The following is a 72,089-nucleotide window of genomic DNA, read 5'->3' as shown; positions in this document are numbered from 1 at the left end:
TTATGATTCTCAGCTGTGTTTGACCATAAAGACAAGGATTTCCCTTAATGGGATAGATTGTAAATACAACCAATTAGATAGTTGTCAAAAGTGTCAATTGGATTTGCAGCCCCAGGATCTCTGTGTTTAATTGGCCATTAACATTCCACAACATAGTATATGCCCATAAAATATTAAGATAAGGAAAAAGTCACATCATTCAAGATAGTGTCTGGGCTCAAGGTTTTCACCCTTAATGGCCATGGACAGAGCAAGGAATACTCCATCTGGATTTTGTTGATATAAGATAGAGATATCTCTGAGCTTACTCAGAGAACAAAGAGACTGTTAGGATCAGGCTTTTCTTCTGGTTAAGTAGTTCAGGCCCTAAGCCTTATAGAAATTACAAAAATGATATAAAATAGTATAATATTTTCCACACATGGAACACGTTGATCCCTGATGACTGCGTCATTTGGGGGATTTACCTTCTTAGTTTGGGGAATCACAAAGAAAAGTGCTATAATTATAAGGAAGAGTGTTAGAGGGAAGAGGCCTTACTTTGGTTAACTTTAGAATCACAGTCCTCTTGCTTCATATGATCTTTTAGTATTTTTTTAAACTTAGTCATGGTCTCCCTTTTCTACACAGGTTGGAAGTACAATGTATACTCGCAAGACTAACCCACGTGATGATTAGCTCAAAAGATTTGACCTGCTTCATTTCTAACTTGAGCTAGTTTGCCTCTCCAGGGCAGCCTGGTCTCCCTACCTCCTTCCTAGAGGCTCATTATAGTGGTACCAGAGTTATTTCCAATGCTTGATGCTCCACTGGCTTGAGCCCTGTGGTAGATCAGAACTTCAAAGCACAGGCTAGCCACCAGCCCATACCTTCTGATTAGCAACTCAAAGATCCTTGCCCCAACACACCCTGCTTTCATTATCTTTTCCCTCTGCTTACAGGAAACACTTTATTTGTACTTCTCTAACACAGTTATCCTGAATTATTAGATCTTAATGTTATCTTTGCATATGTCTTATTCACTTACAAAACTTTAAATTCCTTGAGAGCAAGAATAATTTTAACTTGTTTAAATATTGTATCTTCCTTAGTATCCAGCAGAGTTCCCTGATCAAGTGTCACTTCATAAGTGCTTGTTACATGGAAAAGTTATTTCCGGCAAGAATAAGGAAATGATTTGTGGGACTAGTTTTTTTTTTTTTAACATTTTCTTTGAGTGTGTTGTCTTTTGCCTTAACATAGCTTGCACTCATTTAGAAGTTTACATGTTGTTTTCCTAAGTAGAATATTAATTCATTGAATTGGAGATTGGGTGATTTTATCCTATGTTTGTAGTCCCCTGATGCTAGCACTTATTCCAAGGACCTACTGAATGTTTGCCTAGTTTGAATCACTGTGTCTGTTAGGAAACTCTTTAGAAGATTCCTGCTACTGTTGTGCCCAAATTTGAAGCCCACCATTATTCCCCTTTATATTTTTGTCTTTGTCTCTGTCCTACACCCTATAATGGCTTGAAACAGCTTAATGCATAGTTCTGGGTAGATTGCCCAAGGCTAGCCCCCTGACCCCCTTTCTCCTGAAGCAGCATTCTGTATATTCTCCTTTACCTCAGCATTATGTAAAAGGATCAGTCCCGGGGTAAAGGTACAAGTTCATCTTAAGGAGAGACCACCCTGTTACCAAATAGGGTGCCCACACCCTGTGTTATGGTGCCACTGTTTTGCTGACCAAGCTAGGTGCCTCAACACAGAACAAAGCTGACAAAGCAGGGGGTACAGAAGTCCCCCACCCTTTACTCAGAACATGACCCTGGCCTGTTCTGGGCAATTCCACTGCCCTTTGCCTCATGTCCCCTCCACCCTGTTCCCTCTGTAAGAAATGGGAGGAGGAGTTTTGTTTCCACAGAACTAAAGGTGTACTTCCCCCCCTCCCCCACCCCAGCTTTAGCAGAAACCAGGCCTCAAGGTAGGTCAGGTGAGAGGTCAGAGGCTTGTATGCATGCCCGTGCTTTTTGAGAAGGCAGACATGGGAATTAGAGAGGCCAAACCAGATTGAACCAGTTCAAGTTTATCTAGGGTCTGGTCTTGGTCAAGAGTCCAGGCCTACTGATTTGCATAATGTGAATATGTTAAAGAGGGAAAGTAGGAGAAGTAAAAGAATGTAGTTTAATCCTAAACTAAGACAAGGAAAATCTAATTAACTTCACTTTTGCTTCTGTATCCTTATTATCCTACCTATATAAACTGTATAACCTAGGAAAACTATGTAAAAAATAAAGATTGTAAACTAAACATAACTCTAGCAGGAGTGGAGGGAGTGGTTACCCCTGCTCCTGCACCTGTATCAGTGTGAGTGTTCCAATGAGCACTACACTTGCTCTCTCGAGGAATGTAATAAAATGCCTTTCTTTGCCCACTTTGGTCCTGAATTTTTTGGGTGAGAATGTGCAAATCACATGGATCTTCCCAAGGTCATGCAACCATGAGAGCAAAAAGCAGCAGAAGCTCATCTTGGACTGACTTCCTGACTCTGCCTTGGGATGTCCTGTGATCCCCACTGTGGTGTTAAGAGGGCTACCACTCAGGATTCCCCCAGGGAACCCTGTGGTCTACACAGCCTTCTTAAGGGTCATCACGTGGCTCTTTCCTGGGGTCCAACCCTAGGAGGTCCTGTGATTTCCCCACAACTGTTCTAAGGGGCTATTACTTGGGTTCTTCCTCAGGACTTTGGCCCTGCCTAGGAAGTCCAGTGATCCCCAAAACCACATTTCTCACAATTTGGGGAGGTCCAGTGATCCGCAAAACTGCATTTCTCACACCTCCACCCCATTCTAAGAAACTGACCACAACCTGGGAGGGATCCCCTTGTCACAAGAAGGTTGCACCCCTCTACCCTTGTGTCATATTCGCAAATTAGCTCTGAGATATGGATGTAACTGACGGCTGTTCTTTGCTTCTGTATGCCATTGCTTCTGCTAGCCACCCTCCCTAATCGTGGTTTTGTGGTTTTTGCCTTTACAAGCCTTGTAAGTATATTGATTAGACACTGCCTGCTTCGAGTGTATACTCCAGGTGGTCGCACGCTTAATCAATAAATCCACACCTAAATTTACCTTGAACCCAGGTCTCAGCTTGCTCTTATTCTCTGCACAACACTACATGGCCCAGTAGGTAGCTCTATTTAGGGCCCACTAATGGTTGACAGGCTCAGAACACTAAGTAGGTTCGAGCCTCCAATTCAGCCACACTTAGACTTTACGGCTTTGAATATATGAAGTGCCTTGGCCACTTGCCCTCAACTTTAAAATGAGGGGCTTGATGTGAGTAATAGCCAAAGTTCACGCTGTCCAATCCCCATGTGTTTTGTTTTGTTGTTGTTGTTCTTTTAAACATGGCTGTGCTTAGTCTGATTTATTTTTCAAATTCAATTCTCATCATGTCCAGGGTCATTGAGTCTAGCAAGTTATAGGTTGCAGTCCTATGTTTATCTCCCCTCCCCCACAAAAAAGATCTGTGTGAAAACTTTTAAAAAACTTTTTTAAGTCATTCATCCAGTAATTTTTTCATGTACAAACTCATTGAAGCCTTTCTAAGTGGCATCTTCTTGGTCATAATAGTCCAAGAATAATTCGAAACAATCAAACCTGAATGACAGAATTCTATGTTCTATCCATACTGAACTTGCTGCTGTACTTTGACCCTGACATTTCATCTCTCACCTTTCACTGACTGCCTCCCACAGCAGGAATTTCCTCTCTCTCCCAGGCCTCTTGGAATCCCAAGCTGCCTTCAAGGTGTTCCTCCAGGGCAATCTCACACAAAAGGCTTACCTCAGTGTGTTGTTTTTTTCCTCTACAGGGATTTTTAAAGTTTCTTTGTATGAGTTTTCTATTAATTTACTTTTGTAGATGTTCTCTTCTGCCTGGAATAAATGATCTCTAAGATTCCTTCAAGCAGTATATCTATGCTTATATGTCACATTATTGTTATTTCTGCATCAAAGCTTATTGTTATAGGAGTCTCTCCTTATTGGTGGAGGTGAATACCCTGCCCTACATGAGGGCCAGGACAGAGTTGGTGAGAGTGGAAGACCTGAACCTTCTTCAGTCCACTTTGGGTTAGAGTTTGAAGTCTTTTTTAGGTCTTCTTCATGCACTGAGTCACTTTAGACACTTCCGGGTTCTAGCTTCAAGAAGAAAAATGAGAGAAGAAAGCAATCTGGAATCATGCCCAAAGACTTATTAAACTGCCTATATCCCTGTTTTATTTATTTGTTTTATTCTGTAAATTAAAAATTAAGTAAGTAAAAGTTAAGAAAAAAAAAAACAAAGACAGAATAGGCCAACCCCACATCATATTTCTGAAGGAAGAGTGGCAGGAAGACATGAGAGGAACAGGTAGTATCCATCTTGTCATTATCTCCCGCCAGCTACCCTAGAGACTTCAGTGAATTTCCTTTGGGCAAAATCTAGAACTTTCTATCTTGGTTGAGCTGAGTTGCCTTGCTCCCAAGAGGGGAGCTCTTTCACTCTGTGTTGTCTAATATGTATTTTCCTATTTATACTTTTTTTGATTTCTGTTTTGCTGTGATTCAGATATTTTTTTTTCTCTATTTGCTATACGTATTCACTTTGGAACTGGCATTAGGTGGGAAAGGGGTCAAACCTTGGATACAGAGCTTGGGATCACTCTTCCTCCAATAATAATGACAAATGTATTTGAAGTTATATTGAACCAATCATATCTCCTAGACTAATAACATTTCAAGGAGCAGACAGAGACAATTTTAGTGCAGTACTCCTTCTATCTGAGGAAAGCAAAGTGATAGCTTCTGGTGCCAACTTCCTGCTTCTTCTTCTACCAGGAATAAATGCTCCTTTGGAGAAGGGTGGGAAAAGAAGAGGCTAGAGATGTTTGTTCTGCCTGTCTTTGAGCCACATGAGGCCATCCTTCCCTACCCTAGGATTTCACTACATGTGGAGCCCCTCTTAGCATTATATTGCTTTATGTCATGCCATACTGTGTCATATCATATAAAAACAAATAGCAGTTGGTCACAAGAAGAACATTCCAGATTGTAAGTGTAACTGGTATGATATATTGAAGAGACAGAAAGACTTTCCTTCATTTGGGGTGGTTGAGATTGTTCTTGAATGTATAAGAACAATCTTCCTTGACCTTGCAAATCCATTGGGGGAATAAATCTAACTCTGGTTTTATTAATCATCTGAAAATCAAAACTGCTATCTGTCTATGGTTCAATGATTTACTAAAGGGTGAGAGATAATATCAACTTGGTTGCTAGTGAACTTGACTTTTATGAGCCTTAATTTCTTCAGTTATCGAATGGGGTTGGTGGTGGTTAGATTAGATGGCTTTTGAGGTCCCTTCCACCTCTAATTTAGGTTCCTATGCTCATCTTTCTCTATCCTTTTCTCCTCCTAAACTTCCTCATATTGGTAATGACACCACCATTCTCCACATCATCTATGCTTGCATCCTCAGAATCATCTTTGCTCCTTATTCTCAAACAAATCAGTATCCATGTCTATATTTTTTTTTCTGGCACAATTACTGGGTTCTTTGAATGATTATTCTTTACACAAGAAGGATAATGTCAGCTGTGCTCTGCCCTGTGCAATTCCCTGCTTTCCCTTGTTAAATCTGGCCAACTATATCTTAAACTCCGTTCCTTGATATTTATCTATTTTCTCTAGACAAATGATGTCAAATGGGGACCATGAAAGAATTCATAAATGTCCCTTTAAATTACATATTGATTTCGAACACTATATAATCATTTTATCTGTGTTTTATTGAATTTTTAATTTATTTTGTTAAATATTTACCAATTTCATTTCAATCTTTTTCTCCTTCTGGAGTGTTGTGGACTGCAGGTAGCCTCGGGGTTGCATGATTCACTTCTTTGCTCAAGACTACAGCTTACATGATCCACTCAGGAAATATTTCTGGGTGGCTTCTTTCTGATTGTGCTTTTTCCTCTAGTATATATAATCCAGGATCCCTTCTCCTTTCCAATGACCTGCAAACAGTCCTCATTCTAGTACTCAGGTATTTAAGAGTTTCCCAGGCAGAGGATGCCAATTCTGCCTCCTGAAAATCTCAGCTTTCCAAATTCTTTCCTCCATTTTGATTGGCAAAACAAAGGACAGTTCCCTTCAAAATTGGCACTGCTTCATGACCATTCCCTCTGTACCCAACCTCTTTCTTTTCATCCTCTTTGTATACTTCTGACATCCTGACCATTACCCTAAAGTCTAATTCTCAAGATGAATTCCAACCAAATTGGATACTAGTCAAAATAAATAAAAAAAAAACAGAAAAATAGACAAACTCCACGGCAAGGACTGAATTGGAAACCACACTGATCTCTGGTGTGCAGAGGCAGGCAGAAGCCTAGCAAAAGGAAGAGGCTGGAAGACATGATTCCTCAGGAATTGCTTGAGGAAGGGGTTCCAGGGCCACCAGAAAAATCAATCTCTTCTTTCTTCAGTCATGATTTGGTGATTTAGAAGATGATTCCCTAGTCAGGAGTGATGCAGTCAGGTTGACTCTGTTCTTCCTGATGTTCTGCTTTCCCTGGTTAACTCTAACCAGGCATCCCTTATGCCTCAGCCCTTGTAATATTTTGCCCCACCTGTGCCTTTGAACTAGAGTTCACAGGAGGATTCCTATGGGCCCATTCTGAATATTTTTCTTCTGTGTGACTTCAGCCTTTTTCTCTAGATTACATTGCCCAGAGTGGCCTCCTCCTTCCCATGTGTCCTACATATACCTTACAAATTATTACTTCTAAAGCATATTTCTGATTATCCTACCCTAGCAGAAATATGTCGAATGGCTCTCCATTACCTATGGTGGAAAGACCAAACTCTTTTCCCGGGCATCAAAAATGCTTATTCAGTTCTTCTCCAAGCTAAGTTTCTCTCTCCTTGAATCTTAGTTACTAGGCAAACCAAATTATGGGATCTTCCTTCAATCTTTGCTCTCACTGTTCTTCATTCTTGTAATGGCTTTCCTTTGCAGTTTTACCACTTATTCTTCGAGGCCAAGCCCAAATATCATCTTCTATCAGCCCTCCCTGATCCAGACCCCCTCAGTCAGATATCTCTTTCTTCTCTGACACAGGCCTTATCTTGAGAGATAATGTAATACAAGAGAAAGATGGTTGTATTTGGTGCCTGGAATCATGGGTTCAAACTGTAATTCTTCTCCTTACTTATGTGATCATGACTGAAAAAGTCATTTGGAGTCAGAGATTCAACTTTCAAATCTGTAAAATGAGGCTAATAATAACACTGCTTCTGCTGGTAGTGGTGTGAGGGAAGTATTCTATAAATATGAAAAAAGGTTATGAAATATGTTTAGGTTATATGGAATATATATATGAAAAGTGGTCAGTTATAATATATCTTAGGCAGTAGACACTTATTAAGCACCTACTATGTGCCAGGAACTGTGCTTAATGGTAGGGACGAATTAAGAGGCCAGAGTCTCTGCTCTCAAGAGATCACAACCTAATGGAGACACAACAAGCAAACAAATACGTATGAATAAGCGATATATACAAGAAACAGGAAATAATTTACATGAACAAAAAATCTACATAACTCATAAGTATAGCTAGCATTTATCTAGCACTTTAAGGTTTAAAAACAACTTTAGGAATATTACCTCATCTGATCTTCATAACAACCCTGGGAAGTGGTTTTAACACGTGTTGGTCTCTTTGTGATCCCATTTGGGTTTTTCTTGGCAAAGATACTGGAGTGGTTTGCCATTTCTTTCTTCATTTCATTTTACAGCTGAGGAAACTAAGTCAAACAGGGTTAGAGGGTCACACAGCTAGTAAGTGTCTGAGGCCAGATTTGAACTCATCTTCCTGACTCCAGGCCACTTTGTACCTAGCTGCTCCATGTGTAACATACATATGTGCATATATGTTATATATCTCTATATATATTCATGCCTACATACACATTGTGGGTAGGAGGAGAATTTGAGGGTACAAAGTTTCACGAATACCAGTTGTGAAAATTAGCCAAATTCTTCCTTGATTTACTTAATTTACTCTATGAAGCTGGTGGTATATTCAGCTCTGAGATCATGGCTTTTTGTGAGGGAATTGACATATCAGCTTAATATATAAAATTAATTTGAGTTCTCATTCATTTAGGCAGTTTGGTGGCATAGGGGACTGAGCTCAGGATTTGGGATTCGGAAAACATGGATTAATATCCTGGATAAGGTACTTATTAGGTATGAAGGCCTGGCCAAGCCATTTAATATTTTTTATCCTCACTTTCCTCATCCCCCAAACAGAGGTATGATGCTACCTGCTTCACAGGGTGTCTTAAGAATGAAATGAGATGATATATGTAAGTCACTATGTGTATGCTAGCTTTTATTATTACTATTAGAACTGCTAATTCTCTCAATAAATATTTATTAAATCTTTATTGTAGGGAAAGCACTGAGGTAGAGTATGCGAGTGACAGAAAGTTTTAAAAGCTGTCTGATTTGGGAGCCTGAGATGCCAGACCCTGTCACAGCTGATCACACTTTCTGACCTTGTTACCTCGCATAGGCCCCTGCCTGATGTAATTTCTGGCAATCCATAGTCACCAGAGGAACTTGTTTGTTGATAGGAGTAGAACTCTGGGAGCTCCTTCCCCCCCAATGCCAACCTCACTCTCAGGAGGGGTTGGCATGGATCTTGTGGTCTTTTCATAACTTGTGAAATTAGCCAAATCTCAGGAGATGGGAAGTATATTTGGAAGTATATTGCCAAACAAATTTTCTACTTATTACTAGAGACCCAGGTGCAGAGCTCCAGGGTACGGCAGACTTTTGTCACAATTTGTTCTCTCACTGAGGTCCCTGCATCTGGCTAGAATCTAAAGCACATGGAAGCTGGCCTCATGCCCAACCCCCCTGAGAGAGACACTAAGAATGAACTTTTAAATTCTAAATTTTAATCTTTAGAAATATATCCTAATTTTTCCAATCTAAATCTTTGGACCAAGTAATTTAGGATGGATTTTAAGATGAACAAATATAAAAATTCACATTTATCTTTAAAAAAGAAATCTTCCCAAGCACATGATAGAAAAATCATGGTTAGATAGACAAATATCGAGTGGAAAAATCAGGAGATTTTATTGGAGTACAAGCTGAATATGAGTCTGGGTCACATAGCTAGTGAGTTTCTGAGGTTGAATTTGAACTCAGGAAGATGAATCTGATTCCAAAACCAGTGCTTTATCCACTGTACCATTTATGGGCAAGGGGATGAGCCAGATGTTTTCTAGGTAGACTTTCCAGCACTAAATTTTCCAAATTTTTAAATATCCTTTAAATGAGCATATAATTCAGGAAAAATGAGATATAATTCTTGACCTATGCCCTTTCAGGGTAAAACTGCTCACATGACCAGATATATCATACTCTTGTGTTGGAAGCACAATCTCTTTTCATTGAAATCAATTACCCTGCAGTTTCCAGAAAGCCACCCACCTCCTGACAACATGGTCTCTATCCAGCTAAAGGATGAGTCTGAGTTGGCATGGAGACCAGTGTTCTCAATTCTCATACCCTCATGAAGGGAAAAACATGTCTGTTGTCATTTTCATCTAATTATGACCTCAGATCCAATGGATAAAACTTAGATGTTACGGAGTGTTCAGCTCCACTTTAAACCTAACAATGTATTAAATACTGAGCATTATGAGTTTTACTTGGGCTCCTCAGACTCTTCTTCTCAGTGCAGTAAACACCACCAGAAGTTCCTGGCCAATAATCTATGTAAACACTACCAGCACTTCCTGGTCTATACTCTGTGTAAACATTACCACCACTTCCCAGCCTTCTACTTTCCTCTAGAAAAGATCACCAAAGACCCAATTTTCTGCCCAGTATCAACCTGGGATATTAACTCTTCAATAACTGCCATAACGGTGACTTCAGCTGTGAACTCCTTGAGGTAGCTGTGAGGATTGGTCAGACCTTGCCTAATTACAGATGTAACAGACAGCACAAGTTAGTGGTTGTCCTCAGGGGAGCTGCTGCTCTACTTTCCATGGTGTTGGACAGCACCCAAGACACTGTAAGATCACACAGGCAATTCCTACAAGTATGGACTGGAACTCAATTCAAATCTTCCTTATTATTTAGGTGGTTCAGTGGACTGAGAGGTATGCCTACAGTCAGGAAGATCTGAGTTCAAATCTGGCCAGAGACACTTACTAGCTCAGTGACCCTGAGAAAGTCACTTAGCTTGGGCTTTTTATAAAGATCAAATAAGATAACTTTTGTGAAATCCTTAGTACACTGTCTGACACACAGTAGTAGCTTAAAGCCTGGCAAATAAAATGCGGAATAATGTGGCAGATCTCCAGGGGAGTTAATTATCTAGTTAAATCTGCTTTTCTAGATCAGGAATGCCAAACTCTAATAGAAACAGAACCTAGTCTCCCATAAGGATCCATCCTGGCCTGTCCATCTTGGCCAAGTTAATCCTGACACCGATTTAGAAAACCACATATTAACAGTATTGATGTTCTATTGTAGTTTTATTTATTTCATTAAATATTTAGCCACTTAATTTAAACTTCCCAAAGAGGTCGAATAAACCATCTAAGTCCCATAGGGGCAGAGCAGATCAATGACTGGACTTGGACTCCAGAAGGACTAAATCCCAATCCTCCCTTTCACACCTGCTGTGAGACCCAGGGAAATTCACTAAACCTATCTCAGAGCTTCAGTTGACTAGGCTGTAAAGGGGAATAGTAAGAGGACCTACCTCTTCGGGCTACTGAGGGGATCTGCTGAGATAACATACGCAAAGTGCTTTGTAAGACTTAAAATATTATATAAATGTTGCCTATCATTGTCCTTGCCTTGAATTTTGTGTGTATTTTGCAGTCACTGGAGGAATTGGCCCTCGCCAATGGGTCAGTGTGTATTTCAGGGAAGGCCCCTAGCCCATTCTTGCCTACATCCTCCCTTAATCTTAAATCTTAAGTTAAGTTAAAATCTAAAGTTTTACAAAGCACTTCTGTTACCTCAGCTTTCCACTGTATCTTCAAAAATACCTAGAAAAGCTCCTTAAGCTAGTGAGGCATGAACTCCACTAAGATCTACCCAACTGTAAGGACGTTGACAGACTCCTAGCAAGAGACTGAGCTTGCTGTCTCGGGCCTACCCCAGCGAAATTCTGGGAGGTTCATTCCTGTCAGATTGGTCTTCAGATGATAAATTATTCGATGAAATCTCAATGTTTTAATGCTTTTGTTATCTACCTCAGTTTCTTCATCTGTAAAATGGGGAAAATAATAATGCCTACATCTCACAGTTATGGTGAGAATAAAATGAGATGATATTTGTGAAGCACTTTTTTTTTTGCAAACCATGAAGTGTCATATAATACTAGCCATCTCTTTACTGTAGGGATGAGGGACTTTCCCGTAGTCAAATGGTTAGTAAATCTTTGAAGTGGGAAGACTTCTTGGCTCTCAGACCATCTCTTTATTACTCCAGGATGTCTCACATATCATTCTAAGTTCAGGATATTTCCTTATTCTTAGCTTTAATGGAGGCTAAAACCTCAGAAATATTAACATTAATATTAGTAGTAACATTAATAATAATAATAATAGCATTAACATGCCATCATTATCCTCATTTTGTAGATGACGGAACTGAGACAGAGAAAGGTTAAGTGTCACTAAGAGGCCAGCGTCCCAAAGCTAGCATGTGTTTGCCATTAGATTTGAACTGATGTCCTCCTGACTTCATTCTCAATACTCCAATCACTGTGTCCTACCTAGTTGTCTCCTGATGCTAAATGAAAGAAATGTGCTTAGGCTGAGCTTTCTAAAACACAATACTATTTATTCAGTCCCATCCACCAACTATGCAAAAATTTTTCTTGAAATTCACTTATGTCATTCTCTTGTTTACATGAAGGAACTATTCTTCAAACCTATTTTTTTTGTAATTTAACAGTAGCAATAGGTTTGAAAATTTTCAATTGAAAGATATTTTTAAATTTTATTTTTAATTTATAGAATCAAACAAGCATTTCCATAACATAGTACAAATAAGAAAATCTGATTATATACGAAACTGCAAATCTACTATACACCCACTTGCTATTCCTTTCAAGTATACAACAAAATTATGATGTAAATTTCTTTTTTTTTCTTCTCTCAGACTAGAGTTGACTACCATTAGATACAAATAGCTATAGGTGTGTATGTGCGCCCATGTGTGTGTGTATGGACATATACATACATACATATATATATATATATATATATATATATTCACATGCACACAAATATATGAAAATTATTCTATGCATGTTTCTATTTACCAGTTCTCTCTCTGGATACAGATAGCATCTTTCTTTACATGTCCTTTATAGTTAATTGGGTATTCATAATAGCCCCAATAACTTATTCATTAAAAGTTCATTCTTAAAACAACATTGTAGTTACTGTATTCAGTGTTCTCTTGGTTCTGCTCATTTTGCTCTTCATTATTTCATGCAAATTCCTACATGATTTTTTCTAAAATCATAGAGCTCATATTTCTTAAAGTGAAGTAGCATTCTATTCCAATTATATACCATAACTTGTTCAGGCATTCCCCAATTGATGGGCATTCCTGCAGTTTCCACTTCTTTGCCACCACAAAGAGAACTTCTATAAACATCAGAAAACATAAAAACTCTTTTCCTTTTCCTCTACTCATCTTTGGAAACACATAGTGGTGGTATTGCTGGGTCAAAGAGTATAGGTCAGTTTAATAACTCTTTTGGCATAATTGCAGATTGTTGTCCAAAATGGTGGGATCATTTTACAATTCTACCAACAATGAATTAGTGTCCCAATTTTCCCACATCCTCTCCAACATTTTTCACTTTCCCCTTCTATCATTTTAGCCACTCCGGTAGGTGTAAAATGATATCACAAACACAACTCTACAAGAAGAGAAAATAAAAATTCCATTTAAAATAATTCTAGACACTATAAAATACCTAGGAATATACCTGGAAAATGAAGTTAGGAACTATATAAAAACTGTTAAAAAAAAAACCTTTTTATACCAATAAAATCAGATTTAAATAATTGGAGAGATATTAATTATTCATGGTTTGCCAAGGCCAATATAATAAAAATGATAATTTTACCCAAACTAATTTATATATTCAATACCATCCCAAATAAATTACCAAAAATTATTTAACTAAATTAGAAAAAATATGATAAAATTCTTTTAGAAAAGCAGAATGTCAAGAATAGCAAAGGCAATAATTTAAAAAGTGTAAAGGAAGAAAGTTTAGCAGTACCAGATGTTAAACTGTATGAAAAGGCAGTAACTATTAAAACTTCCTACCATTAAAATGCTATATAAATGAGTTTTTTGAACTTTTTACTTTTCATTTTCAATTACATTTCAAGTATTTGCCAACATGTTAATCCACCTTCCAAGTTTCATGAGTGTGTGTACTATGTCTGAATCATTTTATATGTGAAGACAGATCTAATTAAGAACAATGAACATTAATGGAGAAGTGACTTGTCTATGTGTTCATGCTCTGGTACACTGTAACATATGTATTTTCCATTTGTCCTGCTGTCCTTTATTCTAATGGCTGCCCTATTGGTCTGTGATTGTGCTCATTATTAGATTCATTTTCAACTCAGCTCCTGAAGGGAAATCTGTCCAATCGAGAAGCATTTACCCAGCAGTGTTGGTCATGGTGTTGGGCACTGTGCCAGGCTACAGGCATACAGCAATGGAATGATCCAATTCTTCCCCAGCTAGTCCAGGGTTTTTATTGTGAGCATGTTTACCAGTTCCCACATTTAGTGCCATTTCATTCTACTTATTTGACACTGTAAGGTAAATGCCTTGAGAGCAAAGATAAAGTCCCTTATAAATCTCCATAGGCTCCATATGAACAGATGGGATAATGTTATGAACAAAGGCTTATGAAGGAGAAATGGAATAATGTCATCCAAGAAATAAGATGGTATGGTTACATGGGAATAGCAACAATAACTTATAAAGATTGTGTGATCTCTGGACATCTTGGTGATAATGAGAGAAAATGGGGAGGTATCTAGCAATGGAATGGTCTCACTATATTGAACTAATGAGGAAAAATGGGCAAGCATCACTCAGGATGGGAGGATCTGTGTAGGCTGCATTCTTTTTCTCTGGAGGGAATATTCACAGTGAGGAGGTCCAAGCTCCATAAGAGTGTTGTGATTACTACAGCATCCATTGTAAAAACACGATATAGGACCCTGTCTATTACGACTTCTGGTAAATGAAAATCATTGTAAAGATTTGGCCTGGTGACAGCAGGAAAACTTTGGGAGACTTCCCTGACTCAGGAGGGGGTCAAAGAGTCTTGTGGTCCCCTTAGAATTCACTGGGAATAATAAAGTTCCAAAGACACAAGGGAGGGAAATAGATGAAGAAATCCATTTTCCATTGCATTTTTTCAGGACGAGGAACACGGGTGCAGAGCTGCTGCAGGATGGCCCCCAGAGTCCTTTCCTCCTTAACTCAGGTCATCATGTTTGTCTTGAAACAAAGGTAGTCCTCCTTTCCACTCACCCCCAAGGTCACTGAAGAGGACCCCCTAAGAGTCAATAATGTCCCATAAACATACTTCACTCTTTTTACTTTTTGCCTTTGATACATACCAAAGTGGGTCTCATTTAATGTCTCCGAAGGTGTGAAAGATGATCAGAGACTGATCTATCAGAATAGATACATTTTCTCCAGGAAAAATAATATGTCCATAGAGCTAAAAGCAAAGATATTGGTCCAATTGTTTGTTTTCCCTTGCTCCTTAGTTCTTTACGGATTCCAGATATGGACCATGAGCATGGGTGCACTTGGTCTCATGTTTTCCAAGAAGTTTCTCTTCTTACTTTTGAAGTTTCCTTTTTCTGTGTACTGGATGGCTAAGCAACCTTGTAACTTGAGAATACATACACACGCACATAGTTATGTATATTTATGTATATATAAATATAGTATGTATGTGTGTTTGTAATGAGGATTGCCCCCTACATGTAGCATGGGGATGCCATTATATGGCTCAAAGCAAGGCAGAATAGACATCTTACTCTCTTCTCTCTCATCCTTCTCCAAAGGACACTTTGATTCATTCCAGGAAGGGAAGAAAGAGGTTGATGCCAGAAATTTGCCCACTCTGCATCACTCAAAGAGAAAGGCACTGGGATAAAATTGTCTTTATCTGCTCCCTTACATATTGTGAGTCTAGAGAATGTAGTCTTCAGGTTTAGGCTGAACTCTTAATCACTGTTCAGTAATAGAAAATGAGGACCTCAAGCTTTATATCTAAGGCTTGATTCCCTGAATTCTGGATACACATTCCATGATGAACACATATTGGAAGTAGCAAAGAATCCAACTAATCCAAATCAGCAGCAACACGGAAAACCAAGAAAGTTATCATAAGAGAATATGTACCCAACAATACGGAATTAAGAAGCATTAGGGATGAGGTCACTCAGATCAACCAAGGAAAAGAAAAGAGAATGGAAATTCCCTGAAGTTTTTGATGCAGCAAGTTGAGTATAGTGAGATGATAGAGATTATTCCATCCTTTCATGCTGGCTTTTCCCCACAGTATTATTCTCCTTTCTGTAACCTGCACTGGAATTGACATCATCTTCTTTCTCAAATCTGGAAGCCCAAAGTGTCTAAAATGACTGCAGAACCCAATGAGACTGGAGCTCTCCTTTCTGCAGATCTCTCTCCCACTCTGGCCCTCCCCTCATGTAGGTACAGGACATTGATCTGTAGCAATGAGACAGAAGTAGTTCTCCTTTTCCTTCTTCAGCTCATTTTACAGATGAGGAAATGGAGGCAAGCAGGGTTAAGTGACTTGTCCAGGGTGACACAGCCAGTCAGTGTGTAAGGCCAGATTTGAACTCAAGGAGATGAGTCTTCCTGACTCCAGGCCCAGGACTCTATCCACTGCATCACCTAGCTGTGCTGCTGCTGCTGGTCTGATGTTGGTGCTGCTCCTGCTGGACTGCTTTTGGTGCTGCTGTAGTTGATGCTGCGGCTGCTGCTGCATCAGTAGAACACACTTATGACCAAGCAACCCATCTGGTCAAAGAAATATAATGTCTATCTATTGCTTCTTTGGTAAAATCAATGACCCCACTGGTTTTTAAAGCACTCTATCATCCAGCTATTCGGTGAAAAGGAGAAGAGAGAGAGAGAGAGAGAGAGAGAGAGAGAGAGAGAGAGAGAGAGAGAGAGAGAGAGAGAGAGAACTAGAGCTGAATTCAAGAAGATCGGAGTTCCAATATTGCTCCAGATACTTACTAGCTGTGTAGTAGTAAATAAATCACTTATTCGCTATTTGCCTCAGTTTCCTCGTCTGTAAAATGGAGATCTCAATGGCACCTATCTCCCACGGTGCTTGGGAGGATTAGTTGAGATAATAATTGTAAAGCACTTAGTAAATTGCCTGTCACAGAGTAAGCACTATGTAAATGTTAACAGTGAGTGTGAGTACTAACATTCCCTATTTATTGCACATCACTGTCCTCTATGTACTTAATAACTCATTCAAATGGATTTGCTTATCATTTTCAATATAGCACATTCTAGTTCCCATCATCAAGTCTTTGCCTAGGTTGTTCCTCTGGCCTAGAACCCCAATTCCAAGGTGTCTCTTCAGCTTTTCTGCTTAGAATTCATAGTTTCTTTCAAAGTAGAATTACGTGAACCCTTTGCAATTGGTATTAAGAAACGATCTGTGAAAATCACATATACTACTCAAGTATAAATTGATGCTAGGTGCTGGGCATACAGTATTTGGTCTCAGTTCAAACACATTTCCAATCATTGCAGGGCATTATTCAAACACTTCCAATACTTCCTGTGCCTTGAACTTGCTGTTGATGAGATGAACTGGTCCAAGTTTGTTTCTCAACCTGTTCCTGGGATGCTAGCTTTTCAATATCTTTGATGACATTCCTCCAGTTATGAAGGCCTCCTTGATGTGGCTGTCTAGGAGAGGGGAGATTATCTGTAACTGCAGCTCTGACAGTTAGCCCAAGACTGGCTGTTATTGGAGGAGTCATAACTATGGTGATAGCCTCCATGCTAGGACTCTATAAGGTCACACAGGTAAGGGATCCAAACACTGATAATTCTTTTATTACAAGTAATTTATGTTTAAAATCCCAATTCCTTTGGAAGCTGTCCTACTCCAGAGCGGTATTTTCTTAGGTATCTAAAGGAATGAAAGTTTTATTTATTCATGTTGTTAAACTCTTAGAGTTATGACTCTTACGGTTATGGTCAGTCACCTCTGAGTACAAATAACAGAAAGGAGGGGGAGAGAGGAAATGTGTGTGTGTGCCTGTGTGTGTGTGTGTGTGAGAGAGACAGAGAGAAAGAGAGAGAGAGGGGGAGAGAGAGAGAGAGAGAGAGAGAGAGAGAGAGAGAGAGAGAGAGAAAGAGAGAGAGAGAGAGAGAGAGAGAGAGAGAGAGAGAGAGAGAGAGAGAGAGAAGTGATAAGGTCATAAATATTTAAGGGGAAGATAAGAATAAATAGATAGGAAAATGGAAGAGTGAAGTTGATGGACCTCAATCGTAAATCAAGGATGTCTCTGTGGTGGAATGGCAAAGTAAAAGGTGAGTGTATGTGGAGAGGATAGAGAGTCGACAGAAGAAATTGTGTAACGTGCACCTAGAAATTCCCTGTGTATACTATTAAAGGATGGCTACTTCTTTTTTATTATATATATATTTTTTATTTTTAGTTTACAACACTTAGTTCTACATGTTCTTGAGTTTCAAATTTCCTTCCCTTCCATCCCTTCCCCCATCCCCCCAAAACGACATGCAGTAGATTTTACATAAGCATTCACGTTGAACTTATTTAAACAATAGTCAAGTTACAAAGAAGAATTATGACCAATGGAACGTATTATGAGAGAGAAGGAACAAAACCAAAAAAGAAGAGAAAAAAGAGAGCAAATAATTTGCCACAGTCTGCATGCAGACTCCACAGTTCTTTCTCTGGATGGAGCCAGCTCTCTCCATCATGAGTCCTTTGGAGCTGTCTTTGAGCCTTGTGTTGCTGAGGAGAGCCAAGTCTATCAATGTTAGTCATGACAGAATCAATATGTTTGTGATGTTCTCCTGGTTCTGCTCCTCTCACTCAACATCATATCATTTTAGACTTTCCAGGTTATTATGAAGTCCATATCTTCCCCATTTCTTGTAGCACACTAGTATTCCATTACATTCATATACCACAACTTGTTCAGCCAGTCCCTGATTGACAGGCATCCCCTTGATTTCCAATTCTTTGCCACCACAAAAAGAGCTGCTATAAATATTTTTTGTACATACAGGTCCCTTTCCCACTTGTGTGATCTCTTTGGGAAATAGCCCTAGGAGTGGTATTACTGGGTCAAAGGGTATGAACTTTTTTTAGCTCTTTGGGCACAGCTCCAAATTGCTCTCCCAAATGGCTGGATTTGTTTACAACTCCACCAACAATGTATTAGTCTTCCAATTTTCCCACATACTCTCCAGTATTTATCATTTTCCTGTTTTGTCATTTTAGCCAATCTGACAGGAGAGATGTGATACCTAAGAGCCGGTTGGACTTGCATTTCTCTAATCAATAGTGATTTAGAGAATTTTTTTCACATGCCTATAGGTATTTTCAATTTCTTTCTCTGAAAACTGCCTGTTCATATCCTTTGACCATTTCTCAATAGGGGAATGGCTTTATTCCTATAAATTTGACTCAATTCCCTGTATATTTTAGATACTAGGCTTTACCAGAGACATTGGTTGTAAAGATTTTCTCCCAGTTTTCTGCTTTCCTCCTAATCTTTGTTGCATTGGCTTTTTTATAAAAAAAAAGCTTTTCATTTTAACATAATCAAAATTATCCATTTTGCGTTTTGTTATGCTCTTTATCTCTTGTTGGCTCATGAATTCTTCCCTTTCCCATAGATCTGATAGGTAAACTATTCCATGCTCTCCCAAATTGCTTATAGTATCAGCCTTTATTCCTAAATCATGAACCCAGTTTGACTTTATTTTGGTGTATGGTGTAAGATATTGGTCTATGCCCAGTTTCTGCCCTACCATTTTCCAATTTTCCCAGCAGTTTTTGTGGAATAGTGAATTCTTAACCCAGAAGCTGGATTCTTTGGGTTTATCAAAGAGTAGGTTGCTATAGTCCTTGACTTCTGTGTCTTGTGTACCTAACCTATTCCATTGATCCACCACTCTGTTTCTTAGCCAGTACCAGGTAGTTTTGATGACTGCTGCTTTATAGTACAGTTTGATATCTGTTATGGCTAGGCCACCTTCCTTAGCCTTTCTTTTTATTAATTCCCTACATATTATAGACCTCTTGTTTTTCCAGATGAATTTTGTTATAATTTTATCCAGGTCTGTAAAATAATTTTTTTGGTAGTTCAATTGGTATGCCATTGAAAAAATAAATTAATTTAGGTAAAATTGTCATTTTTATTATGTTAGCTTGGCCTAAACATGAGCAACTGATGTTTTTCCATTTATTTAGGTCTGACTTTATTTGTGTGAGAAGTGTGTCATAATTGTGTTCATATAGGCCCTGAATTTGTCTTGGCAGGTAGACTTCCAAACAGTTCATAGTGTTTACAGAAACTTTAAATGGAATTTCTCATTCTTTCTCTTGCTTTTGGGCTTTTTTAGTAATATATAGGAATGCCTAGGATTTATGTGGGTTTATTTTATATCCTGCATATTTGCTAAAGTTGCTTATTATTTCAAGTAGTTTTTTACTTTAATCTCTAGGATTCTCTAAGTAAATCATGATATCATCTGCAAAAAGTGATAATTTAGTTTCTTCTTTGCCTATTCTAATTCCTTCAATTTTTTTTTCTTCTCTTAATGTTAAAGCCAACATTTCTACCACCAAATTGAATAATAAAGGTGATAATGGACATCTTGGTTTCACCCTGGATCCTATTGGGAATGCATCTAGCTTATCCCCATTACATATAATGCTTACTGATGGTTATAGGTAGATGCTATTTATAGTTTTAAGGAAGACTCCATTTACTTCTATGCTTTCTAGTGTTTTAATAGGAACGGATGTCATATTTTGTCAAAGGGTTTTTCTGAACCTATTGAGATAATCATATGGTTTCTTCTAGTTTTGTAACTGATATGATCAATTATGCTGATAATTTTCCTAATATTGAACCAGCCTTGCACTCCTGGAATAAATCCCACCTGGTCCTAATGTATTATTCTCCTGATAAGTTGCTGTAATGTTTTGGTATTATTGTATTTAAAATTTTTGCATCAATATTTATTAGGGAAATTGGTCTATAATTTTCTTTCTCTGTTTTCACTGTTCCTGGTTTAGGTATTAGTACCATATTTGTGTCGGAAGAAGAATTTGATAGGACTCCTCCTTCACTTATTTTCTCAAATAGTCTATAATGTATGGGAATTAATTGTTCTTTAAATGTTTGATAGAATTCACATGTAAAATCATCTGGCCCTGGAGATTTTTTTTCCAAGGGAGTTCATTTGTTGCTTGCTTAATTTCTTTTTCTGAGTTGGCATTATTTAGGTAATTCACTTCCTCTTCTGTTATCCTAGGCAATTTGTATTTTTGTAAATATTCATCCATTTCCCTAAAATTATCCAACTTATGGGCATACAATTGGGCAAAATAATTTTTAACTATTGTTTTAATTACCTCTTCATTGGAGGTGATTTTGCTCCTTTTCTTTTTGATACTGGTAATTTGTTTCACTTCTTTCTCTTTTTTTTAATCAAATTGACCAAGGGTTTATCATTATTATTGTTTTTTCCATAAAGCAGCTCTTAGTTTTATTTATTAGTTCAATAGTTTTCTTGATTTCAGTTTTATTATTCTCTCCTTTGATTTTCAGCATTTCTAATTTGGTATCTAATTTTGTTATCTAATTTGGTATCTAATTTTCAATTTGTTTTTTTTTCTAGCTTTTTCAGTTGCATGCCCATTTCATTGATCTCCTTTTTATCTACTTTATTCATGTACACATTTAGAGATACGAAACTTCCCCTAAGCAATACTTTTGCTGTATCCCATAAGTTTTGGTATGTTGCATCATTATTGTCATTCTCTTGAATGAAGTTATTAATTGTTTCTATGAATCGTTCTTTGACCTACTCATTCTTTAGGATTAGATTACTTAGTTTCAAATTAATTTTTAGTTTATCTTTCCATGGTCCTTTATTACAGATAATTTTTATTGCATCATGATCTGAGAAGGATGTATGGAATATTTCTGCCTTTCTGCACTGGATTGTGAGGTTTTTATGCCCTAGTACATGGTCAATTTTTGAGTGCATGCCATGTACAGATGAGAAAATAGTATATTCCTTTTTATCTCCATTCCGTTTTCTCCAGAGGTCTGTCATATCTGCCTTCTCTAAAATTCAGTTCACATCCTTAACTTGTTTCTTGTTTATTTTCAGGTTAGATTTATCAGGTTCAGAGAGGGAGAGGTTGTGTATCCCTTTCAATTGTCATAATGACTGTACTATTCTCAAAACTGATATATATATATATATATATATATATATATATATATATATATATAATATAAAATGATATAATTCTACATAAGGATTAAACAATTTTCCCTTATTGATTAACAAGGTCGGTCGTGGGTTTTTCCCCCTCTTTACCTTTTTATGTGTCTCTTGAGTTTTGTAATTTTACATTTTTTACCCATCCTACAAATGGTTATTATCTGTAGTAAATTATCATGACACCAGCCCATTGACCTAGGGCAACTGTATCATCAGAGGAAAGAATGGAGTTCCAAGTCATCCCCTGAGCAACAATAGATAAGGTTACTCAAAAGCTGCTCTCAGAGTAGTTGTGTTGTTTCTCTACCAACACACATCATGCCTTCACACTTTCATGTTTTTGCTTCTTATCATTATGATGCTCCTGTCTTTCCCCTACGTACACAACCTTAATAATTCATAGACCAGTGTAGAGGCAATCCTGGGTTTGAATTCCACAAAGTATTTATGTTTCTCTGGGCAAGTAAAAGCAACTTAATCTCCTTTGACCTAAATTTCCTTATTTTTTTCAGGTTGAAGCATACACTTTTTTTAGAGAATTGAGGTCTTTATCAGAGAAACTTGCTTCGATTTTTTTTCACAGTTACTATTACTACCAGTATTTCCACTCCATCCTATCCCCCTACCCCCATTTATTCCATTCTATTTCTCCTTTCACTCTGTCCCTCCTTGAAATGTTTTGCTTCTGATTACCCCTTCCCTCAATCTGCCCTCCCTTCTATCATCACCACTCTTATCCCCTTTCCCTTCTATTTTCTGTAGGGTAAGATAGATTTCTATTCCCCATTGCCTGTTTATCTTATTTCACAGTTACAATTTTTAACATTCATTTTTAAAACTGTGATTTCCAAATTTTCTCCCTTTCTCCCTCCCCACCCAGCCTCATTGAGACAGCAAGCAATTAGATATGTTTTACATTTACAGTCATACAAACACTTCCAATGTAGTCATATTGTGAAAGACTATATTTCACTCCATCCTATTTCACCCCCATTTATTCTATTCCCTCCATTCACCCTGTGGCTCTTCAAAAGTGTTTGCTTCTGATTAACCCCTCCCCCAATCTGCTCTCCCTTCTATCACTTCTCCCCTCTCTTATCCCCTCCCCCACCTACTTTCCTGTAGGGTAAGATAGATTTCCATACCCAATTGAGTGCACATGTTATTCATTTCTTAAGCAAATCCTGATGAGGCTAAGCTTCACTCATTCCCTCTCGCCTCCACCTTCTATCCCTCTAAGGTAAAAGCTTTTTATTGCATCTTTCATATGAGATAATTTATCCCATTCCACCTCTTACTTTTTTCTTCTCCAAGTACATACCTGTCTTACCCTTTAGTTTTATTTTTTAGATACCATCCTTTTATATTCAGCTTACCCTGTACCCTCTGTCTATATATATTCCCTCCAACTATCCTAATAAGGAGAAAGGTCTCATGAGTTACAAATATCATCTTTCCATGTAGGAATGCAAAGTTAAACTTTAGTAAGCCCCTTATGATTTTTCTTTCCTGTTTACTTTTTCCTGGTTCTCTTGAGTTCTTGTATTTGAAAGACAATTTATCTGTTTAACTCTGTTTTTTTTTCCTCAAGAATGCACTAAATCCCCCTGTGTCATTGCATATAATTTTCCCCTATTCAGTTTTGCTGGGTAAGTGATTCGTTGTTTTAATCCTAGCTCTTTTGAACTCTGGAATATCGTATTTCAAGGCCACTGCTCTTTTTTAAATTAGTCTTTCTTTTTTATTTTAAATTTATTTATTTAATTTATTTAACATATTTAGTTTTCAGCACTGATTTTCACAAGAGTTTGAATTATAAGTTTTCTCCCCATTTCTACACTCCCACTTACTCCAAGATGGCATATGTTCTGATTGCTCCATTCCCCACTCAGCCCTACCATCTGTCACCCCACTCCCCTCCCATCCCCTTTTCCCTTACTTTCTTGTAGGGCAAGACAAAATTCTGTGCCCCATTGCCTGTGTATCTTATGTCCTAGTTGCATGCAAAAACTTTTTTTGAACATCTGCTTTTAAAACTTTGAGTTCCAAATTCTCTCCCCACTTCCCTCCCAACCCACCCTCCCTAAGAAGGCAAGCAATTCAACATAGGCCACATGCGTATCATTATGTAAAACCCTTCCACAATACTCATGTTGTGAAAGAGTAACTATATTTTGCTGCTTCCTATGCTATCAATCTTTATTCAGTTTTCTCCCTTGACCCTGTCCCTTTTCGAAAGTGTTTGTTTTTGATTACCTCCTCCCCCATCTGTCCTCCCTTCTATCATCCCCCCTTTTATCTTCTTCCTCCTTCTTTCCTGTAGGGTAAGATACCCAATTGAGTGTGTATGTTATTCCCTCCTCTGGTCAGATCTGATGTGATCAAGATTCACTCAGTCCCCCTCACCTGCCCCCTCTTCCCTTCCTGCAGAAATGTTTTTTCTTGCCACTTTTATGAGAGATAATTTACTCCATTCTATCTCTCCCTTTCTCCCTGTATCAATATATTTGTCTGCTATCCCTTAATTTGTTTTAATTTTTTAGATATCATCCCTTCATATTCAACTCACCCTGTGCCCTCTGTCTATATTATATATGTATATATATGTAAATATATATGTATATATATATATACACACACACACACACGCACACACACATATACATGTATGTATATATGTATGTTCCCTTCAGCTACCCTAATACTGAGGTGTCATGGATCATACACATCGTCTTTCCATGTAGGAATGTAAACAAAGCAGTTCAACTTTAGTAAGTCCCTTATGATTTCTCTTTCTTGTTTACCTTTTCATGCTTGTCTTGATTCTTGTGTTGGAAAGTCAAATTTTCTATTCAGCTCTGGTGTTTTCACTGAGAAGCGGTGAAAGTCCATATTTTGCCTTGGAGCATGATACTCAGTTTTGCTGGGCAGGTGATTCTTGGCTTTAATCCTAACTCCATTGGCCTCCAGAATATCATATTCCAAGCACTTTGATCCTTTAATTCAGAAGCTGCTAGAGCTTGTGTTATTCTGATTATGTTTCCACAGTACTTAAATTGTTTTTTTCTGGCTGCTTGCAGTATTTTCCCCATGATCTGGGAGCTCTGGAATTTGGCAACAATATTCCTAGGACTTTTCTTTTTGGGATCTTTTTCAGGAGGTGATCGGTGGATTATTTCAATTTTATTTTACCCTCTGGCTTGAGAATATGAGGGCAGTTCTCCGTGATAATTTCTTGAAAGATGACATCTAGGCTCTTTTTTTGACCATGGATTTCAAGTAGTCCAATAATTTTTAAATTATCTCTTCTGAATCTATTTTCCAGGTCAGTGGTTTTTCTGAAGAGATATTTCACATTGTCTTCCACTTTTTCATCCTTTTGGTTTTGTTTTATCATATCTTCATTTCTTATTAAGTCACTAGCTTCCACTTCTCTGATCTAATTTTTAAGGTAGTATTTTCTTCAGTTGCCTTTTGGACCTTTTTTCCATTTGGCTAATTCTGCCTTTCAAGGCATTCTTCTCTTCATTGGCTTTTTGGAGCTCTTTTGCCATTTGAGTTAGTCTAGACCCCAGAAGACCCAAGCAATTGTACGATCATCATGGAATTCTTCCTTATGGAGTTTTCCAGCACCCGAGAGGTGCAGGTCTTACATGCTATTCTTTTCTTGTTGATTTATATTGCATCTTTGATGGGGAATCTCCTCACTATTGCTGCCATTGTCACTGACCCACACCTTCATTCTCCAATGTATTTCTTTCTGAGCAACTTATCCCTAGTGGATCTTGGTTGCATCTCAGTCACTCTTCCTAAATTCATTGTGAATTCCCTAATAGGCAATCAATCCATTTCTCTCCATGGCTGTGCTGCTCAGATTTTCTTCTTCATCTTCTTTGCTGCAACAGAATTTGCTTTGCTTGTGGCTATGTCCTATGATCGCTTTGTGGCCATCTGCCACCCCCTTCACTATGGGGTCACCATGACCCCACTCCGCTGTCTTTGGGTGACAATTGGTTTATGGATTGGAGGGGTCCTCTATTCAGCTGTGCATACAGGAAACATGTTCCATTTGCCTTTCTCAGGATCCAATGTGATCCATCAGTTTTTTTGTGAGATCCCTCATATCTTGAAGGTCTCATCTTCTGAAGTTCGTGACACCGAGTATGTCCTCCTTGCTACTAGTTCAAGTTTACTTTTATTCTGCTTTGGATTTTTAATTATAACCTATACTTATATCTTCTCCACTGTATTTAGAATGCCCTCCGTGGAAGGACGCTACAAAGCCTTGTCTACCTGTTCACCACAATTTATTATCCTCCTCTTATTTGTTCTTGCTGGCATTGTCACACTGTTGGGTCCTATATCAGACACTTCACCAGTCCAGAATCTTCTAATTTCAATGACCGACACAATATTGCCTCCATTCATGAACCCCATTATTTGTAGTCTGAGAAACATGAAAATCAAGGTTGCACTGGTCAGGATAATAAAAACAATCTTTTTTTTCCCAAGAAGGAAAGTTCATCTTGGAAAAAAATTAAAAAGTAACAGAATGCAAGAATGAGATTTTGCATGCACAGTGTAGCAAAAGAAATAGCCTAAAAGTGAAATTAATAGTTAATGTTTTGCCTAGAAGTAAAAAAAAAATAAAGCACCTTGTATACTCCTTGGTCAATTGTTTCACTTCGACAAAGGAATCGTTTGTTAAAACTTCATTATTTATATACATACAAGGTGACCATGGAAACCTATATCTTGGTTTAATAATTCATTTGGCCATGTACCTGATACAAAGGATTGAAATCAGCATGCAAGTGAAAGGAAGATTCGTTGTTCCCATGGGCAATGAAATTCCACTGCACAATTCTCACTGATAATAGTGTTCTCTTCCAAGAACACACTTTGGCTTCTCATCTAGATGTCTTCATAGCTAGTCTTTTACATGCCAGAAGTAACTACTGCTACCTTTAGCTGCTTAAGGTATATTTGTTTTTCAAAATTCAATTCAAATGTTATGACCTTTATGGGGCCTTCCATGATCCCATGCTGATAATATTCTTTATTAATGGATTTATTAACACTTTGTTTACATTTCAGTTTTGTTCTTGTGTAATAAGGGGTTGGGAATCATTAAAGGTCTTCCCTTACTGTGAATATGGCCTTCTGATCAAGAAGGGAATATTACATTTTTCTTAACAGTATTATGCTTAATTTTCCTGTCACTGAGGTCTGTTGCAAGTGAATGGGTCACCTTATGCATCTCTATACCCTGAGCATTATGCTTGCTATGTGAGGAGGTGCTAAGTGAGCATAATAGAGGTGAGGAATCACCAGCCTACTCTGCTAATGCTTTGAGTCTTTTTTAACCTTGTTTGCGTTCTTGGTGTCCTAGACCACAGAGGCAGCTAAAATAACTTTATCTCTTGTTTGAAATTCCCATTTTGATTGGCTTGGAGGATCAAAGAAAATGTCTAGTCCCATCCTCCTTCAGCTTCTCAAATCCTTCCACATATTTACTCTTCAGTCTTTGGATTTCTTCAGAAACTAAAAAAAATTGCAACATTTGATTAATCATATTCCTCACTTATCCAAATTCCTACTCTTCCTATCCTTACATCCATATTTGTCCCTCCCAATAAAACCATTCCCTTCCCTTAGCCTTTCCATGCATAGTCTAATATTCCATGTATTTAGCCACAGCCATTTGCCATTTTTCACATGTTCTCTTGAAGTATGCTTACTGAAACTTGGTACACTGTGATCTAAGTAATACAGAGTTACATTGTAATATTAGTCTCCATTCCATAGTGACAATGGCCTTGAACTTTTGTTTGCACATTCAAGTTAAAATTCTGATTTTTCTATTTCCTTATTCTTTCATTTAAGGTAAGAAACTTTATGTTTTTAGTCTATTTCATCATTTTTAAAATGAGTACAGCAATACATTTCTCTACCAGGGTTCAATAAAATATGGCAACACATGTCCCAGTATTTTCAGATGTAAACCACTATGAACCCCAGGTAGTTTTCTGGTATAGAGATGGGAGAGCTAAAATTCTTTATAAAGGATTATAAACTGTCCACAGACATTGGCCAAGAAATATTCACTTTCTTTTTTTCAATTCTGGGAGAGTAACAGCAGAGGTTAAGATTCAGACACATTAAGTCAACTATTTAGGCCTTTGGAAAATTGTGGTGAGGAAAAAAAAAGAATATGAGCCCTAGTACACATGTCCTCTTCCTAAGGCCAAAATATTTTGGGGAATTTATTTTTATATCAAATAGGTATTATTATTATTACATTTTAAAATTACATTTGTATATTTTTCACATGTGAATTTAAATGTCTAGGGGGAAACAAAATAGATAGAAGTTATAGTTAGCAGATGCATATTTTAGAAAAGTTTAAATTTCTCGTGGAACACTCTCCTGCCCTAACTAATAGACTAACTGCTGTTGACCATTGTTTTGGTAAGACTAAAGAGAAATCCTTTTTTATGTATGAGGGGTCCATTGTGTTGTGTCATTCATTCATTTAGGTCATGTCTGACACTTCATGATCCCCTTTGGGGTTTCCTTGGCAGAGATAAAAGAATGGCTTGCCAGTTCCTTCTCCAACTCATTTTACAGATGAATGATCTGAGGCAAACAAGGTTGAATGGCTTGCTCGGTTTTTTCATGTAATGGGGGGAAGTAATATTAAAAAACAAACCCTGCCCTTAAATAGTATTTTGCAACACATATTAAAGTGTGCAAAGAATTTTCTCTCCAACAAGTCTTTAATGTTGATTTTTACCAAATTTAACCATTCATACTCACCAGCTCTATGATGCTAGGCATGTCACTCTTGTCTTTAGCTTCCTCGCAGATAAAATGGGCATAATAATAGCATTTACAAGCATTTGTTATAAAATTAAAATGAAAAATCGTTTTAAAGCAAAATATCTGTTTGAATAATCACCATCATTATCACTATCATCACCATCACCACCATCACCTTCATCACCATCAATAACATCATCATCATCATCTTCACCATCATCATCATTTTCATTCTTAATGGGCTTCAGTGAGAAACAATACTGGAGCAGTTACCTAGCATGAACTTCATTTGTACCTTTCTTAACATAATACTTTCTTCTATTGTTCTCTACATGTTCTATATTTCCTACTATGTTGCAGAATTATTGAGCAAATGGACTTTTTCTTCATTGTTGGTTTTGAATTTACTCCACAACTTGTATAGTCTCTTGTACATAGCAATCACATAGTGAGTGATGTTCTATTTAAACAGAATTATTCATTTAGAGGTAGGGAGCATGGTGCTGAGAAAATGTTTTCCATTTAGAGAGAGGGGACTTGAGTTCCAATCCTGAGCCTGCCAATTAGCACTTGCCATGAATTCAGGTAAATCACTTGCCTTTCTGGGCCTTAGGTTATTTATCTATAAAGTGAGAAGATTTGGCTCAATGACTTCTAAGGTGTTTTACAGATCTAAAACAATAATCCTGATTTTTACTTCCAATGAACTTCATCCATAAACTTATGTAGCATAGTCTTTTGCACTTCCCTATTGTATTTAACTTATATTGTCTGTGTGACTAGTTAGGTTACCCAGTAGCTATAGTGCTGGGATTGGAATCAGGAAAGTCCTCCTCTGGATTTCAAATCTGGCCTCAGACACCTATTAGCTGTGTGATCCTGGGTGAGTCACTTAAACATGTTTGCCTCAGTTTCTTCATCTGTAAAATGATATGGAAAAGGAAATGGCAAACTATTCCAGTATCTTTGCAAAGAAATCCCTCAATGTAGTCACAAAGAGTCAGATGCAACAGGAAAATGACTGAACAATAAAAAAAAAATACTTGTGTGTGTATCTTTCCATACATTGCAATTCTATGAATGGAGGAGGGGTTTTGTTTAAATGGTGTACCTACTCCAACATCTAGAACAACATTCAATGAAATGTAATAAATGTGCATTCACTGGAAAGGCTCACTGAAACCAATCAACAAGCATGTATTAAGTGTCAATTATATGCCAGGTACTATGCTAGGAGTTGGGGATAAAATGAAAAAAAATCTAAGGCTTCAAGGAAGTTATAATTTGTCATTTTTATTGAGGTCACATTCTAAGTAGCAATTATAGCTGTGGGTTCACTGTTTTGTTTTTAAATTATTGCTTGAAATCATATAGTCAAATATTCAATAATAAAATTTCTTTTATTTTGCATTATCTTTTATTTACATATCTGTTTTTATTCTATAAAATTTGGTTACTGACAGTTCCTTTTTTCCTTATGGATTTTAGCGTATAGCAGCATAAGATCACAAATAAACTCAATATTTAATTAATATTTATTTAATTGGTTGTATTTAAAATGAGAGTATTCTATCAAGAGACATTATATGGTAACTAGTCCGTAGTACAGTGAGTTTTTCTACTGAGGTTTAATATGATAAGACTCCATGAGAATAGAAATAAGACATTTTAGTAATACTATCAAATAGTTACATAATAATCCTGGTAGTGTCAATCTTAGATGGATTGGCAATAGAACCTAGACAGGTAATAGGAGGCTGGGACTTAAAAGAATGCAAGTCTGTAGGGTGCCTTTAGTAGAGTGGGATAAACAGGGGCCCAAACAAAAAACCCCTTCAATATAGATGGGCTCCTGCTGTTGGTTTAGAGATGTTCATCTTGAATGAATGAGAGAAGCAAAACATGTTAGAGCTTGTAAGCAAGAAACAGCTGAGTCGTGTTATATTGATCATGTGTAAGATCTTCTCTAGGCAACTTCCCCAACTTGTTCTGATATCTAACAAAAGCCAAAGTTCCAAAAAGCTAATAATTTAGAGGCTCCTGGTTGAATTCTATGGAGCAGTTGTGTAAAATTCGAAAGGGCCACATATTGACTTGTAAAGCCACAAATCAACATTTTGTATGTTGTAGTGTATCTTTATGCTAAACTTTTCCCAATTACATTTTAAAATAGGTGGAGTGAATGACATCCCATGGGCTATAAGTTTGATGCCTCTGCTGTACAGTTATTACATAGAGTTGTGTTTCAGTTGCTAACTGAGAGTAGTCAATGTTGCAAGCTCACCTTTTTATGCTGATCTGGAGTATGCCAATAAGCAACAGCTCCAAGATATCTACAAGGAAGGCTAGTTTAAACAAAAACTTTGCTTGAGTACAAGGCCAGGTTGAATTCCTGTATTAGATGAAGGAAAACATGATCTTTTTTTTCCTGAAAGAGTTAAAATATTAATTTTAAAGGAAGTATAAAGGAAAGAATAGGAAAAGAAACCAGAGGTTTGTTGGAAAGGCTTGGAAATAGAATTAACAGCTTAACACAGCAGATATAAAATGAAATCCAATCAAAAGGTCTTTATAAGAAATAGGATTTGTGATCATCAAAACTTCATATGTTTCCATCACATACAAGAGTTTTTTTTCCTTCAACATTTCACTGAATCTTCTCTCACAAAAGTTTCCAAAAATCTCCTGATTGCTGATTCTAGTGGCCTTTTCATTAAGTTTATCTCTCTTGACCTCCCTTACTTGACCTTCATCCATAGTAATCGAACTTTTCTTTTGGGTACTCCTTCTTCTCTGTGTTGTGTTGGTGGCATTGTTTTCTCCTTCTTCTCCTTCTACATGTTTGGCCATTTTACCTCAATTTCCTTTGAGGATCATCATTCAGGTTATATCACCTAATTATGTATGTCCTGAGTACTCTCTGCTGGACTCTATCCTTCTCACTCCATAATACTGGGCTTGGTGATTTCATCAGTGTGAGTTATCTATTTTATGTAAATAATTCCCAGATTGGATCTAGCAATCTAAAAGCTCTCTGTAAATCTTAAAGCATTTATATATGTATACTAATTATAATTTATTACATCTATGTATATACCTTTATTATTACATAATTTCAACAGATGATGATGATAATGATGATGATGATGATGATGATGAAGGTGATGATGACGAAGTCTCCTTGTTCATCAAATCTTAGAAACACATAAAACATCAAACTTTCCTCATTAGGGTAGAATTTTAGTTCATCTTGCTTGATGTTACCAATTACGCACATAATGAAATGCTGGTAGGCTTTTGGTCCCCTAAAGTCTATACATTTTTATGTATGTAAGTATTCAGAGAGATTCTTATACATGTAAATGTATAAATGCGTGTTAAATGACTTGCTCAGTTTTTACATGTAATTGGGGAAAATAAATATTAAAGCAACCCTCAAACAATGTTTTGCATCACATATTAAGCTGTGCAGAGAACTTTCTTTCCAATGCATCTTTAATGCTGATTTTTCTCGAATTCAACCATGAGTACTTTCTAGCTCTGTTATCCTAGGTCTGTCACTCATTCTTTCTTGTCTTTAGTTTCCTCACAGGTAAAATGGGGATAATAATAGCATTTACAAATATTTGTTATAAAGTTAGAATGAAAAATGTTTTTAAAGCACAATATGTATATCCATAATCATCATCACCATAATCACCATCACAATCAGCACCATCATCATCATCACCATCATCATCACCATCACCATCATCATCATCATCATTATCATCATCTTCACCATCATAATCATGTTCATTGTTAATGAGGTTCAGAGAAAAATGGTCCTAGAGCAGTGACCTAGCATGAACTTCATTTATACCTTCCTTAATACAGTATTTTCTTCTATTATTACTTCTCTACATGATTTATATCTTCTACTATGTTGCAGAATTCTTAGGTAAATGACCCTTTTCTTCATTGTTATCTCCATGCCTTCTGTAGTCTCTGATACATAGTAATCACGTAGTGAATGATATTTTATTTAAACAGAATTATTTATTTAGAAATAGGCAGCATGTGCTGAGCAAAGTGTTTTCCATTTAGAGATAAAGGACTTGAGTTCCAATCCTGAACCTGCCAGTTAACACTTTCCATGAATTCAGGTAAATCACTTGCCTTTCTGGGCCTTAGTTTATTTAATTATAAAATGATTAGATTTGACTCAATGACCTCTAAGATGTCTTACAGATCTAAAATCATAATCCATATTTTTACTTCCAATGAACTTCATCCATAAATGTATAAAGGGTTATCTTTTCTATCTCCATCTTGGATTTATTGTATATTGTCTGTGTGAATAGCTAGGTGACATGGTAGATGTAGTGTTGGGATGGGAATCAGGAAGGCTTCTCCTCCTGATATCAAATCTGGCCTCAGACATTTACAAGCTGTGTGACGCTGGGGGAGTCACTTAAACCTGTTTGCCTCAGTTCCTTCATCTATAAAATGATACGGAGAAGGAAATGGCAAACCATTCCAGTATCCTTGCCAAGAAATCTCTAAATGTAGTCACGAAGAGTCAGAGGCAACTGAGAAATGTTGCAACAACACTAAAAAATATTTGTGTGAACCTTTCCCTATATTACAATTCTATGAACGGAGGGAGGATATCGTTTAAATGCTGTACCTACTCCAACATCTAGGACAACATTCAATGAAATGTAATAAAATCTCATTGAGCTCTTAATGCTCATTGAAATCAATCAATAAATATTTAATAAGTACCAATTGTATGCCAGGTACTATGCTAAGAATTGGGGATAAAGAGAAAGAAAAAAAGGAATAATCTAAGGCCTCAAGGAACTATGTCATCATTTTTATTGTGCTTACATTCTAAGTAGCAATGCTAGTTGGGGATTCATTGTTTTGTTTTTAAAGTATTGCTTAAATTCTTACAAATTTGACTCTTTCTTTTGCATTATCTTTTATTTACATATCTGCTTTAATTTTGTGAAATTTGGTCAGTGGCGATTCTGTTTTTTTAATTTTGAAAGTTCAACATATAGCAGTATAATATCACAAATAAACTCAATATTTATCCAGTGTTTATTTAATTTGTTGAATATGGAGTGTGATTAGTCTATCAATAGACATTATATGGAAACTAGTCCATGGTACAATGAGTTTTTCTACTGAGATTTAGTATAGTACGACTCCATGATAATGGAAATAAGGTATTTTAGTAATATTATCAAATAATTACATAATAATCCCAATATTTCAAACCTGAGATATGGTTGTAATAGAACCTGGACAAGCACTAAGAGTCTGGGACTTAAAGGAATGCAAGCCAGCACGGTGTCTTTAGCACAGTGGGTTAAACAGGAAGCCCAAACAATAAACCCTTTCGGTGCAGATGGCCTCCTGATGTTTATTTAGAGATGTCCATCCAGAATGAATGAGAGAAGAAACACGTTAGAGTTTCCAAGCGAGAAACAACTGTGTCATATTATATTGATCAAGTGTAGGGTCTTAAGGAAACTTCCCCAACTTGTACCAAATTATCTAACAGAAGCCAAAGTTTAGAAAACCTAAAACTTTAGAGGCTCCTAGTTGAATTCTATAGAACAGTGGTTTCAAACACAAAAGGGCCACCAATTGGTTTATAAAACCATAAATTAACATTATCTATATTGTAATGTATCTTTGTGTTAAACTTTTCCCAATTAGATTTTAATGTGGTTTGAGTGAATGACATTCCATGGGCTACATGTTTGATGCCTCTGCCATAGACTTATTACATAGAGTTGTCTTTCAGATGATAACTGAAATAAGTAGTCAATGTTGCAAGACTACCTTTTCTATGCTCAGCTGGAGTATGCCAATAAACAACATCTCTAAGATATATACAAGCCAAGGTACTTTAAACAAAAACATAGCTTGAGTACAAAGACAATTTGAATTCCTGTATCCTGTATTAAATGGAGCAAAAGGTGTTTTTTCCTAAATAGTTAAAGTATCAATTTTAAAAGAACAATAAAGGAAAAAAAAAACAGGAAAAGAAATCAGAGGCTTATTGGAAAGGCTTGGAAAGAGAATTAACAGCTCAATACAGTAGGTACAAAACCAAATCCAATCGAAAGCATGTTATAGTAAATAGTATTTGTAATCATCAAAAGTTCATTTGTTTAGATTTCATAAAGGGAAATTGCAATGAAGGAAGAAGAGCAGCTGATAAACTTATTTTACCAGAGGCAAATTTAAGGGAGTTAACAGTAATTAATTCTATGGCCTTTATAAAAGGCCTAAATGCAAATGTCTATGAGCAAATATTCAGATTATGCAACTAGTTAGAGGAATGTGAGATCCTAACCCTAAATCTACCTCACAGGATTCACTGAGACATAGTAGGATGAAGCCCATGGCTGGCATATGGCTCTAGTTGAATATTCCTTATTCAACAGAAATGGGAAAAATGCAAGTGGGTTTGGGGAGCATTGTATATTAAAAAAGGTATAGTCATCTGAGAAAGTCTTCAATTGGTGGCAGAAGCATGATGGAGGTCAATGGGTTGAAGGATATTGGTGGGAGAAAGCGATATTATTTTGCTTTAAAAGTTGACCACAAATAAACTTGACAAAAAAGGTACTAAATAACTTGTTTGGAACTAGATCATAAGCCTGGCACATAGGCATTATAATCATTCAATAGATTTGGGAGACTTTATTATCCAGAATTTTCTGGATCTATTCCTTTCTGTCAAAATCAGAGCCAATACTAACTTCCTGATTTGCCTTAATGTTAATTCAATTCTTCTCAATATTGAAGGCCCAAAAAGGTAAATTCTAGTCTCAATTTGATTGTCACAAACAATGAAGAACTTGTCACTGGGCTGAAAATAATGGAAAATCTAAGGGAGAAATTTTTATGGTACAAGAAGAAACATGAAATTGATAGAGGTCTAGCATTTACCCAAGACTTTGAGGAAGTGGATTTCCAAAGTTTACAGAACAAATATATACATACATATATATATATATATATATATATATATATATATATATATATATATACACACACACACACACACACACACATATATATGTATATATGGATGTATATATACGTATATATACACACACATACATATATATACATATATATAGGTATATGTTGTTTTTAAATATTATTTAAATACTATTATTTTTAAATAGAATATACCCCATGGTACAGGGGAAGCTAGAATAGGATGGGAGGTGCTGAAGAATGAAATTCTAAGCAATAAAGAGAAACAGTTCCAGTGAGGAGGAAAACTGGGTTTTGTTGTAAGAGAATCATATGGATATACAGAGAATTCATTAGCTAACTGAGATTTTAAAAGGCAATCTACAGAAGATGTAAGGAACATCAGGAAACAGGATGAATATGAGTATGAAGTTGCCCTGTTAAAATAGTGTCCATAGTACAAAAGATAAGAATGAGCCAAGGCTGGTAAATAACTCTAAAGGCCTATCCTATGAGTTCTTAAAGATGAAGACATATTGACAAGTCCTGTTAGCAATGAATAAGCAACATATCTGAGCACCAGAACTAGAAAGAACAATGTACCAGAGCTCATAAGTTCTACCAAAATGTAACATCAGAATCAATATGAAAGACATGACTCTAAAACTATCCTCTGTTTTCTTACCTCAGTTTTCTAATATGTTTTTCAAAATTTTCACAATGTTCCCCCCTCAAATTCATGTGTTTGGTCCCGATTGGGGAAAAGCCATACAATGCATTAATAAGTGAAAAGTCAAAAAAAATTAAACTCTGTGAAAGGTGGAAGCCTGGACATGGTGACCTGTTAAAAATCATTGCTTAGATACTGAGTCATAGCTTAAGATAGTATGACCTATGAAAACCATAACAAGAATATCGTGACCCATATGGGACCGGTACATGGTCAATACAGAAACTTATGGTTTGCCATTACATCGTCTTAATTCCCAAACTCATTACTAATCAGAAAACCAAAAATATCCACTAAACTGTAGTGACACAATCTCTAACAGCTCCTCCCTGTTTCCTATAATTACCAAAGGGATTTTTTGGGTTGTTTTGCAGGGATCCACTGAACTGTTTGGCTGCTGTCCCAAACTGAAGATTGCCCCTGTTTTGTACATATTCATAATGATTGTTCAAATTATTACATACAACCTGTATGCAGATCCTTGGCTTCTTTCTTTGATATCAAAAAGAACACCCCATGGTTATGGGGGAGATACAGTGTTCCCCAGGCAGGGGAATTCCAGGAGCTACAGCTCTTATAAAACTTCTCATCTTTCAACAGTCATAGAAAGTGTGAACTCCCCAAAATCTTCCCTGAACGTGGAAATTTAAAAATAATCTTAGACTTTCCAAAGAAATTTTTTTGTACCTCATATCATGTAGTGTCTTTCATTATACTACTTAATATTCATTTTGAGTCTTTCTTCATAAAACAAGAGCTATTTAACAGCAGAAAAATCCTCCAATTTGACCTTATGCACATAAGAGAAGATCAATAAATTTATTGAGCTGAAGAGAAAGTCTTGTGATTCCCATGGTCTCTTTCTCTTATCATATTTATCTATTTAATTTATATTTCTCTAATGTCTATATTCTATATTGTTGGGTATTCTGATTCTCTACATAAAAGAAATTAACTCACTACTTGACTTTATAAGCCCAATGTGACTAGATAGATCAGTTGGTCTTAGATAAACATCTTGCTTAACAACACCCTGAAAATTCTTCCAGAATTCTAAATGAAAACTAGTTATGATTAATAATTTATGGGTTGTAGTTTGCTTATTTGTTTTATACTTGTTATTTTTATGATGACTACTTATGATTGTCACCCTTCTCAAATTATCTTATATCTTTTTATGTTTTTTTTAAATTTTTTTTTAAAATTTATTTAACGTATTTAGAATTCAGCATTGATTTTCACAAGAGTTTGAATTACAAATTTTCTCCCCATTTCTACCATCCCCCCACTCCAAGATGGTGTATATTCTGGCTGCCCTGTTCCCCAGTCAGCCCTCCCTTCTGTCACCCCACTCCTCACTCATCCCCTTTTGTCTCCCTTTCTTGTAGGGCAAGATAAATTTCTATGCCCCATTGCCTGTGTATCTTATTTTCTAGTTGCATGCAAAAACTTTTTTTTGTTTGTTTTTGAACATGTGTATTTAAAACTTGGAGTTCCAAATTCTCTCCCATCTTCCCTTCCCTCCCACCCTCCCTAAGAAGTCAAGCAATTCAACATAGGCCACATGTGTAACATTATGTATAACCCTTCCACAATACTCATGTTGTGAAAGACTAACTATATTTTTCTCCTTCCCAACCCATCCCCGTTTATTGAATTTTCTCCCTTGACCCTGTCCCCTCTACAAAGTGTTTCTTTTTGGTTACCTCCACCCCCATCTGCCTTCCCCTCCATCATCCCCCCTTTTTATCTTCTTCCCTCTTCTTTTCTGTGGGGTAAGATACCCAATTGAGTATGTATGGTATTCCCTCCTCAGGCCCAATCTGATGAGAGCAAGATTCACTCCTTCCCCCCTCACATGCCCTCTCCCCTCCTCCCACAGAACTGCTTCCTCTTGCCACCTTTATGCAAGATAATCCACCCCATTATATCTCTCCCTATCAACCTCTCTCAATATATTCCTCTCTCATCCATTATTTTGATTTTATTTGTTTTAGATATCTTCCCTTCATCTCCATCTCACCCTGTGCCCTTTCTCTCTCTCTCTGTCTCTCTCTCTCTCTCTCTCTCTCTCTCTCTCTCTCTCTCTCTCCCCGCATACATATATACAGACATACACATTCACTTATATATATATATACACACACATAAACATATATATATATACAATATGCATATGCATATTCCCTCCAGCTACCCTAATACTGAGGTCTCATGAATCATACCCATCATCTTTCCATGTAGGAATGTAAACAAAACAGTTCAACTTTAGTAAGTCCCTTGCAATTTCTTTTTCTTGATTACCTTTTCATGCTTCTCTTGATTCTTGTGTTTGAAAGTCAAATTTTCTATTCAGCTCTGGTCTTTTCACTGAGAAAGCTTGAAAGTCCTCTATTTTATTGAAAATCCATATTTTGCCTCGGAGCATGATATTCACTTTTGCTGGGTAGGTGATTCTAGGTTTTAATCCTAGCTCCATTGACCTCCGGAATATCATATTCCAAGCCCTTCTATCTCTTAATGTAGAAGCTGCCAGATCTTGTATTATTCTGATTATGTTTCCACAATACTCAAATTGTTTCTTTCTGGCTGCTTGCAGTATTTTCTCCTTGATCTGGGAGCTCTGGAATTTGGCGATAATAATCCTAGGAGATTTCTTTTTAGGATCTATTTGAGGAGGCAATCTGTGGATTATTTCAATTTCTATTTTTCCCTGTGGCTCTAGAATATCAGGGCAGCTCTCCTTGATAATTTCTTGAAAGATGGTATTTAGGCTCTTTTTATGATCATGGCTTTCAGGTAGTCCAATAATTTTTAAATTATTTCTCCTGGATCTGATTTCCAGGTCAGTAGTTTTTCCCATGTGATATTTCATATTGTCTTCCATTTTTTTCATTCTTTGGTTCTATTTTATAATATCTTGATTTCTCATATTGTCACTAGCTTCCACTTGCTCCAATCTAATTTTTAAGGTGGTATTTTCTTCAGTGGTTTGTTGCACCTCCTTTTCCATTTGGCTAATTTTGCCTTTCAAGGCATTCTTCTCCTCATTGGCTTTTTGGAGCTCTTTTGCCATTCGAGTTAGTCTATTTTTTAAGGTGTTATTTTCTTCAGTGTATTTTTCAGTATTTTTTTGGTTCACCTTTAGCAAGTCATTGACTTGTTTTTCGTGGTTTTCTCGCATCCTTCTCATTTCTCTTCCGAATTTTTCCTCTACTTCTCTAACTTGCTTTTCCAAATCCTTTTTGAGCTCTTCCATAGCCTGGGACCAGTTCATATTTTTCTTGGAGGCTTTTGTTGTAGGCTCTTTGACTTTGTTAATTTCTTCTGTCTGCATGTTTTGATCTTCTTTGTCACCAAAGAAAGAATCCAAAGTCTGAGACTGAATCTGGGTGTGTTTTCACTGCCTGGCCATATTCCCAACCAACTAACTTGACCCTTGTGTTTTTCGGCAGGGTATGACTGCTTGTAGACTAAAGAGTTCTATGTTCCAAGCTTGGGGGGATGTGACAGCTCTGCCACACCAGCACTCCTCCTTCCCCAAGAACCCCCAACCTGGACTGGGCTTAGATCTTCAGCAGGCTGTGCACTCCTGATCTGATCTGCCGCTTAATTCCTCCCACCAGGTGGCCCTGGGGTCGGAAGCAACTGCAGCTGCAGCTGCCCCACCTCCACGGAACAAGAACTCCTTCCACTCCCGCAGCTTTTCCCACTAACCTTCTCTGCTGTCTTTGGTGTTTGTGGGTTGAGAAGTCTGGTAACTGCTGCAGCTCACTGATTCAGGATGCTAGGGCCCGCTCCGCCTGGCTCCTGGTCTGGTTGGTCCTTGGCGCTCATGCTGGGCTCTGCTCCACTCAGCTCCACTCCCAGCTCCCAGCTCCCAGTTCTGTGTTTGATAGACCTCATCCAGAGACCATCCAGGCTGTCCTGGGCTGGAACCCCGCTTCCCTCGGCCATTTTGTGGGTTCTGCATTTCTAGAATTGGTTCAGAGCCATTTTTTACAGGTTTTTGGAGGGACTCGGCAGGGAGCTCATGCTAGTCCCTGCTTTCCAGCTGCCATCTTGGCTCTGCACCCTCTTATATCTTTTTTCTTGATTATAAATTGAATCCCCAAGGGAAAGGTGGTCTCCCTGAAGGCATGGAATATTTTTCATGTTTAGTTTTATAAACCCCGAATGAAGCACTGTATCTTTCACATAGGAAATCATTAATTAATATTTGCTTAATTTGTTGATATACTTTCTTTCCATTAATATTGTCTTTCTATAGAATGTGTGACATACAACATTGGATTCATCTATTTATATCTAGGCCAGTAGTGGACTAGTTGACCACTGAGTTCATTTTAATACCAATTTAGCCACTAATTGTTTACGGACCTTGAGGAAATATTGCTTTTTGATTATATCACCTCTGAAGTTTAGTGATTGCCCCAGAAGATCCTCATGCTTCCTATAAACTCTGACAACTTATAGTTCTATTAATTATGTTCTGTGAAATATTCCTGTTCTCAATTGAGTTCTAACAAGGTGTTGTCTAAGGAAACAGATAATTTTTCTTCTGGTTTCCTATCTTAATAAATTATTGACATTGAAAAAACAAGCATCATCATAATTATCATCACTCCCTTCAAGTTATTATTTTCTCATATTTAAATTTCCATCTGCTGTGTCTGTGGACATCATCATTTTTGCTGGACATCATTTTCATTCCACATTAGGATAGAGATTTTGAGTCATTAATGGAGAACTCAATTGAGAATGTTTACAATTTTTATGGTTACCATATGGTTACTACATTATTATATTTTGTTTTGGTTTGATTATTTTGTTTGTTTTTGGTTTTATTTTTATTTTTTTGCTTTTCAGTCATCATTGTAATCATAACATTTTATCTATACTAACCCAAATTCTCTCAGTGCTTAAGCCTACATTTCAAAATCAGTTTCCTTTAAATTAGGCACCACCAAGAAATTCGAGGAAACCTGTCTTCAATGTTCCAGAGTGACTTCTGAATGTTATAATGAGGCAAAAGATAGCAGAGCTCTCAGAAGCTCAGTCAGTCATGATACTTTTATGGAGTACCTCCTCTGTGTTGGGTTATGGAACAAGAGCTGTCAGGATGGACCTATCTAGGTACCTATAATAGTTTGACATTGACTGATCAATGGAACTCTAATGTATTATAGAATGAGAACATTCAAAGACCAGATGTCATCTGGGTAAGGAACTTATAGAAGGAAGAATTTTAACAGCATATAAATGTTTTCAGAGCAAATTCTGGGCATTTGGAAGTTTTTGGTCCTTCCAGGTGGTGTCATCTGGGGAGTGGTATGGTCATTGCTCCTCTGGCTAACACTCTAGTCTTTATCCAGGAAGGGCCACTGATCCCTTGGGACTGGAAGTGATACTACCCCTTAGGGCTTCCACTCCCTGTTGAAAGAAAAGCTTCTTCCTGCCCTTGACCTATGACCCATAAGAGGTTATATTCAATGGAGATGACAAAGAGTGTCTGTTCCTACATCCAGTGCTAGCACAGCAGACCCCTAAAGTCTCTTTCAGTTGCCAGCCCCCTTGACATCTCTGACTTAGGAGTTCACAAAGCTGTTGCTACTTCTGTCATCACCACCTAGTCTTACCACTTGTGTTTCAACCATGTGGTCTCTGGATCAGCTTCTACCCCCATATCATAGGTATCTCTTTCCAAACTCCAAAGTTGTCTTGACCTAGAAGAATGTCTCATTGTGACCTTGTGTTGGCTCTGCCACTCCAGGATTTGATTTGAGGCATTATTTTAAAACTGTTTGGAGAGGAATATTGGGAAGGCTCAGCTGAGTGCTTTCTCTACTCCAGCATTTTGGCTCTGCCCCTGTAAGACTCCGGACTCCTTTCTGAAGAATAAGCATCTCCCTCAAATTCTTTTGTCCAAGGATTTGACTTGACTTAAGCCAGCATGGGGGATGGGGGTGGGGACAGATCGAAAAAGTCAACAGTCTGTAATAAAAGAGGAGTTTTAACCATACTTCGCTTACTCGTCATCTTCTTAGCAGCCACCATGTTTTTTTCACCAGAAACCATCTCATAAAGAAGACTGAGCAAGTCTATGGAGAATTGGGCAATTTGTTTCTCTTTCAATAAGGAGGTCACTGCCTGTCAGATATCAAAACAACCAAGTAAATAATAAAAAGAAATGGAGATAAATACAACCCGGTCTGAGATAGAGAAACCAAATGGAAAATGAATTACAAATAAAAATTCCTGGCATCGGCCAATGTCCTTATGATTTGCAAAATATTTAAAGTTCAATTAATAGCAATAAAAATACCTAAACAGAATTTTGTATTTATGCTCCAAAAATCAGTACTTGATGAAAAATGATTCTGTCAAATATCCTTTATGAAAAAAAATTCTCAGTACTCAGTCAAGGGAGGACAAAGCAGGGATAGGGAATTATAGGCTGAACTTAGTAATTAATGTTGACAGAAAAATTTTAAATACATTTTTAACCAATTCATTAGATGCATCTTTCTATATCTAGAGCTCCAACAAACTGCCAATATATCTATTTCAATTCAAGTGTATATGAAGACATGCATTCAAGTAAGTATGATATTTTTATATAGATACATACATGCATATATATATATGCAGCAGCATGTGAAATAAAGAAATTAATGGAAATCTAGATAGTAACATAGAAAGATAGAAATGCAGGAGAAAGTGAGAGAAATACACACGGAGAGACCAAGAGATAGAAACAGAGAGAAGGAAATACGGTGTAGTATTACTGTTCAAGAGTAGGCCTTTCAAAGAGGAGACCTTGGCTTCAAGTCTTGACTCTTCCATGTGTTGATCATATGATGCCAGGCAGGTGATTGAGCCTCTAAGTGCTCTAGGCAGCTCTCTAAGACTAAAAATGGCAAAGCAGGTGGAGTCTGCAATGAAAATGGGAGATTACTTCATCTCCTAAACAGATTTTCCCTATATCAGTGAAATAATTTTGATCAAACTTTGATTCTATTAAAGAAGCCATAATTATTATTCTAGATCTGGATCTAGGTATTTATCTATGTATATATTTATATGAAGTAATATAAATGCAAGTGTACAGAACCCCTCTTGGCACCTTTTCCCAATATCCATTCACATTCCCTGGCTGAGTCTCCAGGAATTGGCTACTACTAATACTGTCAGGCTTCTGGGAGCAAATCCAAGGTCTAGAACATTGCTAATCCTGTTAATTCAGGAGCTCTGACAATGTTCCTCACTACCAATTAGGAAGTTAAACTTAGGAAACCTTGTTGAAGGGGCAAATTTATGTGATGTATGTGTATGTGTGTGTGTGTGTGTGTGTGTGTATTTGTGTGTCTATGTACAGAAACACACCTTTACATATAGATAGTCATGTATGTTGTTTTATTACTGTTATAATCATGTTATATAAATGCATGTATGTATACATACGTATATAACACACATGTACATATATATGAGTGTATTTTTAACTCAAGCATTCTATTGCATTTGGTAAATAATTTTTAAAAAGCACATGTAACCTCTATACAGACAATGCACATGCCTATATATGTGTATATGTATATAAATTTGGAACATACATGGCCATATGTACATGGCATATGTATGTGAATGTATATGTGTATATGCATATATAGCATGTATTCCTAATTTATGTATATACACACATATATTAGCATATACATTGTGAGTGCATGTACCTTAAAAGTACATTTTTGCAGTTTCCCAAATCCAATTGACTGTCTGCTGCTTGACAGCAGTGACCCTGTTTCTGACTTAAAAAACAACAATCCCATTCACTTATTCTTATGGTTGTTTTCTGTGCCTTGTTTATCCCCATTCCAGTCCACCCTTTGCTGAACTATCATATTGGTCTTCTCAAAGCATGGATTTGACCATGTTATTTCCCTATATAATAAATTTGACAGAAGGATCCATCAAAAAAAATACTCCTTTCACATGGAGAAAAAATTATGGCAATCCCCCCCTGCCATATACCTACTTTCTTTCTATTAGTACATTTATGTATTTGTGTTTATATGTGTATATACATATAATATACATATATATACACACATGCATATATACACATGCATAATATATATACATATATATAATATGTTTTGACCAAAAATAAACTGCTATTATTTCATTAGTATCTGTCTGTGTGCATGCATCTGTGTATATGTATGTGTATGCCAGATGACAGATACTAAAGAAATGCTAGTAGATATTTGACCCCCAAAAGTCCATACATTTTTATGCATATTAAATAAATATTTTATGTGTGTATACACAAAGAGATATTTATTCATATATATATCCATATGGAGGTGACAGACAGACAGACATGCATATCGATGTACACTTAGTATTTTTATTCACGAAGATCAAAGTCTCTTCTCTAAAGTACCTTTAAAAGAATCTAGGTTAAATAGACTTGCATTTTGGACAATATTGAAGGCTACATGGAAGATACTCATGGACCATGGAAGTCCTAATCGACCATATAAGTTTAAAGGGTGAACTCCTTTCTCAATGTCATTAACGAAAGGACCTCTACCTGAACTAATTATACTCAAGGGAAAGGTCAGAGAATGTGTGGCTAATAAGGATGAGATTATAACCTTGGCTCCTCTTGGGACTTCAGGAGGCATATTTCCAAAGGTCATTGGACAGTATATATCCACTCACTTATTGTGCATCCAATATTTCAGCAAATCTAGTAGCTTCAGATGGCATACTTTCAGCTCCCTTTGCCCTTTGAACCAATTTAGTAAAAATAGAGAATCTTTGGATGATGTGTAGCACCTGAGATTCAGAAGAAAAAAAAATCAATACAGACTCAGAAAGGAGAAATGCCACAAGTCTTCACTCAGGTATTGTTTTGTCTGATATTCGAATTCTGAATGACCAATTTGCTTAGTTAATAAAGTGGGTGTTAGAAGTCTTGGGTTTGATCTCTGCATGTGGCATTACTCTTTAGAGAGTCATTGTTGTATGACAAACTTGAATTAAGGAAAACTGCAGCTTAAATCCTTCCTCTAGGATATAGAAGCTATGTAACTGATGACTGGTCATTTAGCCTCTCTGAGCTTCAATTTCTCATCCACAGTATGGGCATGATACCTGCAGCATCTCACAGAGTTTGTTTGAGCCATGAACATGATATTTGTAAAATATTTCACAAAACAGTGTCAGGTATATTTTAGTTATTATTATTGTTCTATCCTACAGACACCACCTCTAGCTCTGGTAACTTCAGATAGTGCAGATTGGGATGAACTGTACAAATTTTTAGCAAAGTGGAATAAGTTTTGCTCTCCCCCTCTCTCAAGATTGTGAGTAAGTACCCAGTGAAATGAATTACTTTGGAGAAAGTTTAACTTATTATGAACATGTTTTGTGCTCATAAAATAATTGCTGTCATAAATATTCTCATTATAATAATATAATCACTATCATTATTATTTAACAGGCAGCATGACAGTATCTAGAAAAATTACCTTGCAGGAAAAAAGACCTAAATTCAAATCCAGACTGTGAGAGAAACTGTTTTTTTGTGCCTCTAGCCAAATCACTTAACTCTCCAGGACTTGAGTCCACTAAGACTCTTATTTGTTGGTATCACTGAAGTTGCAGGAGAGATTTTCTGCACTGCTGTATTCCTACTTTGATAAAATCACACATCTCATTAAATATTAATATTAAAGAATGCATATACTGTATCAAATACATACATACACACATAATGCTTATATACATACATACACATATATACCCCCACACATATGCTTATATGCACTTTAAGAGCAAGATAATGATTTCCAATGTAAATGACAAGGGATAATCAGATGTTCTCATTCTTTTGAATGCCTTGGACTTTTCATTCTTTGGCTTGAACACACATCTCTCATGTCATGAAAAATTGCACACTCCAAAAATAGTGAAAACTTAAACTAAATGATCCAAGTTATTAAAGTAAGACAGGAAAAAAAAAGACTGTCCCAGCAGTATCTCTGAATATACATATGGTGATTAGTGTAACTTACAGGAATGAATACATCTGAATTGATTACTTATAGTAATAATGTCAGGGTGATGAACATAGATTTGAGGAAGGAAGACTGGAAATCTACTGGAAGCAAAAGTCTTTACAGCAAATCCTTGGAGATTGTCAATGGACTGCAGAGGACAATGAGATATGCTATCAAAGCCACTTTTAGGCAGTGAGGAATTTTTTATTACTACAACAAGTGATAATGACAATAATTCATAAGAATACAGCTCCTTGAAATTTTCAAAGATTTATGTTTGCTTTTTTTGAAGCCAGTATTTCCTATTCTAATTATTTTCAAGGAAAAATTAAAGGATTTAAAGCAATTAATTATGTCTATGCTTTTGAGTAGATCCAAAGGAAAGAATGCTACATTTGGATTCTGAAGGTCTGAGATTACAAACTGGCTTTGCTGCACACTGCCTGCACTACCCAAGAAAATCCTGTGTCTCCCTAGGTGGCCTCTGTAATTAAAAGAGCTGGGAATATGAACTCTAAAATCCCAAGCAGCTCTGAGTTTCTAATACTATAATTTGATTTAGTAGATCCCTCCAAATAGTCAGAAATTCATGTCCTACAGGGCCTCAGCAATTCTTCACTTGTTTATTAAAGAACTTCTGACCATTCAGTAGCAGGGGTGGGCAATGTGTGGCCTCAAGGTCATCAATTGTTGCCCTTTGGCTGAATCCAAAATTCACAGAACAAATCCTGTTAATAAAAGTATTTATTCTGTAACACTTGGACTCAGTCAAAAGGTGCCACCGAAGGACCTAGAAGGCTACATGTGGCCTCAGGGACACAGGTTCCCCACCCCTGTGGTAGAGGTTTTAGATAGGTCCTACCTTTCCAGAGTCTGAAATAGACGCAAGAGCTCTGATGTCCTGGAGAATGGAAAGGCATGTGTGCATGGAATAGAATGAGGTGGGAAACCTGCAGTCTTGAGGAGACATATGACCTTCTAAGTTCTCAAGTGTGGCCCTTTGACTGAATCCAGACTCCACAGAACAAATCCCTTTAAGAAATGAATTTGTTCTGTAGAACTTGTATTCAGTCAAAAGGCCACAGCCAAGGACCTAGAAGATCATGTGTGGCCTCGAGGCTGTAGGTTCTCCACCCCTGGAATAGACAGTGTCAAGGTGCCTGAAGTCTCACTGAAAACTAAAATTTTAGTTAGCACAGTGTATCTGCTACAAAGTATTCAATCGATGGTCTATTTGTTCATCTATCTAACAACTATGATCTATCTGTATGTTTGTATATAGATGCATTTTGCATTGGGGTATGCTGATATCTTTCAAAAGATAACCAATCTAGGGATAGCAGTGGTGTGTTTGTGTGTGTGTGTGTGTGTGTGTGTGTGTATAGGGCAAGTCAGGAGTGGAGGTCCTGTTGAGTAAGTCAATACAAGGAGGCTCAGGTTGTACAATGGGATAGATATTTTCAATGTATGAATAGATTGTGGCTGCAGTAGAATGGTAGGTCATATTATGGCCTTTTGGAATGTTGTGATTACCTCTCTGACATGATGAGTAAGAATAAATTTATGTTCATGACATTTTTTTATGTAATAAAGTGCTTCTGTTCTCTGCTTTTTAGGATTTGGTATCCTCTAGTCATGTTGTTTCCATATGAATTCTAGGACCCCAGAAGACATGAGTAATTGTACGATCATCATGGAATTTTTCCTTAAGGAGTTTTCCAGCAATCGAGAGCTCCAGGTCTTACATGCTGTACTTTTTCTGTTGATATATATTTCATCTCTGATGGGGAATCTCCTCACCATCGCTGCCATTGTCACTGACCTACACCTTCATTCTCCAATGTATTTTTTTCTGATCAATTTATCTCTGTTGGATCTTGGCTGCATCTCAGTCACTCTTCCCAAATTCATTGTGAATTCCCTGACAGGCAATCAGTCCATTTCTCTTCATGGCTGTGCTTCTCAGATTTTCTTTTTTATTTTCTTTGCTACAACAGAATTTGCTTTGCTTGTGGCTATGTCCTATGACCGCTTTGTGGCCATCTGCCACCCATTGCACTATGGTGTCACCATGACCCCACTCCGCTGTCTTTGGGTGGCAATTGTTTCATGGGTTAGTGGGCTCCTCTATTCAGCTATGCATACAGGGAACATGTTCCATTTGCCTTTCTCAGGATCCAATATGATCCAACAGTTTTTTTGTGACATCCCTCATATATTGAAGGTCTCATCTTCTGAGGTTCATGATACTGAGTAGGTACTCCTTGCCATTGGTTCAACTTTAGCTTTATTCTGCTTTGGATTTCTAATTATATCCTATACTTATATCTTCTCCACCGTATTTAGAATGCCCTCTGTGGAAGGATGCTACAAAGCCTTGTCTACCTGTTCACCACAATTGATTATCCTCATCTTATTCATTCTTGCTGGCATGGTCACACTCTTGGGTCCTGTATCAGACACTTCACCCATCCAGAATCTTCTAATTTCAATGATTTACACAATATTGCCTCCATTCATAAACCCTATTATTTATAGTCTGAGAAACATGAAAATCAAGGTTGCACTAGGTAGGATAATCAAAATGGCCTTTTTTCCCAAGAAGGAAATATCTATCTTTGAAAAACTTAAGAAGTAAGAGAATGTAAGAATGAAATATTGCATTGACAAGGTAAAGAAAAAGTTAAAAGTGAAATTAAAAGTTAATGTTTCATCTACAAATGAGAAATAAAGCATCCAAATATTCAGCTTGGGAAAATGTTTCATTTCAACATAGGAATCATTTTGTAATGTTATTTATTATTCATTTGTTATTTTGACACATTCTAAGGGACTGTATAAACTATTTTTCTCTTTGAGAATGAAGGACAAACCACAGATTGTGAGTAGTCTGAGCTGCTTGAATGGGTAACTACCTGACCAGTTTTGGTTGGCCAGTTGGGTAGCTCCTCTCGTCTCCTCCCCTCCCCTTCTCTTCCCTCCCCTCTACTCTCCTCTCCTCCTGTCTCCTCTCCTCTCCTCTGCTCTCCTCTCCTCTCCTCTTGTTCTGCCCAAAGGAATGTAAATATTGCTGGTGGAAAGCTATCTGGTCAGCTTGGGGTTTATTGGCTACATTTCTTTCTGAAAGATGAAGCCTTAAACCCAATTCACTCTGAATCTCATGGATTGGACAGCAATAGGTCCCTGCCCAAGCACCACTTAATTGTTAGTGTTTGGGCCCTCCTGACTCAGAGTGAATGTAAACAGTAACTATTTCTCTTCTGGCTAGCAACCCTGAGAGTCTTCCCCTGCTGGTTTGATTTTTTTTTAATTGAAAGGCCATTTCTTCATTCATATCTCGAAGAGGCCTATTTACTAAAAGGGAATTGCATCACTCAAAGTGAGAACCTGAAAAGACCTTAACTTAAAAAGGGCCAAGGTCTTTCATTGCATCTTGGGACATATCTAGTCATCCTGATCAATATCTGGCCACTAGACCCACATGACTCTGGAGGAGAAAGTGAGGCTAGTGACTTTCCACAGACCTGCCTCACTCAAATCAAAGTCTATTGCAAGTCATGTCCTCATCTCCCTGGTGTCATAGTCCTCTTCAAGAAGAAAGGACAAACCACATTCTGCCATGGACCTGAAACAAAGGATTGTAATCAGTACACAACTGAAAGGAGGATTGATTGTTCCCATGTGCATTTCCTTACATAATTCTGAATGATAATACAAGAATTTGCTTCCAAGAACACACTTTAGCTACTCACCAGGACATCTTCAGAGATGCTCTTTTATATGCCAGAATTGATTATTACCAACCTTAGCTGTTTCAAAAATACTTCTACTTCAAAATTCAGTTCAATTATCAGCACCTTCATGGGGCTTTCCATTATCCTTCATTGAAAATTTTTTTTATTAATGCATTTGCTAACATTTTATTTGTAGTTTGGTTTCATGCTTGGGCCATAGGGGTTAGAGACCATACAAGGGGTCCTTAATGAATTGATTTTCCCTAGAAAAGTTTCAGTGTTTTGACCTCAGTATCAGGTGAGTTCTTCAAATTAGCTTGATGGATTAGAAGGAACTCAGCCATTATCATTTTGTGGCCTTTTTAAAAAGTGAGATAAGATTCTCTGAAAAAAAAAATCATTGCATCTGGAATGCAAGTGAATCCTAGCATTTGAAAATGGAATAAAAACCCCATTCTCAAGGGAAAATATGTTCTTAGATTCTGGGGACCACAAGGGGGGATATGTGCATTTCTCTATTTTCCATTTCTTCTAAGTAACTTAAAGTGTTCTATAATAGAACAATTTGCCAAAGGGGAAACATCAGGGAATGGACTCAGTAAGTGGTGGTAGAGGATAGCTCTGTCATTAGAGTTCTGTGAGTGAAGGGAGAAATCAGCCTTTCCTTTTAGGAGATGAGTTAAGAACAGGAACTGACTCAGGAAACTTCCCAGCAAGTACCTCTCACAAAGGGGGAACAGCATGAGCATATCCTTAGAAAGTAAGGGTCAAAAGGATCCTGCTCTGCCTGAGAAGTGGGTTGCCAAGACCAAATATAATCTCAAACAGCCATGCCTCTGCAAGTGTATTCTGTGTACAGCCATTTTATCCACTGATTCTGTGCACAGCTCTTGGACAATGAACTTCAGACTTATGGGAGGTGGGATATTTTTTTCCTAGTGTTCATATGATATTGTCTCAGTAAATACCTTTGCTTTGAGCTAATTATATCTACTACTTGAATATTTAAAGTAAGAACATCAGCATCTGTTCTTGAAGTATAATTTTAAAAATTTGGTCACATGGAACATGTTGATCCCTGATCACTACATCATTTGGGGGACTTACTTTCTGAATCTGGGGGATCACAAAGGAAGGTGCTATAATTATATGCAAGACTGTTAAAGGGAAGAGACGTTAACTTAATTAACTTTAGAATCACAGTCCTCTTGCTTCATGTTTTCTTCTAATTTTATTTTTTATATTTTTAATCCTGATCTCCCTTTTCTACACAGATTGGAAGTACAATGTATACTAGCAAGCCTGACCTAAGTGATGATTAGCACAAAAAAATTGACCTGCTTCATTTCTAACTTGGGCCAGTTTGCCTCTCCAGGGCAGGCTGGTTTCCCCACCTCCTTCCTAGAGGCTCATTATATTGGTATCAGATTTATTTCCAATACTTGATGCTCCACTGGCTTGAGCCCTATGGTAGCTCAGAGCTTCAAAGCCCCAACTTTCTGATTAGCAAGTGAAAGGTCCTTTCCCCAGCACACCCTGCTTGCATTATCTTTTCCCTGTGCTTACAGGAAACACTTTATTTGTATTCTCTAACACAGTTATCCTGAATTGTTAAATGCTAATGTTATCTTTGTATATGTCTTATTCACTCACAAAATTTTAAATTCCTTGAGAGCAAGTAGAACAATTTTAGCATATTTAAATATTATATCTTCCTTAGTATCCAGCAGAGTGCTCTGATCAAGCTTCATAAGTGCTTGTTACATTGAAAAGTTATTTCAGGCAATAATAGGGAAATGATTTGTGGGCCTAGTTTTTTTTTTAACATTTTTTTTTGTGTGTGTTGTCTTCTGCCTTAACATAGCCTAAGTAGTATATTAATTCCTTGAGTTAGAGATTGGATGGTTTTATACTCCATTTGTTGTCCCCTGATCCTGGCACCTATTCCGAGGACCTACTGAATATTTGCCTAGTTTGAATCACCGTGTCTGTTAGGAAAGTCTTCCAATGATTCCTGCTACATGACCCAGTAGTTAGCTCTATTTAGGGCCTACTAATGGTTGACAGGTTCAGAACACTCACTAGGTTCTAGCCTCCAATTCAGCTATATGTAGACTTTATGCCTTTGAAGAAATGATTTGCCTTGGCCACTTGCCCTCAACTTTAAAATAAGGGGTTTGATGTGAATAATGGCCAAAGTTCACACTGTCCATTCCTGTAATTGTTTTGTTTTGTTGTTGTTGTTGTTCTTTTAAATATGGCTGTGCTTAGTCTGATTTTTTTCCCAATTCTGTTCTCAGCATGTCCAGGGTAATTGAGTCTAGGAAGTTATTGTTTGCAGTCCTATGTTTATCTCCCCTCCCCACAAAAATATCTGTGTGAAAACTTTTAAAAAAAACTTTTGTTAAGTCATTCATTCAGCAATTTTATCATGTATGAATTCATTGAAGCCTTTCTAAGTGGCACCATCTTGGTCATAACAGTCCAAGGATAATTAAAAACAATCAAACCTGAATGACAGAATTCTAAGTTCCATCCATACTAACCTTGCTGCTGTTCTTTGACCCTGACATTTCATCTCTCACCTTCCACATGCTGCCTCCAGCAGCAAGAATTTCCTATCTCCCACAGGCCTCTTAGAATCCCAAGCTGCCTTCAAGGTTTTCCTCCAGAGCCACCTCCAACAAAAAGCTTATCGCAATGTGTTGTTGTTTTCCTCCACATGGATTTTTAAAATTTCTTTGTATGAGTTTTCTATTAATTTACTTCTGTAGATGTTCTCTTCTACTTGGAATAAATGATCTCTAATGTTCCTTCAAGCAGTATATCTATGCTTATATGTCACATTATTGTCATTTCTGCATCAAAACTTATCGAGATAGGAGTCTCTTCTCATTGGCTGTGATGAATGCTCTGCCCTACATGAGGGTCAGGAAAGAGTTGGTGAGAGTGGAAGAGCTGTAGCTTTTTCAATCCCCTTTGAAGCTCTTCAAGTTTGAAGTCTTTTTTAGGTCTTTTTCAAGCATTGAGTTGCTTTGCACACTTCTGGCTTCCAGCTTCAAGAAGAAAAATGAGAGAGGAGAGTAATCTAGAATTATGCCTAAAGACTTATTAAACTGCCTATAACCTTGTATTATTTATTTTTTATTCTGTAAATTAAAATTAAATAAGTAAAAATTAAAGTGGTCAAGTCTGGATACAGAGCTTGAGATCACCCTTCCCCCAATAATAATGACAAATTGAGTTAGATTGAACCCAATAATATCTCCTAGACTCATGAGATTTCAAGGAGCAGACAGATATAATTTTAGTCCAGTATTCCTTCTATCTGTGGAAAGCAGAGTGGTGGCTTCTGGTCCCTATAGCTTCCTATGCTCATCTTTCTCTATCCTTTTCTCCTTCTAAACTTCCTCATTTTGGCACCACCATTCTCCACATCATCTACGCTTTTATCCTCAGAATCATCTTTGCCTCCATATTCTCCAACCAATCAGTCCGTCCATGTCTATTTCTTTTTCTGGAACAATAACTGGGCTCTTTGAATGATTATTGCTCACAGAAGAAGGATAATGTCAGCTCTTCTCTGCCCTGTGCAATTTGCTGCTTTCCATTGTTAAATCTGGCCAACTGTATCTTAAACCTCATTCCTTGATATTTATCTGTTATCTCTAGAGAAATGATGTCAAATGGTGGCCGCTTTAAGTTACACATTGATTTAGAACACTATATATTCATTTTATCTGTGTTTTATTGAAATTTAAATTTATTTTGTTAAATATTTCCCAATTTCATTTTGATCTTTTTCACATTCTGGAGTGTTGTGGGCTGCATGCAGCCTGGGGATTGCATGATTCACCTCTTTGCTCTAGACTATACCCTACAGGGTCCACTCAGAAAATATTTATGGGTGGATTTTTCTGATAGTGTCTTTTCCTCTAGTACATATAATCCAGAATGTCCTCTACTTTCCAATGACCTACAAACAGTTCTCATTCTAGTACTCAGGCATTTAAGAGTTTCCAAGGCAGAGGATGCCAATTCTGCCTCCTAAAAATCTCAAATTACAGTCAGACTCTCCTTACTCTGTCTTCCTCTGGAAATGGAAACTCTTAATGTAGCCCAAGGTCCAGTTTGCTTACTGGACTGACACATGGTAATTCTGATTTATTTTCTGGTTCCAGATTTTTTTTTTCAATAAACTGCCATTGTATTTTATCTCCTCTACATTGTACTCATGACAACAATTCCTTGCAAAAAAGTGCAACATCTTACATTTATCCATATTGAATTTCTCCTTGTTGCCTTTGTCCCTGTGTTGTCTTTTTGGTTGCTTACATACACTATGTTAAATATGCCCTCTAGCTTTGTGGCATATGCACAGCTGATGAACATGCCATCTCTGCATTTTCCCTAATCATTTATAAAAATGTTTAACAACAAATGGTCAAGCACCAATGTCTGGGGTACTGTCCTAGAAACCTGCTCCACTAGAACTGAAGCATTAAAAACTACTCATTAAGTCTGGCCATCCAACCAATTCCAAATCCAATTAATTTTATGGTAAGCAATGTGGTATGGTAAATAAAATTTTGGCCTTAAAGCCAGGAAGACCTGGGTTCAAAATCCAACTGTTGATAAACTCCAACACATTGGCTATGTGAACCTGAGCAGTTAGAAACTCTAAGTACTCTGATAAATTCCTAACGGGCAGAGAAGGTGATGATCTGTGATTGTGGAGGGACTTTCCTCACTTGTGATTTTTCAACATTAAAAAAAAAATCACAGATGAAGATATATATCCAGACACAAATGTGTTCATATGTATAAAATATGTGTGTGTGTATATATGTATATGTATATACATATATATACACACACAATTATGTATATTTACCTATAATTGCATGCATATATGTGTACACGCACAATGTATATCTGTGGATGCATACATGCATGTTTATAGAACACCCGCCTGTGCTAAGTACTGTACTAAATACTTTAAACAAATATTACTGCATTTCATACTCACAATAATCTTAGAAGGCAAGTACTATCATTATCTACATTTTACGGTTGAAGAAACTGAGGCAAATAGAAGTTAAATGATTTATCCAAGGTTATCTATCTAGTGAGGCTAGCTTTGAATGCAAGTCTTCATGACTCTAGGACCAGCAATCTACCCACTATACTACTAACATCCTTGTCCATCTATCAATTTATCTAACAATCTATCTATCTGCCTATATGTAACTTTAACCAACTGATAGATATGCAGCGGTAGCAATAGACACAGACATGGATAGATATAACTCTGTGTATACATACATAGATGTATATGTATATAATCACATATTAGATACATAGACATGAATGTTTATAAATGTTTACATCAAAAGAGCAGGTTTTGTCCCCTTTCATGCTTTTCATTTACTTCAATGCAATTAAAATATTTTACTTATTCTTTTAAACATTTTATTTATCTGGCACCACTTTCCCTTAACATGCAAATAGAAGTCTTTCTTGTAACAAATATGCATATCCAAGCAAAAAGTTTGCCCTGTCTTGAATTCTTATCTCATTCCATATCTCTAACCCCTCAAGGATCTTCTGAGAAGTAGGAGACCTTCTGAAGTCACCATTGATTGTTGTTTTGATCAGAGTTCTAAAGCTTCTTTTCTCAATATTATTGTGGTGATGATATAAATAGTTTTGTATTTCTTTTATGTCACATTTAGAAGTTTATACTATTCCACATATGTCTCTAAAACTGCCATGCTCCTAACTTCATATGGCATAAAAATATTCTATCCCACTTATGTACCACAATTTCTTTAACCATCTCCCAAATGATAGACCTTTATTTTATTTCTGGCACATTGCTGTAACCAAAAAGCAATTCCAACCAAACTGAATATTTGTCAAAATAAATAAACAACACAAAAATAGACAAACTTCATGGCAAGGACTGAATTGGAAACCACACTGATCTCTGGTCCGCAGAGGCAGGCAGGGGCCTAGCAAGAGGAAGAGGCTGGAATTCATGATTTCTCAGGAATTGACTGAGGAAGGGGATCCAGGGCCACAAAAAAATCTATCTGTTCTTTCTCCAGTCATAATTTGGTGACTTAGAAGATGATTTCCTAGTCAGGAGAGATGTGGTCAGGTTGAGTCTGTTCTTCCTGATCTTCTGCTTTCCTTGGTTAACTCTAACCAAGCATCCCTTACAATTCAGCCCTTGTAATATTTTGCCTCTACCTACGCCTCTGAACTACAGCTCACAGGAGGATTGCTATGGATCAATTCTGACAGTTTTTCTTCTCTGTGACTTCAGCCTTTTTCTCTATTTTACATTGCCCCAAGTGGCCTCCTCCTTCCCATGTATCCTACATATACCTTACCAATTATTACTTTTTTTCTAAAGCATAATGCTGATTATCCAACCCTAGTAGAAATATGTTGAACAGCTTTCCATTACCTATGGTGGAAAGACCAAACTCTTTTCCCTGTCATCAAAAATGCTTATTCAGTTCTACTCCAAGCTAAATTTGTCTCTCCTTGAATCTTAGTTACTAGGCAAACCAAATTATGGGATCTTCCCTCAATCTTTGCTCTCACTGTTCTTCATTCTTGTAATGCCTTTCCTTTGTAGTTTTACCACTTATTCTATGAGGCCAAGCCCAAATATCATCTTCTATTAGCCTTCCCTGATCCAGACTCCATCAGTCAGATATCTCTTTCTTCTTTGACACAGGCCTTGTTTTGAAAGATGATGTAATATAGAAGAAAGATGGTTGGATTGGTGGAAGGAATCATGGGTTCAAACTGTAATTCTTCCCCTTACTTATGTGATCATGAGTAAAAATGTCATATTGAGTCAGAGATTCAGCTCTGAAATCTATAAAAAGAGGCTAATAATAATACTGCTGTCTCCTGATAGTCGTGGGAGGGTATTATTCTAAAAATATGGAAAAGGCTATGAAATATGTTTAGGTTAAGGATATATGAAATATAAATATGAAAAGAGGTCAATTATTATCTTTTCGAACATTTACATGTTAGGCAATAGACACTTATGAAGTACCTACTATGTGCCAGGAACTGTCTTAAATGGTAGGGATAACAAAAGAGGCAAAAGTCTCTCCTCTCAAGGAGATCACAACCTAATGAAGACACAGCAAGCAAACAAATATGTACAGATAAGTGATATATACAAGAAACAGGAAATAATTTACGTGAGTAAAAATATCTACATAACTCTTCTAAGAATAGCTAGCATTTTTCTAGTACTTTAAGGTTTGAAGAGAACTTTAGGAATATTACCTCATCTTGTCTTCATAACAACCCTGGGAAGTGGTTTTCAATCATATTGGACTCTTTGTGACCCCATTTTTGTTTTTCTTGGCAAAGATACTGGAATGGTTTGCCATTTCCTTCTTCATCTCATTTTACAGAAGAAGAAACTAAGTCAACCAGAGTTAGAGGGTCATACAGGTAGTAAGTGTCTGAGGCCAGATTTGAACTCATGTTCTTGACTCCAGGCCTGGTACTCTCTCCACTTTGCCACCAAGCTGCTCCATGAATGACATACATATGTTCTATCTCTCTATATGTATTCATGCCTACATACACATTGTGGGTAGGAGGAGAATTTGAGGGTACACAGTTTCAAGAATACAAGTTGTGAAAATTAGCCAAATTCTTCCTTGATTTACCTAATTTCCTCTATGAAGCTGGTGGTATATACTGCTCTGATATCTGGACTTTTTGGGAGGGAAGTGATTTATCAGCTTAAAATACTATATTAATTCAAGTTCTCATTCACTTAGGCAGTTTGGTAGCATAGTGGACTGAATATCTCTGTTTGGGATTAGGAAAACATGGATTCTGAGATACTTATTAGCTATAAAGGCCTGGGTAAGGCATTTAATATTTTTTATCCTCACTTTCCTCATCTCCAAAACAGGGGTAGAATGCTACCTACTTCACAGGGGTGTCTTTTGAATGAAGTGAGGTTGTATATTTAAGCCCATATGGATAGGCTAGCTTTTATAGTATTAATATAAGTACTGCTAATTCTCTCAATAAATATTTATTAAGTCTTTATTGTAGGTAAAGTGCTGAGGTAGAGTGTATGAGTGATAGAAAGTTTTAAAAGTTGTCTGATTTTGGATCATGAGATACTAGGCCCTGTCGCAGATGATCACACTTTCTGCCCATGTTACCTCACACTGGCCATGGCCTGATGTAATTTCTGGCAATCCATAATCACCAGAGGAGCCTGTTTGTTGATAGGAGCAGAACTCTGGAAGCTCCTTCTCCCCCTGCTCCGAACCCTAACCTCACTCTCAGGAGGGGTCGGTGTGGATCTTGTGGACTTCTCATAACTTATGAAATTAGCCAAATCTCAGGAGTCCGGAAGTATATTTGCCAAGCAAATTTTCTGCTTATTACTAGAGACCCAGGTGCAGAGCTCCAGGTTAAGGCAGACTTCTGTAACAATTAGTTCTGTGACTGAGGTCCCTGCATCAGGCTAGAGTATAAGGAAAAGGGAAGGTGGCCTCATGCCCATCCCCCCTGACAGAAATACTAAGGAAGAACTTTTAAATTCTAAGTTTTAATCCTTAAAAAATATATCTTAATTTTTCCAGCCAATCTAAATCTTTGGACCAAATAATTTAGGATGGAATTTAAGAAGGATAAATATAAAAGCTCACATTTAGGTTTAAAAAAAAGAAATCTTCCCAAGCACATGATAGAAAAATCATGTATAGATAGACAAATATCAGGCGGAAAAATCAGGAGATTTTCATGGAGCACAAGCTGAATATGAGTCAGGGTCACACAGCTAGTGAGTGCCTGAGGCTGAATTTGAATGCAGGAAGATGAATCTTTCTGATTCCAAAACCAGTGCTTTATCCACTGTACCACTTGTGGGCAAGGGGATGAGCCAGATGTTTTCTAGGTAGACTTTCCAGCACTAAATTTTCCAAGTTGTTTAAAACCCTTTAAGTGAGCATACAATGAAGAAAAGAAATGCCCCTTCAGGGTAAAACTGCTCAAATGAGCAGACAGACAATATTCTTGTATTGGAAGGACAATCCCTACTCATTGGATTCAAATAGCCCTGCAGTTTCCAGAAAGCCACCTGACAACATGATCTCTATCCAGCTAAAAGATGAGTTTAAGTTGGCATGGAGAACAGTGTTCTCAATTCTTTCACACTCATGAAGGGAAAGACATGTCTGTTTTCATTTTCATCTGATCATGATCTCAGATCCAATGTGTAGAACTTAGATGGTATGGAATGTCCAGCTCCACTTTGAAGTTAATATTGCATTAAATACTGAGCATTATAGCTTTTACTTGGGTCCTCAGACTCTTCTTCTCACTTTAGTAAAGACCACCAGAACTTCCTGGTCTATACTCTGTGTAAACACTACCAGCTCTTCATGGCCTATACTCTGTGTAAACAATGCCAGCACTTCCTGGGCAATACTCTGTCTATATACTACCAGAAGTTCCTAGTCTATACTCTATGTAAACGCTACCACTGGTTCCAAGGCTTCCAGTTTGTTAGAGAAAAGATCACCAAAGACTCTCATTTGCTGCCCAGTATCAACATGGGATATTCCCTCTTCAATAACTGCCATAATGATGACTCTTGCTATGAACTTCTTGAGGTAGCTGTCAGGACTGGTCAGACCTTGCCTAATTGCAGCTGTGAGAGGCCACACAAGTCAGTGGTTGTCCTCAGGGGAGCTGCTGCTCTACTTTCCATGGTGTTGGACAGCACCCTAGATTCTCTAAGGTCACACAGGCAATTCCTACAAGTATGGACTGGAACCCAATTCAAATCTTCCTTATTAATTAGGTAGTTCAGGGGACAGAGTAGCAGGTCTACAGTCAGGAAGATCTGAGTTCAAATGTGGCCTGAGACCCTTACTAGCTCAGTGACCCTGAGAAAGTCACTTAACCTCCATCTACCTCAGTTTCCAAAACTGCAAAATGGGGATGATAATAGCACCTACCTTCCAGGCCTGATATAAAGATGAAATGAGATCATGTTTGTTAAACCCTTAATACAATGTCTGACACACAGTAGCAGCTTAAAACCTGCCAAATAAAATGCTAAATAATGTGGCAGTTCCCCAGGAAAGTTAATTATCTAGTTAAATCTACTTTTCTAGGTCAGAAATGCCAAACTCTAATAGAAACAGTAGCCTAGTAACCCATAAGGATGCCTCCTGTCAATCCTAGCCAAGTTAATTTCCGTATTGATTTAGAAAGCTAGATATTGATAGTATTGACGTTCTATTGTAGTGTTATTTATTTTGTTAAAATTTCCCAAACAGGTCAGTTAAACCATCTGAGGCCCATAGGGGAAGAGCAGATCAATGACTGGACTTGGACTCTGGAAGGACTAAATCCCAATCCTCCTTTCCATACTTGCTGTGAGATTCAGGAAAATTCACTAAACCTGTCTCAGATCATCAGTTGGAAGATTTTTTAAAATTTTATTTTTAATTTATAGAATATAATGAGCATTTCTGTAACAGTACAAATAAGAAAATATGATTGTACATGAAACTGCAAATCTACTATGCACCCATTTGCTATTCCTTTCACGTATACAACAAAATTATCGTGTAAATGTCTTCACCCTAGAGTAGCGACAACTGCCATTAGTTACAAATAGCTACTAGATGTGAATGTGTGCACGTGCCTTTTTGTATTTGTATATATATATATATATATATATACACATATATATATATATATATGTATATGTATACACACGCACACACAAATATATGAAAATTATTCTACGCATGCTTCTATTTGCCAGTTCTTTCTCTGGATGCAGATAGCATCTTTCTTCACATGTCCTTTATAGATAATTGGGTATACATAATAGACAAAATAACTTATTCACTCAAAGTTCATTCTTCAAACAGCATTGTTGTTACTATAACCAGTGTTCTCTCAGTTCTGCTCATTTTGCTCTTCATTATTTCATGCAAATTCCTGCATGTTTTTTTTCTAAAATCACCGAGCCCATATTTCTAAAAGTGTAGTAGCATTCAATCCCAATTATATACCATAACTTGTTCAGCCATTCCCCAATTGACAGTAATCCCTGCAGTTTCCACTTCTTTGCCACCACAAACCCAACTTCTATAAACATTTGGAAACATAAACACTCTTTTCCTTTTCCTCTAATCATGATTGGAAACACATAGTGGTGGTATTTCTAGGTCAATAACTCTTTTGGCATAATTTCAGAGTGTTGTCCAAAATGGTGGGATCATTTTACAATTCTACCAACAATGAATTAGTTTACCAATTTTTCCACGTCCTCTCCAACATTTTTTCACTTTTCCCTTCTATCATTCTCTCTATTGGGCACCGCGCCAGGGTATAGGGATACAGCAATAGAATGATTCAATTCTTCCCCAACTAGTCCAGGGATTTTATTATGTGGGTGCTTACCAGTTCCCATGTGTAGTGCCATTTCATTTTACCTATTTGACACTGTAAGATAAATTCCCTGAGAGCAAAGATAAGGTCCCTTATAAATCTTCATAGTCTCCATATGAGGAGATGGGATAATGTTATGAAGAAAGGCTTATGAAGGAGAAATCGAATAATGTCATCCAAGAAAGAAGATAGTATATTTACATGGTAATAGCAAAGACAACTTATAAAGATTGTGTGATCTCTTTGTATTTTGGTGATAATGAGAGAAAATGGGGATGGTACCTAGAAATGGAATGGTCTCGCTCTACCAAACTGATGAGGAAAAATGGGAAAGCATCACTCAGGATGAGAGGACCTGTATAGGCTGCATTCTCTTTTTTCTGGAGGGAATATTCACAGTGAGGAAATCCAAGCTCCATGAAAGTGTTGTGAATACTAGATTATCCATTGTACAAACATGATATAGGACCGTGTCTGATACAACTTCTGGTAAACCAGAATCATTGTAAAGATTTGGCCTGGTGACAACAAGAAAACTTTGGAAGACCTCCATGTCTCAGGAGAGGGTCAAAGAGTCTTGTGGTACTCTAACAGTTCATTGGGAATACTAAAGTTTCAAAGACACAAGGAAGGAAAATATATGATGAAATCTGTTTTCCATAGTATTTTTTCAGGATGTGGAACACAGGTGCAGAGCTGCTGCAGGATGTCCCCCAGAGTCCCTTCCTCTTTAACTGATGTCATGTTTGTCTTGAAACAAAGGTAGTCCTCCTTTCCACTCTTACCCCCAAGGTCACTGAAGATGACTGCCAAGAGGCAATGATGTACCATAAACATACTTCCCTCTTTTTACCTCTGATACATCCAAAAGTGTGTCTCACTTAATGTCTCTGAAGGTGTGAAAGATGATCAGAGACTGATCTATAAGAGCAGATACTTTATCTCCAGGAAAATATATTTTCATAGAGCTAAAAGCAAAGATGTTTGTCCAACTGTCCTCCCTTGCTCCTTAGTTCTTTAGGGATTCCAGATATGGGCTATGACCATGGGTGCACTTGGTCTCATGTTTTCTAAGAGGTTTCTCTTCTTACTTCTGAAGTTTCCTTTTTCTGTGTACTGGATAGCAAAGCAAACTTGTAATTTTAAAGTATATACATACACACATACTTATATATATTTGTATATACATACAAACATACATACATATATATATATATGTGTGTGTGTGTATATAAATGTAATATGTATGTGTTTTTATAATAAGGATTGCCCCCTAAATGTAGCATGGGGATGTCATTATGTGGCTCAAAGCAGAGCAGAATAGACATCTTGCTCTCTTCTCTCTCATCCTTCTCCAAGGGACACTTTGATTCCTGCCAGGAAGGGAAGCAAGAGGTTGATGCCAGTGTGTCTCACTTAATGTCTCTGAAGGTGTGAAAGATGATCAGAGACTGATCTATAAGAGCAGATACTTTATCTCCAGGAAAATATATTTTCATAGAGCTAAAAGCAAAGATGTTTGTCCAACTGTCCTCCCTTGCTCCTTAGTTCTTTAGGGATTCCAGATATGGGCTATGACCATGGGTGCACTTGGTCTCATGTTTTCTAAGAGGTTTCTCTTCTTACTTCTGAAGTTTCCTTTTTCTGTGTACTGGATAGCAAAGCAAACTTGTAATTTTAAAGTATATACATACACACATACTTATATATATTTGTATATACATACAAACATACATACATATATATATATATGTGTGTGTGTGTATATAAATGTAATATGTATGTGTTTTTATAATAAGGATTGCCCCCTAAATGTAGCATGGGGATGTCATTATGTGGCTCAAAGCAGAGCAGAATAGACATCTTGCTCTCTTCTCTCTCATCCTTCTCCAAGGGACACTTTGATTCCTGCCAGGAAGGGAAGCAAGAGGTTGATTCCCCCTTCCACCTTCCTCAAAGAGACAAGGCACTGGGATACAATGATGTCTACCTGCTCCCTTACGTATTGTTAGTCTAGGGAATGTGGTTTTCAGGTTCAAGTAAACTCCTAATCACTGTTCAGTAATAGGAAATGAGGACCTCAAGCTTGATATCTAAGGCTTAATTCCCTGAATTCTGGATACATATTCCATGACAAACACACATTGGAAATAGCAAAGAATCCCAGTACGGCAAATCGGTAACAACACAGAAAACCAAGAAAGTATACATAAGAGAATATGTACCCAACAATACAGAATTGAGAAGCATTAGGGAAAAGAAAAGAGAGTTCTAGATATCACCCCAGTGGAAATTCCTTGAAGTTTTTGATGCAGCAAGTTGGGTGTAGTGAGATGATAGAGACTATTCCATCCTTTCATGTTGGCTTTTCCCCAGAGTATTGTTCTCCTTTCTGTAACCTGAAGTGGAATTGACCTCATTTTCTTTCTCAAATCTGGAAACCCAAAGTGTCTAAAATGACTGCAGAACCCAAAGTGACTGGAACTCTCCTTTCTCCAGATCTCTCTGCAACTCTGGCCCTCCCCTCATGCAGGCACAGGACATTGATCTGTAGCAATGATATAGAAATAAAAAAAATTCCTTTTTCAGCTCATTTTGCTGATTGGGAAATGGGAGCAAACAGGGTTAAATGACTTGCCCAGGGTGACACAGCCAGTCAGTGTGTGAGGCCAGATTTGAACTCAAAGAGATGAGTCTTCCTGACTCCAGGCCCAGCACTCTATCCACTCTACCACAAGCTGTGCTGCTGCTGCTCTGCTGTTGCTGCCGCTGCCGCTGCTATTGCTGTTGATGCTGTTCTTGGTGCTGCTCTTGATGCTGCTGGATGATACCACCACTTGTTGAAATGGAGAGAGAGAGAGTTGGACCTGAATTTAAAAAGATCAGAGTTCAAGTCTTGCTCCAGATACTTACTAGCTGTGTGGTATTAAGAAAATCATGTACTGCCTGTTTGCCTCAGTTTCCTCATCTGTAAAATGGGGATCATAATAGCACCTACCTCCAATGGTGGTTGGGAGGATTAAAAGAGATAATAGTTTTAAAGCACTCTGTGCCTGGCACAGAGTAAGCGCTATGTAAATGTTAACAGTGATTATGAGTACTAACATTTCTGATTTATTACACATCACTCTCCTTTATGTACTTAATAACTCATTCAAATGCATTTATTTATCATTTTCAATATGCCACATTCCAGTTCCCATGATCAAGTCTTTGCCTAGGTTGTTCTTCTGGCCTAGAACCCAAATTCCAAGGTGCCTCTTCTTCAGCTTCTCTGCTTAGAATTCATAGTTTCTTTCAAAGGAGAATCATGTGAACCCATTGCAATTGGTATTAAGAGAGCATCCGTGAAAATCACTTATACAACTCAAGTATAAACTGATGCTATTTGCTAGGCATACAGTATTTGGCTCCAGTTCAAACACATTTCCAATCATTTCAGGGCATTATTCAAACACTACCAACAGTTCCTGTGCCTTGAATTTGTTGTTGTTGAGACGAATTGGTCCAAGCCTCTTTCCCAACCTAATCCTGGGATGCCAGCTTTTCAATAGCTTTGATGACATTCCTGTAGTTATGAAGACCTCCTCGATGTGGCTGTCTAGGAGAGGTCAGATTAGCTCTAACTACAGCTCTGACAGTTAGCCCAAGAAGGGCTCTTATTGGAGGAGTCATAACCATGGTGATAGCCTCCATGCTAGGACTCTATAAGGTAACACAGGTAAGGGATTCAAACACAGGGACCCCTTTTGTTTCAAGTACTTTATTTATGTTTAGAAGGTCAATTCCTTTGGAAGCTGTCCTACTTCAGAGCAGTATTTTCTTAGATCTCTAAAGGAAATGAAAGTTTTATTTATTCATGTTGTTAAACTCTTCGAGTTGTAACTCTTATTGTTATGGTCAGTCAACTCTGACAAGAGAGGAGGGGGAGAGAGGAATTGAGAGAGAGAGACAGAGAAAGAGAGAGAGAGAGAGAGAGAGAGAGAGAGAGAGAGAGAGAGAGAGAGAGAGAGAGAGGGAGAGAGAGAGAGAGAGAGAAGTGATAAGGTCATAAAGATTTAAGGGGAAGTTAAAAATAAATATAAAGGAAAGTGGAAAAGTTAAGTTATTGTACCTCAAATGTAAATCAAGGATGTCTGTGCTCGAATAGCAAAGTAGAAGGCTGAGTGTATGTGGAGAGGGTAGAGAGGGCACAGAAGTAATTGGGTAATGCACACCTAGAAATTCCCTGTGTATACAGTGAAAGGATGTCTATTTCATTCTTTTAATCAGATTTTTTTTGGCTTACAACACAGATCTACATCTTCTTGAGTTTCAAATTTTCTTCCTGCCCTCCCCTTCCCCCCTACCCCCCCCCACAATGGCATGCAATTTGATATAGATTCTACATAAACCTTCACATTAAATTTATTTACACAGTAGTCAAGTTGCAAAGAAGAATTAAGACCAATGTAATGAATCATTAGAGAGAAGAAACAAAACCAAAAAAAGAAGAGAAAAAAAAGACCGAAGAGTTTGCCACAGTCTGCATTCAGACTCCACAGTTCTTCCTCTGGATGTAGCCAGCTCTCTCCATCATGAGTCCTTTGGAGCTGGCTTTGAGCCTTGCATTGCTTAGGAGAGCCAAGTCTATCAAAGTTAGTCATCACAGAATCAATAGGTCCATGGTTGTGTGCAATGGTCTCCTGGGTCTGTTCCTCTCACTCAGCACCAGATCATGTAGGTCTTTCGAGGTTATTGTGAAGTCCGTATCTTCCCCATTTCTTATAGCACAATGGTATTCCATTACATTCATATACCACAACTTGTTCAGCCATTCCCCAATTGATGCGCATCCCCTTGATTTCCATTTCTTTGCCACCACAAAAAGAGCTGCTATAAATATTTTTGTACACACAGGTCCCTTTCCCACTTATGTGATCTCTTTGATATATAGCCCTAGGAGTAGGTAGTGCTGGGTCAAAGGGTATGCACATTTTTATAGCCCTTTAGGCATAGCTCCAAATTGCTCTCCCGAATGGCTGGATGTGTTCACAACTCCACCAACAATGTATTAATGTTGTAATTTTCCCACATCCCCTCCAGCATTTATCATTTTCCTGTTTTGTCATGTTAGCCAATTTGAGAGGAGAGATGGGATACCTAAGGGTTGTTCTGATTTGCATTTCTCTAATCAATAGTGATTGAGAGCATTTATACCTATAGATATCTTTAATTTCTTCCTCTGAAAACCACCTGTTCATATCCTTTGACCATTTCTCCACAGGGGGATAGCTTTTATACCTATAAATTTGACTCAGTTCCCTGTACATTTTAGAGATGAGGCCTTTATCAGAGCCACTGGTTGTAAAGATTTTCTCCAAATTTTCTGTTTCCCTCCTAATCTTTCTTACATTGGTTTTGTTTGTACAAAAATTTTTCAGTTTAACATAATCAAAATTATCTATTTGGCATTTTGTAATGCGCTCTATCTCTTGTTGTGTCATGAATTCTTCCCCTTCCCATAGATCTGACAGGTAAACTATTCCATGCTATCCCAAACTGCTTATAGTATCAGCCTAGATGCATTTCCAATAAGATCCAGAGTGAAACAAGGATGTCCATTATCACCCCTACTACTCAATTTGGTGCTAGAAACGATAGCTTTAGCATTAAGAGAAGACAAAGAAATTGAAGGAATTAGAACAGGCAAAGAAGAAACTAAATTATCACTTTTGCAGATGATATGATGATTTACTTAGAGCATCCTAGAGAATCAAGTAAAAAACTACTTGATATAAAAAACAACTTTAGCAAAGTTGCAGGATATAAAATAAACCCACATAAATACTCAGCATTCCTTTATATTACTTTATATTATAATCCTATATAAGGATACAACTTGCCCTTACTGATTAAAATTCTTTGTCTGGGGTTTTTTCTCCTTGTTTACCTTTTTTGTATCTCTTGAGCTTTGAATTCAGAATTTTTTTTTTTTACTCATCCTACCAATGGTTATTACCTGTAGTAAATTATCATGACACCAGGCCATTGACTTAGGGGAACCGTATCACCAGAAGAATGAGTGGGGCTCTAATTTGTCCCCTGGGCACCAATAGATAAATTTAGCCAAAAGTTGCTCTCAGCCTTGTTGTGTTCTTTCTCTACCAACACATATCATGCATTCACATTTTCATGTTTTTACTTCTTAGCATTATGATGCCTCTGTCTTTCCCTTACCTACACAACCTTAATAATTCATAGACCAGTCTACAGGCAATCCTGGGTTTGAATTCCACAAAATATTTCTGTTTCTCTGGGCAAGTAAAAGAGCTTAATCTCCTTTGACCTAAATTTTCTTTCTTTTTCAGGTTGAAGGATACATTTTTTTTTTAAAGAATGAGGTCTTTATCAGAGAAACTTGCTTCAATTTTCTTTTTCACAGTTACTATTGCTACCTGTATTTCCACACTAAGCTATCCCCTTACCCCCCATTTATTCTATTCTCTCTCTCCTTTCACTATGTTCCTCCTCAAAAATGTTTTCCTTCTGATTATGACTTCCCTCAACTTGCCCTCCCTTCTATCACCCCCCCCCCACTCTTATCCCTTTCCCCTTCTATTTTTCTGTAGGGTAAGATAGATTTCTATACTCCATTGCCTGTTTATTTTGTTTCATAGTTACATGTAAAAACAATTTTAAACATTCATTTTTTAAACTTTGATTTCCAAGTTTTCTCCCTTTCTCCCCCCCGCCCTTATTGAGAAGGCAAGCAATTTGATATGTTTTGCATTTGCAGTCATACGTACACTTCTGTTGTAGTCATATTGTGAAAGACTAACTATATTTCCCTCCATCCTGTCTCACCCCCATTTATTTTATCTTCTCCATTCACCCTGTAGCTCTTCAAAAGTGTTTGCTTCTGATTGACCCTTCCCCCAATCTGCTCTCCCTTCTATCACTTGTCCCCTCTCTCCTGCCTGCTTTCCTGTAGGGTAAGATAGATTTCCATACCCAATTGAGTGTATATGTTATTCCTTCCTTAAACCAATTCTGATGAGGCTAAGGTTCACTCATTCCCTCTCATCTTCACCTTCTTCCCCTCTACTGTAAAAGCTTTTTCTTGCTTCTTTCACATGAGATAATTTACTCCATTCTACCTGCTCCTTTCATCTTCTCCAAGTACATTCCTGTCTTATGTTTTGGTTTTATTTTTTAGATGTCATCCCTTCATATTCAGCTTACCCTGTACCCTCTGTCTACACACACACACACACACACACACACACACACACACACACACACACAGAGGGCGGTTTTCCTTGATAATTTCTTGAATTAATGATGTCTAGGCTCTTTTCTTGATCATGACTTTCAGCTGGTCCATTAATTTTTAAGTTATCTCTCCTGGATCCAGGTCAGTTGCTTTTCCAGTGAGATATTTCTCATTGTATTCTATTTTTCAGTCTTTTCTTTTTGTTTTATAATTTCTTGATTTCTCATATAGTCATTAGCTTCCATTTATTCCATTCTAATTTTTAAGGAATTATTTTCTTCAGTGAGTTTTTGGGCCTCCTTTTCCATTTGGCCAATTATGCTTTTTAAGGCATTCTTCTCCTCATTGGCTTTTTCAACCACTTTTGCCATTTGGCCTATATTTTTAAGGCGTTATTTTCTTCAGTATTTTTGGGTCTCCTTTAGCCAGCTGTTGACTCATTTCTCATAACTTTCTTGTATCACTCCCATTTTTCTTTCCAATTTTCCCTTTACTTAACTTACTTGATTTTCAAAATCCTTTTGAACTCTTCCATGGCTTGAGACCAATCGATGTTTGTCTTGGAGCCTCTGGATGTAGTATCGTTGACTTTGTTGTCTTCTTCTGAGTGTATGTTTTGACCTTCCTTTTCACCAAAGTAAGATTCTAGAGTCTGAATTTTTACCACTATTTTCTCATTTTCCCAGCAAGTTACTTGACTTTTTAACTCTTTATTAAGGTAGAGCTCTGCTTCCAGGGTGGAGGGCATGTTCTCTCAAGCTTCAGGAGTTTTGTGCAGCTGTTTTCAGAGATACTTCTAGGAATCTGTATGTTTTCAGTTCTTACAAGGTTGTATGATCTAAGGAGAGGTGTTTACTCCTCTCCTGGCCTGTGCTCTGGTCTGTGAATGACCATGAGCACTCTTTTCTGTCCTGGTACTGTGAGGAGGGTTCCCCTTCCAATGCAACCACAATATCTGCTATTCTAGTGCTCCATCTTGCCCCAACACTGTCACCTAGGACTGCAACCCTGATCCAAGCATGGGCAAAGCAACAGAGTCTTGTGTTAGTGCCATAAATGAGATCCGTGATCAGTTGCTCAATCCCCTTACCGTCTGGGGGTAAGAAAATGGGAAAGACAACAGACATAGATCAATAAATTTATAGATAGATAGGTAATAGATAGAGTACCCACTCCTCCAAAAACAATAATAAAGATCTTAAACTCAAAAAGCTTACATTCTAATAAAGACAAAATATCAAGGGGAGCTAGAATAGGGTTGCCACATCTTATTCAACCATACTCCAATTCATGGGGCCTGAAAAGGGAAAGAAGTGAGTAGCAGGGCTGAGACACCCCCCAAAATTATAATCCTGCCCAATGACTCACCAAGCAAGAGAATAGGATTCAGAGAAGTGTTGCCCATAGTTAGGTGGGCAAGAAAGCTCATAAAAAGATATAATAGAGTAGAGAGACAGCTAACTAGATTCAAGAGGGTAACATGACTATAACTTCTTCAAGAAACAGTGCCTTGAAAAAAGTAGATAATCTCAAATAAGTTATTGAATTCCTGGGTGCTTCAGAAATCTCCTTAAATGTATAAATTGCATAGAAGTCATAGGTTTGTATTGATACAGGAACTTCTTTTCAATTTAGAGTTCCCTATCCCATTGAAATTGAAGACCCTTTCCCTATCTCTACCACTAGAAGGGACGTCTTTTTATTGTTTCATTGTGTCATACTCTTTGTGACCTCATTTGGGGTTGTCTTGGCAAAGATGCAGAAGTGATTTACCATTTTCTTCTCCAGTTCAGTTTTTCAGATCAGGAAACTGAGGCAAGCAGAGTTAAGTCATTTTCCAGGTTCCAGGTTCACACAAATAGTAAATATGTCCATATTTGAACTAAAGACAATAAATCTTCTTGCCTCAAAGTGCAGCCTCATATCCCCTGTGGCACCTATCTACCCAGACATCTAGCTCTTTGGAAAAGGCAAGGCAAGATGATAAATGTGGAATTATAAATATGGGAAAATTCAAGTGTATCAATAAATATTTAAAAAGTAAAATTGTTAATTCTTTTATTTATTAATTTATAAATTGTCACATTAATTTTTCTTTGTTTTTTGTGATCAGTCATTTTTCAGTATTGTAAAATAAAAAGTTCTAAATCACTATTGATTAGAGGAATGCAGTTAAAAACCAAAAACTCTGAGTTACTGTGGCATGCTTATGAGATGAACTAACAGAACAGAACAGCAAAATTACAAATGCTGGAAGTGATATGGAAAAATAGAGACACTAGTGCACTGCTGGTTAAGTTGTGAAATGGTCCAACCATTCTGGAAAATAAATTAGAGCTATGCTCAAAAATTTATAAAACTGTGCCTACCCTTTGACTCAGAAATTCCAATTCTAGGGCTATTCCACAAAGAGATCAAAGAAAAAAGAAAAGGAGTCATATATAACAAATATCTATAGCAGCTCTTTTTGTTATGGCAAAGAATTAGAATTTGAGGGGATGCTCATCAATTGTGAATGGCTGAACAAGTTGTGGTATGCGATTGTGATGGAATACTATTGTGCTATAAGAAATGATTAGGAGGATTATTTAAAAAAAACTTGGGGAGACATATCAATTGATGCAGAGTGAGCTGAGCAGAATCAGGAAAGCAGGGGAATTAAAAATATTTGTTATTTATTTCTTTTAATATAAAAAAATGAGTTCAAAATTTTCTCCCTCCCCTGCCTTTTCTGGCCATCTAGAAAGCAAGCAATATGATGTTCATTACACATGTGACACCATGGGAGACATATATCCCCATTAGCCATTTCACAAAAAGGAAGACAAATAAGGAAGTGAGAAATTTATATTTCATTTTTACTCTGAATTCATTATTTCTTTCATTGGTTGTAGATACCATGTTTTCTCAGGAGTACAGTGGAATTGTCTTGGATCATTGTATTGACCAGAATAACTGAATGTTTCCCAGTTGATCTTCATTACAATATTGCTGTTACTATCTGCTTCCTTCACTTTGAAGCTGTTCATCTAAGTCTTCCGATGTTTTTCTGGAACCATTGCCCTCATCATTTCTCATAGCACAATATTTCTCCATCACAATCACACAGCATGACTTGTTCAGCCATTTCTCACTTGATGGGCACCCCTCCAATTTCCAATTCTTTGCCACAACAAAAAGAGTTTCTAGAACTATTTTTGTATGTAGAAGTCCTTTTCCTTTTTCATTGATCTCTTTGGGGTACAGACCTACAAAAAAGAATGTTAAATAATAAAATTTTAAAAAGTGATTTAGAAATTGTGAATGAATGATTTAAAG

At 37.2% G+C, this 72,089-nt stretch overlaps 1 protein-coding gene and 1 pseudogene across 1 annotated transcript; both read left to right on the top strand.

Moving 5' to 3' along the window:
- The first annotated feature begins 17,189 nt into the window (after positions 1 to 17,189).
- Positions 17,190 to 47,956, top strand: LOC118855100 (olfactory receptor 14I1-like). The gene is made up of 3 exons (XM_036765217.1): positions 17,190 to 17,216; positions 25,261 to 26,169; positions 47,921 to 47,956. The coding sequence occupies exons 1-3, from the start codon at positions 17,190 to 17,192 to the stop codon at positions 47,954 to 47,956; spliced, it is 972 nt and encodes a 323-aa protein (XP_036621112.1).
- A 20-nt stretch (positions 47,957 to 47,976) lies between these two features.
- Positions 47,977 to 48,826, top strand: LOC118855099 (annotated as a pseudogene).
- The last annotated feature ends 23,263 nt before the right edge of the window (positions 48,827 to 72,089 follow it).

Source organism: Trichosurus vulpecula, chromosome 6 (assembly GCF_011100635.1).
Source record: "Trichosurus vulpecula isolate mTriVul1 chromosome 6, mTriVul1.pri, whole genome shotgun sequence".
NCBI lineage: Eukaryota > Metazoa > Chordata > Mammalia > Diprotodontia > Phalangeridae > Trichosurus > Trichosurus vulpecula.
Note: the sequence above shows the minus strand (reverse complement) of the source record. Positions and strands in the feature narration are given on the sequence as shown.

Excerpts from the sequence above, each read along its gene's own strand:
- LOC118855100 (XM_036765217.1), top strand. The coding sequence starts at position 17,190 with ATGCTAGGACTCTATAAGGTCACACAG. Across the intron at positions 17,217-25,260 it reads GACTCTATAAGGTCACACAG|ACCCCAGAAGACCCAAGCAA; the intron begins GTAAGGGATCCA and ends GAGTTAGTCTAG. Across the intron at positions 26,170-47,920 it reads TGAAAATCAAGGTTGCACTG|GATTTGGTATCCTCTAGTCA; the intron begins GTCAGGATAATA and ends TCTGCTTTTTAG.